This window comes from Protomyctophum parallelum (genome assembly GCF_964188405.1).
Source record: "Protomyctophum parallelum genome assembly, chromosome: 18".
NCBI lineage: Eukaryota > Metazoa > Chordata > Actinopteri > Myctophiformes > Myctophidae > Protomyctophum > Protomyctophum parallelum.
In genome coordinates, this window is record NC_139716.1 from 31,267,245 (window position 1) to 31,339,333 (window position 72,089).

General features: G+C 43.2%; 4 protein-coding genes across 6 annotated transcripts in view; 2 read left to right on the forward strand and 2 right to left on the reverse strand.

Annotated features, from left to right (window-relative positions):
- Nucleotides 1–620: 620 nt before the first annotated feature.
- Nucleotides 621–45,076, reverse strand: LOC310875402 (GRB10-interacting GYF protein 1-like). 3 transcript variants are annotated; one of them, XM_083788619.1, is made up of 26 exons: nucleotides 44,842–45,076; nucleotides 39,522–40,155; nucleotides 39,174–39,237; nucleotides 32,203–32,332; nucleotides 27,991–28,086; nucleotides 27,071–27,188; nucleotides 26,417–26,525; nucleotides 24,938–25,045; nucleotides 23,736–24,031; nucleotides 21,741–21,973; nucleotides 20,812–20,929; nucleotides 18,409–18,639; nucleotides 17,155–17,318; nucleotides 16,071–16,239; nucleotides 14,593–14,810; nucleotides 13,263–13,366; nucleotides 12,060–12,160; nucleotides 11,796–11,869; nucleotides 10,928–11,065; nucleotides 9,564–9,770; nucleotides 8,468–8,688; nucleotides 7,212–7,369; nucleotides 5,452–5,615; nucleotides 4,627–4,671; nucleotides 4,083–4,227; nucleotides 621–768 (listed from the first exon to the last, which is right to left on the reverse strand). In XM_083788619.1, the coding sequence occupies exons 3-26, from the start codon at nucleotides 39,206–39,208 to the stop codon at nucleotides 701–703; spliced, it is 3,450 nt and encodes a 1,149-aa protein (XP_083644745.1). In that variant the 5' UTR covers nucleotides 39,209–39,237; nucleotides 39,522–40,155; nucleotides 44,842–45,076; the 3' UTR covers nucleotides 621–700. The 3 variants fall into 3 exon arrangements, with proteins under 3 accessions (XP_083644745.1, XP_083644744.1, XP_083644746.1); XM_083788618.1 differs by having other exon boundaries at nucleotides 20,812–20,932; XM_083788620.1 differs by lacking the exon at nucleotides 24,938–25,045 and having other exon boundaries at nucleotides 20,812–20,932.
- Nucleotides 45,077–46,907: 1,831 nt separating this feature from the next.
- On the forward strand, nucleotides 46,908–49,759 carry pop7 (POP7 homolog, ribonuclease P/MRP subunit). The gene is made up of 2 exons (XM_083788424.1): nucleotides 46,908–46,978; nucleotides 48,236–49,759. Exon 2 carries the CDS (start codon nucleotides 48,250–48,252, stop codon nucleotides 48,700–48,702), a length of 453 nt encoding a protein of 150 aa, XP_083644550.1. The 5' UTR covers nucleotides 46,908–46,978; nucleotides 48,236–48,249; the 3' UTR covers nucleotides 48,703–49,759.
- A 617-nt stretch (nucleotides 49,760–50,376) lies between these two features.
- epoa (erythropoietin a) lies at nucleotides 50,377–58,459 on the reverse strand. The gene is made up of 5 exons (XM_083788563.1): nucleotides 58,240–58,459; nucleotides 53,769–53,887; nucleotides 53,315–53,401; nucleotides 52,778–52,945; nucleotides 50,377–51,839 (listed from the first exon to the last, which is right to left on the reverse strand). Exons 1-5 carry the CDS (start codon nucleotides 58,262–58,264, stop codon nucleotides 51,687–51,689), a joined length of 552 nt encoding a protein of 183 aa, XP_083644689.1. The 5' UTR covers nucleotides 58,265–58,459; the 3' UTR covers nucleotides 50,377–51,686.
- A 12,677-nt stretch (nucleotides 58,460–71,136) lies between these two features.
- Nucleotides 71,137–72,089, forward strand: part of ufsp1 (UFM1-specific peptidase 1) — a 1,772-nt gene continuing 819 nt past the window's right edge. The window contains exon 1 of the mRNA XM_083788354.1: nucleotides 71,137–72,089. This exon is cut by the window's right edge and continues 819 nt beyond it. Within this exon, the coding sequence (XP_083644480.1) occupies nucleotides 71,237–72,001 (765 nt within the window). The 5' untranslated portion in view covers nucleotides 71,137–71,236 and the 3' untranslated portion in view covers nucleotides 72,002–72,089.

The window sequence follows — 72,089 nt, forward strand, 5'->3', positions numbered from 1 at the left end:
CCATTTTTCAATAGCTTTACTTTTTATATAAATGTAAAAAAAAATGCTTAAACAAGAGAGAAATATCAACAGTGTTTGTCTTTCAAGAGAGGATTTGCTTTCTGATAAGGTTTCTACTTAAAAAAAAAAAAAAAAAAAAAAAGGTCCCCCTGACTTTGAAAACCTACAGGCTTCCCCCCCCCCACCAAGGTTGCATCACCGCCCCGCTTCCAGTTCGGATTTCCCACCCACCAACATAGAGCATTGTGTGTATCTAATACACACACACCCCCTATGTCCACTGATTCTCAACAAAAGAAATACAAAACAAAACAAAAAAAATACCCTATTCAAATCCCATCTTAATAAAGTGCATTAGTTCAGTATAAGGTGCTTAATCTTTTTGAGTGCCAGAGGAAACCCATCTTCCTTTAAACCTCACCCACCCTCTCCCCCGCTCAAGTGATCAATTGGTGCAGCAGGGAGCCCTTTTTTCTGTTCTGGAGGGAGACGAAAGAATGGGAGGCACAGAGATTCAACGTCCTCACCACCCCGCCACCTCCCTCGCCCTCTTCTCCCTGTCCCCACACAGGCCCGCCCCAACCCCACCCCGCCCCCACCCCCTTGCCCGCTTCCCCCAGCAGTGCACATTCGTTATCATGTTTGTCTGATTAAAAGACAAGAAGGCCTCAGGTAGCTATTGCTGCTGCGCTGCGTCACATCAGTAATCCTCCACCATCTCCATCTCATTCAGGCTCAGACAATCGCCTGTGTTATGGAATGAGTACCCTGCAGGGAGAGAGAGGGAGGGAGGACAAGGGAGGAGAAAGACGGAAGACAAAGAGGGAGGGAGAGGAGACGGCACAAAGTGAGTGGGGAGGAGTAGTGAGTGGCCGTCACAGGCAGAGAGAAGACAGACTATGCACCCACTGCACACAAGTGGAAACTGAGCTACATTTCCTAAGCATCTGTCCACTGTACCAAGACATCAAGAGACACTTAGGCCCTCATTTATCAACCGTGCATACGCCAAAATATGGGCGCACGCCGAAATTACCGACATTTTCGGCATTTAACATTTCCGGCAAAGCTTGAAATTGAACTTGAGTAGGACAAATAGTCACGTCTACTCTGCAGCTGGCGTACGCAGTTTTTCTGTCTTACACAAGCGGAGCAGCCTTGTCTGAACTGCTGAGAGGCTGTCACAGGCATCTAAACATATATGTATTCACTCCTAAAATGTTTATATAAAATGTATGTATAATGTATATGGGCTACATGTAAAAAATAAATAAATAAAAATGTTAAGGAATACATGTGTATGATGTGTCATATGAAATTAGTAGGAGATAAAATCGCGCAATTAAAAACAATGTTGCAAGAGATGCTTAAGCCATTTAGACAGTGTTTTGCATGAGCGCATACATGCGAGGATTTGGGCTGTCTGTGCTGAAATATTTCCATGACGGGACGTTGGAGAGTGCTGCAGCTCAGCTGCGGAGAGTCCCAACGTGGTATAGCCTACTGTTACAGTAGGCTATACCACGTTGGGACTCTCCGCAGATTAGTAGATTAGGCTACAGTAGTACTGTAGCCTAATCTACAGCAGGCCGATGTCTTTCTTACGGTATGTGCAATATAATAAACCCGACGCGTCGCTCAATGCCAAATGTACCGTGCCAGGCTCCCAGCGCAAGTGGGAACTGCATCGGAGATATAGGTATATTACCCAGCCAGGCAACCACCAGCCACATGAGGCTATATACGGTTTTTGCTGCACATTCATATAATGACAGTTGACAGCCCGGCCGGCGGCCACTGTAGTGACTATACGACTGTGAGGCAATCTAAATAGACTGTTGAACGTCGGAACGTGCATGGTCAGTTGGTCACGGACGGACCACTGTGATAGAGAGAGACAGACAGACAGACTGGACAGGAGGAGCACCTGCAAAACAGCAGCGTGTGTGTGCCTATTATTTGTTATTTAATTATGGTTCACAGGTTCAGGTTTTCGTTCACTAATATATCTTGTTGTATATTAAATTAAAAATACTTTAATAATTTAATATACAACTAACAACACACAGTGAAAAATTGCGATATGTGTGCGGGGGTGAGGCGGGCAGCAAGAGAAACGAAGCGAGAGGAGAAACAGACAGCTTTATTTAATGTGTCATGTAGGTGCGTGCGTGCGTGGACATGACAGCAAGGCAAGCGAGGTGAGAGGGAACAGACAGGGTAGGCCTACAACTTTATTTAATTCATGCAGGTGTTCGTTGTTTATTTATTTAACAACACACCAGTTAGTTGGGCTTGCAAGTTGCGTGTGCGTGCAGCGTGTGTGCGTCTGTCTGTGTGTGTGTGTGTGTGTGTGTGTGTGTGTGTGTGTGAGAGAGGGGGGTGAGGCGGGCAGAAAGGCACGGTAACCATGGTTTCCAGATCGTATAGCAGTGGTTCAGGTCGCAAAAACGAGGGCGAGGCTTGATTTATTAGGGCGTGCCAGATCAAATTCAGCCGTGACATTTATTAACGTGAGAACAAAATTAAGGAAGGATCAGCTGTTTGCGATCACTTTATAAATGCCGTGGCGACGTGGGTGTACTACGAAACCTGCACTCGAATCTGTGGCAGATTTTACACCCGATTGATAAATGAGGGCCATACTTCCCACAGAGATTTATAAAACATGACTAATGACAAAAAAACTCCCATACCTGCTGGGCGAAATGCGCGAACACAGCAGCAAGATTTGTGAGCTGCTGTGATAGGAGGATATCAAATCACCTCAAAGACTACTAATCATTGTGTGAATCCCTGCACTATCTGCAAAGAGTGACCTCAGTACATATAGTACTTACTACTTGATTTATTGGATATTTTCTTGGATATAAACCGTGTCACGTGACATGTGCGTCGGATGCCTGTGATCATCGTTTATGGGAAGCATTAGACAGTAGAGAGAATGGCAGTGTTATGTGCATCAATTGACGCTAATTTCCATCCAAGTTATCTGTCCGTCCGTCTGTGTCCGTCACGCTCACAACTAGCCGGCTCTGGTGTGTGCGTGTGTGTGTGTGCTTGCATGTAGCTTTACGTCAAGTCACGTCAAGTTGCCGCGGTTTACAATACGTCGCAAAAAGTATTGATGTGGAAACTGTTTATACAGTATATAACTATGGTGGAAACAGATATACGTTGCATCTCTGCGCTTATGTGTGATATGTCCAGTTAAAGCCCCATTCTGTCGCCGTATAGTACCGCTACATTGGGCTAGAACACGGGTATAGTGCGAGCCAGGTTGACTGTACTGTACCATGACTAAAATGAACAGGGAGATGACAGCAGAACAACACCGGCAGGCACAGAGAAGAGAAAGGGGCCATCTTGTGGCAATAGACTGTAATAGCAGTCTGATTACAAAATGTTTAATACTCATTTCGACCAATAACGCGACCACATGGCCACGTTAATATAATTGCTTGGCACTATAGCGCCAGTCAGTCTGACCAGAAGCAGGTATAAAACACATCCCTACTTGCCAAAAGAAATCACGCTCTTGTGAAGTGAGAGCGCCTGGTAAGGTTTGTTTAAAGTGCTCTAAACAAACATTAAAATGTCCATAGACTTGGTTGGTGATGCAATTTCCGAAAGCCAGACGTTGGAGGGGCTATTGGCCCTCCAAAACATCTGTGGCGTCATGAACCTGTGATGGTGTGGAGGGGTAACCTGACGCTGCCAGATCCAAGAAGCTTGCTACACAAATTTGTTTCACAGCTTATTGGGATCTGGGATCGCGGAAGCTAATTCGATGACGGGGCTGTTCCTTTTTTTCAAGATACTTGGTAGATGATTGGATGGGACCGTCTGTCTATCACCGTGTGGGCGTGCAAACACAACCAATCATATTGACGTGTCTATATAGCTTCACGTCCGGTTTCGCATATATCCCGCCCTTAGCTCACGCTGATTGGTCCGGTACGGAACAGATTTTTGTCAGCTCAACTGCCTGAGAGATCCCAGATGAGTGCTGTGTTGGGGAACATGGTTACCCAATACCGCCCTCATCTGGCAGCGTCAGGTTAGTGGAGGGGGCCTCCTACCTAAGATGCTGGGGTCAGAGTGCAGCATCATGGGCTGTTTCTTCTTCAGCTTTCCTCCCTGGTTATCATAGAGACCAGCCTTGCCCATCTGTGCGGCCTGGAACATGGACTGCAGGGTGTTTGGGTTCATGCCCCGCATAGAGTCCTGGAGAACACGGACAGGAGACAAGGGGGGGGTGGAAAGGGTAATAGTAAAAACTATAGGAAGCACTATTTCATACAAAATATCTCAAAATTGTACATTTTATCAGGACAATTGAATTCCCCTGCGACCCATAAAATGTCTTCTAAAATAGAAGTGTAATTTGGTCCCGGGACCCGTTACACTGAAAACCAAGCAACATTTAGTGGGTACCCTCCCTTCAACAATGCAATATCTAGTGGGTACCCTCCACTCAACAATGCGATATCTAGTGGGTACCCTCCACTCAACAATGCAATATCTAGTGGTTACCCTCCATTCAACTCACTGTCCACAGTGTCCAGTGAGTATTCTAAATGCCTCAGTGTCAAGTTACACAGTAGACGGAAGTTGAGGATTTACCTGCAGTGGGAAGTTCATGTTTAGTCCAGCCACTTCCTTTGATAGCTGAATTCACAAGAAACAATGAAGAAATTAATGACTGCATTGGACACAACGCCATTTCAGAGGATGTTGTCACACACACACACACACACACACACACGCACGCTGCTGTTGACTTGATTGACCACAGTTTATCGGCTTTAAACCGTTAGCCATTTCAGTTGTTGTAGTCACTAACAATATTTGCGAAAAGTTAACATTATGTTGATTATCGTTGCTGTCGGGCAGAAAGAAACGTCAATGAATGTGAAAGTAGTGTAAAGTAGCAAAAATAGTCGATATACCAGCTCACAACGGGCCACGATGTGAGGTTATAAATCTGCTATACTAGCCATTTGTGAAGCATTTTAAGTGAAGCAACTTAAAAATGGTCCGGGGTGCTTACATACGTTCCCAAACGTGTTTGAAAGTGAAATCTCTCTTTAAAGTGGCCAAGTGGATTTGTGGGTTTTATGAATATTTAACCAATAAAATAGTAACACCATCTTGTGACTAAATGTCCACATCAGGAGCCAGTTGCACCACCTGCCACCAAGTTCAAACGTAGCCTGGTTATAGCTGAAATGGCTTTTTCAAGTCAAGACTTATGCATTACTAAAAGGCCATTTAAGATAAACTAGGCTAAGGTTGAACGTAGTGTGAGGTGGTGCAACTGGCCGTACAAGGTTTCCACCCGGCAGAGACGATATATGCAACGTTATCCCGATCTGATTAGTGAAACATAATCCTAAGCATATGACTCGATGTAAGGTTTTCCGTCATGCGTGTGGCCTGAGCCCCAACCTGCTGCTGCTGTCTCTGTTGGTTGGCTTTCTGTTTGGCACGTCGCTCCAGGAACTGTTTGGCGAACTCTTTGGCTTCCACTGTGTCCCCTAGGTAGGACCGGATGAAGTCCAGCACTGCATAGGGAGACTCCACCTCCTTCAGGTACGCCACGATAGTGGCAACTTCATAAAACAAAGCAAAGAATGACACGAGTATCATTAACTGGTCAGGTGACACAAGCACCGTCTGTTTCTACGTTTCTCTGTCACAACATCCCGGTCGTTGTTTTCGTTCGTTTCCTGACGTTCTTGTGTTGGTTCATTCACTGTGTTTTGTTATGGCTTTCCTGTAGCTAAAGTTAGCTCATAACATTAGCCGTTGTCACTCTCTTGGCGCTGCAGCGTTGCAGAGTGTTTCAGGGCTTAGGTGAGGCAGCGGGCCAAGCATGACTAGAAGCACTAGTGGTTCAGAGTCAGACTCCCGTTGGCTTAGGAGGCGTTTCAGAGTATGGGGTCGGGACTCCCATTGGCTTAGGAGGCGTTTCAGAGTATGGGGGTCAGACTCCCATTGGCTTAGGAAGCGTTTCAGAGTACGGGGGTCAGATTCCCATTGGCTTAGGAGGCATTTCAGAGTATGGGGGTCAGACTCCCGTTGGCTTAGGAGGCGTTTCAGAGTATGGGGGTCAGACTCCCATTGGCTTAGGAGGCGTTTCAGAGTATGGGGGTCAGACTCCCGTTGGCTTAGGAGGCGTTTCAGAGTATGGGGGTCAGATTCCCGTTGGCTTAGGCGGCGTTTCAGAGTATGGGGTCGGGACTCCCATTGGCTTAGGGGCAGCCAATCATGACTAGGTCGCTAATAAAAACGGGCCTGTATGTCAGGTTTCACCTGACAAAAAGGTACAAGGAGAGTAAAGACAAGAGTCATGCCAGGAAAACACACAGAGAGGGGAAAGGATTTACACCTCTGTTTTTTTCAGAATAAAAGTGCCAACAGATAAAGGGAGATTTGTCCATTACGACATCACCAGCATAAGTCTGATCTCTCTTTAGAAGCGTAAAAACAAGTGCCCAGCAGATGAGGCAGATTTTACTCTGAAAAACCCTTTACAGAGCCGAAGAAGAAAGAAAAAGACAGATTGTTGCCCGCTGGCGTCATGCACCAATAATAGCATGTCATGCACCAATAATATCAGTTCACAATACGTCACACTGCAATGCATTGCGAGCATACCAAAAATAATAGTTGTGAGCTCACCAAAATAGCATCATAAATTCACAGCACGTCGGCAGTGCAAGCTTGTAGATTGGCTATTTTCGGTGTGCAACATTGGTGCTCACACATATCTATACAGTGTATATATATATTTATATATATATCTCAGTCATTAAGGGATTGATTTACTTCATTGCCCATGGTATTGCACACCTACAATATCAGATAAGCGTGTGGCATCATTGTGTGGCATCATTCAACACACACGGCTACGTTTTAACAGGGGCTTTAACCCATTTAGGCCTGAAAAATGTCTTCTAAATCCTGACAGTTTTCTGAAATACCTATGTTTCTAGGCCTATATCACTCAATATTTCATGTCAAGGACCCCAAAAATGATTTGTAATTGGCCTCCGACCCCCATCTGAAAATATGTTGTTCCAGGGACCTCACCAGAAGCAAAGATTTGAGTTTAAAACGTTTTAACCAAATTTGAAGCACAAAAAAATAGCAGACCTACAAGCTCGTAGCGCGCCACTCGGTGGGTTAAATAAGATCTGTCCTACCGTCCAGAGAGGAAGAGGAGTTGTTGGCGGAGGTGTTGAGGGCGTGCAGCATCTGTTCACACCAGGTGGTGAAGCCGTCCTGAGGCTTCATGCCCTGTAGCAGCTTCAACAGCTTCTCCTCCTCCTCCGTGCGCTTACGACGCATCATGTACTGTTCGCTGGAGACACACACATACAGTTACGTTAGTTGTGCACTTTCAGAGTTTGGGTTTTACTTTGCGTCACTCCAGACAATTGCGTTGACCTTAGGGAGGGATCGACTGATCGCTGAAGACACACCAGACCTGATTCATGAGATTGTATTGTCTCGAGATTAATTATATTTAAAGCCAGGAATTTCTACAGGCAACAGTTTAACTGTGCCAGGCAAAAACTACAAAAGAAACTACAAATCGCGGATCCTATGACGCGGCATCTTGACCCGGAAGCATTCGCCACATCCTGTCCGTCGCTTAGTCCAGCCCTACGTTAGCATGAAACACGCCAATATGCTAACCGGAGCAACGCGCAAGGTTTTTATTGACATCCTACTTTATCTCATATCACCTCATCTGAGCTTCAATTCCGAGATAAACTCTGCTAAAGATCGCGGCCATTATGGGACTCTATGGAGAGCAGATTTTCAACTTTTCTTTCCCTGGGCGTTCCAAGATGGATGCCGGTTTTGAGTCGTCCAAGAGGCGTACAGTACAGTATCACTCTTAACCGGCTAAACCCGTGAATGACATTAAAGTGAGGGGTTTTCTTAACCGTTTTTAGACGTGTATGGCTCGAAATGAGTTAATGTTGGCTGTGTTGGTGTGTGATATGTTTTCACCATATAAAACACAAGAGTGGGACCCATCTTCTGCCCACATTCTAACTATTTCTGTGAACTGCGAGTTCATTCCGATTCCATCTGCCCCTTGTATAGAACTTGGCTCCCCGAATTCCACAAATTAAATATATTATGGAATAAAAAGAAATCACACCCGTGTGAACCAAGTGGTGCAACTCCCCTCTCCCCCCCCCCCCCCCCTCTCTCTCTCTCTCTCTCTCATTAGCAGGCAACAGTCTGTCAGCACTGTCTCTCTCTCTCTCTCTCTGTTTCTGCATGGCACAACAGCGCCCCTACTGGTACTCATACATAGGTGAACACATGGGTGTACACGGACATTGCTGGTTGTAGGAGTGGTTGCACCACTCAAAAAAACAAGTTGTTAATCTAATATTTAGACACCAAAAAAGGCATCAAAGTTCACAACGAACACAGTTACCTGAGAGAGGGGCTGCTGCGGCTGTTCTTCATGCCCATGTTGTTGTTGCTGTTGCCGCGCATGGTGACCTGGTTCTTGACCGCCTCGTCCCACATGCCCATGCCCCCGGACGAGCCCCCGCTGCCGGCCTTACCCTCCAGGCCGCCGGGCCCTCCCCACATGCCCACGCCGTCCGCCCACTGGCTGCCCATGGAGGAACCCCCCATCGACATGCCGGCGTGCTGCAGAGAGAGAGAGAGAGAACAGAGACATCGGGACAGTGAGGTTATTGTCACAAACAGCATAGCCGTTTTTATTTCCAGGGAGGGAAAAAAAGTCTGGGTCCGAGTCCACTTCAATTTGGCATAGAGTAGGGCAAACGTCGATCACTCTCTGCTGATTTCTGATCGTCTGCACCTTTGTTAAATTGACGCACACACACACACCCGTACACACACAAAACACACTCCTCTCTCTCTCTCTCTGTCGCTCTAATTAATTAGTCTCATGTCCAGCAGCTGCGCACAGTTTCTGAGCTGCCTATGCCATAGAAAGCATAGGTGAGTTCCAGGCTACAAACAGCAGGACAGGAACACGAACACATGACATGTTTCTGTGTGATATTGACTTGTTATATTGTAATTAAAGAACAATGTTGAATATGACCCTATAATATCTCCAATGCCTTCTATATTTTTGTCCTATTCATGAATGGAAAATAATAATTACCGCATAATCGGCCAAATGGCGCAGATTAAGCAGGGGATTTTTGTGGGGGTTTTTTTTTCAAAAAGGCTGTATAAATCGTGCAAACTTTCGGCATATTTAGCAACTTTTCCGCATATTTCACAACTTCCTGCCATTTCAATGCATAAAATCAACATAAAGAGGTAGACAAAACAGGAAAGGGCGCACACCGGTGTTGGTGAGGTGCTGGCCTAAAAATTTGTGCTGGTAAAAATTAGAAAAAGGCTGCACACTTGTAGCCACGATGCTGTATATTTATTGTTATCCAACGTTTCAACCTTTTTTCTAATTTTTACTTAAAATCAACATAAAACCTTGCATATTTTAATTTGCAATTTCCGGAGAGTCTAAATCACTATAGTTTACTCACGCGCTCTCTCTGCTGCTGTGCCCTCTGCTGCTGCTTCAGGAGCCTCTCGGCCTCCTGCATCTCCAGCAGGGCCAGAGCCGGGGGCTTTCCTGACTTGGGGATGCCGGAGGAAGGAGACCCGCTCCAGCCTGAGCCACTGGCCCCGGGCCCCTGCTGCTGGGGGGCCTGCTGCAGCAACTTCATGATCAAATCCTGCTGCTGGCGACACTGAAAAAGACAGGATCACATGACTTCATTAGGAAGAACCAAAATATAAGCCCTTTTCTTGGTTCAGATTTCTTAATCCGTTGTTTTCTTTTCTTCTGGTTAATTTATTTTTTCCCCCCTTTTTTATTGGGTATGATTTGCATATAGAGCATCAGAGTCCAACTCTCCACGTCTGAATTGACGCTTTCTACCCGGGTCACGTCTTTCCTCACATTCTGAATTTCCATACTGGTTTAATATCACATCAATTATGCGGCAAGAAAACGTGAAGCCAAACAAAAATAAGTTTTACACTTATGTACCTGTACACAAGATGTAACAATAAAGTACAACGTTGAACCTTGAATGTTACCAGTGTCGAATTAGTAAATTTTCTGCCAAAAACTCATCCAAAATGAGTGACTGACTATCGTGAAGCGACATGAACGATACAAAGCCACTTCCCTGACATATTGTATATTTTTGGACCACAATTCTGATATGAGACGAATCAGACGATTCTATGATAACCCAATGAATGTTATAATATTCTCCATCGAGAAATTACTTCCGTGACCCAGAGGATAAACGAGTGACGTCAGGACTACACTAACCACAAAGTTGCCAGTTTGAACCCGGGCTTCCCCAGAGTTAGTGTCGAAGTGTCCTTGAGCAAGACACTGCACCCCTGATTGCTCCTGATGTGCTGGTTGGTGCCTTGCATGGTTTCCGCCGCCATCGGTGTATGAATGTGTGCGTGAAGTGAATGGGTGAATGCAATGCATTCTCTATGTAAAGCGCCTTGGATAAAGGCACTATATAAATGCACCATTTACTTATGTATTTGGTGACATTTAATTATGAGCATCTGCAAGATTAGTTTCATTTGATTCATAACTAAACTGTAAATAACGCTTTAACAAACCCTATGTGGTTCATCAATTCATTGATCGATGAAACGCATTAGCATTATGTTATGCTTTAGCTATTGAAAAATAGCAGATCTACAAGCTCCTAGCGCGCCACCGAGTGGCGCGCTAGGAGCTTGTAGGTCTGCTATTTTTTTAAAATCAAAGAACCACTGACATAGTCAGGATGTAGAAGACATTTTTAGAATCTGATCTCAGGTCAGAATGGGTTAACCCTCTTAACCACCGTAACCATTGTCCTCCCCTCACCTGCTTGCGTCTGAACAGCTCCTCCTCCTCCCTTCTCTTCTGCTCCTCCTGCTGCCTTCTCTTCTCCTCCCGTCGCTTGCGCTGCTCCTCTTCCTCACGCTTCGCCCTGAGTTCGGCGTCTCGTCTGTCTTGCTGGAGCTGGAAGAGGTTCAGGGGCTTATTAGTGTCAAGCGGTGTCGATTTCGTCGACCAAAAAAAACGATGAAGAATCACATGCTTGTGGATCGGCTATTTTCAGCATGATGCCAGTAGAGCGTAGCAGTCCCGCCCCCTACCAGGGCCCAGGAAATGATTCTCCGTTCATTTTCCTTCAAAGCGTATTTATTTAAAGACCTTTTAAGCCCCGTACAAAGCCAGCTCTTGTCGTGACAAATCATGGCGACAAACGCAATTTTTCGGGCTGAACAAATAATTAGAAAGAAGAAGAAAACGGCAGGTTACGACACTTTTCTTGTTGTTTTTCTTCTTTGTAATTATTTGTTTGGTCCAAAATATTGTGTGTGTTGTCATGATTTGTCACGACAAGAGTTGGCTTTGTACGGCGCTTATAAGGTCTTTAAATAAATAAGTTTTGAAATGTCTATGGGAAAAATGCATTGGGAACTATTTCCTGGGCCTGGCGTCGTCATGAAAGGGGGCGGGACTGCGACGCTCTATAGAGACGAAAATCAGCCGTCACGACGCTGTCGAGGCGTGCCAAACTACATTGTCCACTAAATGATGATTTTGGTGACTGAAATCTCTTTATGTATAAATGACATCTGAAGATCTGAAGATGTACAAATCTGTAGCAGGAACGCATTTTATTCTAAATGTTCTAAACGCTTGATTTAGCATTCGGCCTCCCAGGGGGGGCGACTGAGCTCACCTTTTGAAGCTGTTCGAGAGTTGGACCCTGAGTAGAAGAATTCATTGTTAAGTCCCAAAGATTGGCTTCACCGCCTGCAGCAGAAAAGAAAAGGGTGGGGTTGATTTAAATCTGTCAGGGACGACAGTGTGTGTCTTTCAAAGTGAATGTTTTTAACTCTAAATGTGTCTAAATGGGTTAAAAATGGCAAAAGAACTAAAAAGAAAAAAAGGCAGTAATAAAATCACCACCCTATGTGTGTAGTTGTTGCAGCTACTGCTGTACCTGACGGCTGTGAAGCTGAGGTATGCATGTCCCACATGGACCCTGTATCTGGCACTGACATCGACCTGTTCATCGAAGGTATCATACCCTGCTCACTGCACCTGGAACGCACACATCACAACCAAATGACATTATAGAAAAACACTTCCAATATCAAGACACAACAAGATCAAAACTATACATGTGCACTATATACAATACTGTACAAGAACCTATTAGACAGCTGTTCAAAAAAGTACCTGTACGTACACTATACAATACTATTATATAAGTATCAGATAATCAGCTGCTAAGTCATTAACTAGCCTGGAACTCACCTATGCTTTTTATGGCATAGGGAGCTCCTGGCCTGCCAGGAGAAACTATGTGCAGCTGCGCGACATGAGACTAATTACTTAGAGCGACAGAGAGAGAGGAGTGTGTGTGTGTACATGTGTGCGTGTGTGTCAATTTAACAAAGGTGCAGACGATCAGAAATCAGCAGAGAGCGAGCAATGTTTGCGCTACTCTACGAATTGAAGTGGACTTTTCTTTTCTCCCTGGAAATAAAAACGTCTGGGTTTCCGAGGCTAGTCATTAACTAGCTAGCATGCAAAATGTCCTTAAAGGCGTAGTGAAATGAAAAATACGTTTTTCACACTTTTAGGCCATATCCGTGGTCATCATATGGGCATACCTAACAATGGATGCCCCAAAAAATGGGCAAATTCTCATTTCTGTGTATTTTTATATCAAAAGTCCATAAAAATCGCATTTTTATTACTTCCTGAAAACTGAAACGTACTGCGTGATGACGTGTCGAGGCCCACATCGTTAAAAGCCAATAGAAATGAAGCTCACCCGTTTAATTCCCCATAATGTGCGCAACTGCGCATCCGTCCAGCACAGCTGCTACTGATTACAGAACTCTTCTGTATTTATTCCCACTACACTACGCCTTTAAGCTTTTTGTCAATTGAATTTGCTAGTGGTGTCAATAGTTTACAGGATGTTGATATGTCCCCTTGCGAGAATCATCCATATAATGAAGAAGACACACACATGCGAACACACACACACACACACACACACACACACACACACACACACACACACACACACACACACACACACACACACACACACACACACACACACACACACACACACACACACACACACACACACACACACACACACACACACACACACACACACACACACCTGTTAATGAGCTGGAATAGCTGCTGCTGTTGGAGCTGCTGATAGATGGTGGCGGCTGCCAGCTCCTGTTGCTTCTTGAGGCGATCCTGCTGGTCCAGATTGCCCTGCAGTGAGGAGGACAAACACAGTTCAATACACACACACACACACACACACACACACACACACACACACACACACACACATATATACAGGACGTCATTATGTTTAAACAGCAACATGACAGAGCAGAGTTCTTAACAAATTAATGCTTTGGCTTTACTGGTACTCAAGACCAAGTCTCTGTGTCCACATTTGCACTGGTGCAGTTTTGGCCCTCAAAAAGAATATCCCTGTTCAATAACTGCCCATGTCAAATATTGTTCTCCCCCGAAAGCATCCCTAAAAGACATTTACAGTACCATTATATTTGCTTCATCTTTAGTATTGCAGTATGTATGAATATATATAGGCTGTATCCAACAGAATAGCCGCAATTTGCAACACTAGATTTAAAAAAGAAAATACCTTCCAGTGACAGCCCATTGATCCAAATTGCATTTGCTTGTACTTAACAACGTTAAACTCACCAACATTGCAGCTGTAAGCCAAGCTTGAATTATCCTCTTTCTGTCTACAAAGCTTTACCGTAGACATGTTATGAGCTACTTTCTGTCCAAAATATTCAGAGCATATTCAGAGCGGCCAAGTTTTCCACCGGCCAGAAAAGGTCTTTGGGTGTTTTACCTGTGCAGGAAAAACATTTCTACGGAGGATTTTTATGAAACAAAAGCTTTGCAGTTTGAAAGAGGATAATTCAAGCTTGGCCTACAGCTGCAATGTCGGTGAGTTTAACGTTGTTTAATACAAGCAGATTGCAAATGCAATTTGGATCAATGGGAGGGTATTGCAACTCTGTATCAACAGAGAACATCAGAACATGAACACCAAACACAAAAACATTTAAACAAATGGTGCCCATGTCAACTGTTCCAGTTACCGTCCGGATACATGTTGGACCTTTAACCCATTTTGGACTGAGGTCGATGAGGTCGATAAAAAAAAAAAAAGGCTTCTAAATCCTACATTTTTCACCCCATCTCTCTCCCGTTTCCTGTCAGCCTACGGTCTGTCCCTTCAAAAACCAATAAAAGGCGTAAGCCGCAAAACAATATCTAAAAAAAAAAAAAAAAAGAGTTCGCTCTGAAGAATATATTCAATGATTTGCGCCACATTTTAATGGGTTTTTCAAAAATAGCAGAACTACAAGCTCGTAGTGCGCATTTGAGGCTATGAGGCATTTAAATAACCCCCCCCCCCCCCCCACATGTAGTCTTGAGCTCTGACTCACAGTCCCAGTGGAGCCGCGGGCGGAGGGCGGCGGGCACGGTGGCTGCCTCACCAGCAGCGGCGGCGGAGAGGGGCCCGGGGCGAAGGGCACGCGGCCCCACATCTTGATGACGTCGCCCAGGGGCTGGAAGCCCTCGTCGCAGCCCCGCTTCACCAGCAGGGTCATGGTGAAGTAGCCCGCCTGGAACCACTCGCACATCTCCACCGTGGTGAACGGGCCTGGAGGAGGGGCAACGGAGAAGGAAGAAAAGAGACTTTTAGTAGCCTGGCTGGAACTCTCCTATGCTTTTTATGGCATAGGCAGCTCCGAGAAACTATGCGCAGCTGCTCGACATGAGACTAATTACTTAGAGTGACAGAGAGAGAGAGGAGTGTGTGTGTGTGTACATGTATGGGTGCAGCGTGTGTGTCAATTTAACAAAGGTGCAGACGATCAGAAATCAGCAGAGAGTGAGCAATGTTTGCGCTACTCTATGCCGAATTGAAGTGGACTCAGACCACTTTCCTCCCTGGAAATAAAAACGTCTGGGTTTCCGAGGCTACCCTTTTAGTGTTCTCCATTTCGGGTTATGTCACGATAGGCAAACGTTCCGCGAAAGTCTTAGCTTGGCGGTAGAAATGTCAGCATGGAATAAAGCAAAAAGATTAATCTCATGACTGAACCACTTTGTCCCAAACAAAAAATAAATCACACCCGCGTGAACTGAGTAGTGCAATCCACCCTCCCCCCCCCCCCCCCCCCCCCCGCACACACCTTACCTCTCTCTCTCTCTCTCTCTCATTAGCAGGCAACAGAGCATGCACTATCCCTCTCTGTTTCTGGCGCCCCCTACTGGTACTAATAAGTCATATACTCGTGCTCATTTATGTCACATACATGACACATACACACGGACATTGCTGGTTGTAGGAGTGGTTGCACCACTCAAAAATCACAGCCGTGTGAATTGAGGGGCGCTCTTATCATCGTGCATCATCATGTCGATTTGCTCAGACACATATGACGTAAATTCTCCATTCATTGTCAATGGGAATTTAACAAGAATACCGATTTGCTCGTCTACATATGACGTAAATTCAACATTCATTGTCAATGGCATTTAATATTTGTGTTAGGACAAAAATCGACACTATAGCCGAATATGAGGGGATAGCGCCCCTCAAATAATGAACACAATAGCCTGTGTAAAATGACGATGTTTAGGTAGCCTAGTATCATATGTTGCTGCACACAGCCGAGCAGTCGAAGAAATCACAGATTGAGGCTTTAAGACTTTTGCTTTTATGAAACATTTCGAGACCGTTCATGTTCCATGGAAGATGCTTCAATCTCAACGTGTATTCTATTGCTGCTATAGTTTGACCACTTCAAATACTTCTATGGAATCCAAATGACTGAAATCAATCGTGACGGCTGAGAACTTTAATCCGTGTGTAGATCAGGGTTCAAAACCCCAGGTTGTGTGTGTGTGTGTGTACCCTGGATCTCCGCCTGGGGGTCCTTGTAGAACCACTTCATGGCGGCCTCGTGCGACAGGGGCAGTGCGGCGGCTGTGTTCCTGCTCTCCTGCTGGTGCTGGAGGGCCTGCGTGAAGCACTCCTCCTCCAGAGAGGTGTCCTGCAGCGACGCCACCATCTTCTCTGCCTCCTGCAGCGTGGCGCACACAGGGGGACAATGTCCTCAGTTTAACACTTCAGAGAGACGCACGCACACAATTATTTACACTCTGCCTCCTGCATGGCACACAGGGGGACAATGTCCTCAGTTTAACACTTCAGAGAGACGCACGCACACAATTATTTACACTCTGCCTCCTGCATGGCACACAGGGGGACAATGTCCTCAGTTTAACGCTTCACAGAGACGCACGCACACAATTATTTACACTCTAGCTTCCTGCATGGCACACAGGGGGACAATGTCTTCAGTTTAAAGTAGAATTCCATGCTAGAAGGCTTTTTTACCTTTCTTTGTAGTCGTTACGTCCTCACCAAAGAGGTCCAGGTGTTTTTTGTGCAAAAACTCCTTATTGGCTATTTCCCCTACCATAAGCCCTCAATGAATTGCATTGAATTGAATGGGGCTATGGGGTGTTGTGCTAATTCGCTTATTTCCAACGAAATAATTAGTAAAGTGTGCCACTTGGGATATTATTTACATTATGAAGAGAGGATATACAAAACAAAATTATAATTTTGAGCGATGGAAATAAGCAAATTAGCACAACACCCCATATCCCCATTCAATTCAATGCAATTCATTTAGGGCTTATAGGGGAAATAGCCAATAAGCTTTTGCACAAAATAACACCTGGACCTCTTTGGTGGGGACGTAACAACTACAAAGAAAGGTAAGAAAGCCTTTTAGTATGGAATTCTCCTTTAACACAACTATTTACGAAGCAAGGGAGCCAAATACTGCCAGAGACTATACTTTCAACTCATAGCGAGAGTATGGAGTAATAAAGAACAAATACTGCCAGAGACTATACTTTCAACTCATAGCGAGAGTATGGAGTAATAAAGAATAAGGTCCTTTAGAATAATTCTCCCCCTACTGTACCTGCTGGAGGTGCTTCATGCCCTCGTCATCCTCGGTGTCTCCTCCGGATGGAGGGAGGAGCGGAGCAGCAGAGGAAGGAGGAGGCAACAGCAGGCCGGAGGAGGAGGTGGTGCTGTGGTTGTTGGGGCTCGACCGGGCCTTGGAGCTGCCCACTGGAAACACATCTGACACAAACAGAAACCAGTGGTTCTCAAACCTTTATCATATCAAGGACCCCTTAATTAATGTGTATTTGGCCGCGGATCCCCCATCTGAAAGGATTTTGTGCCAAGGACCCCATAAAAGATTTAAAATATTCTAACATTCTCAAAGAATGTCTTTCTTTTTTTTAAATAGCTGATGTGTCTGATGATGATGATGCCCTGGGGGTCCCTAGACCCCACTTTGAGAACCCCTGCTTCAGACCACATACCACCATAACTCCATGTACATGAAAGTGTACAAATGCTCCATTTGTTTAGCCGAGCTCACAGAAGAGGGAACATAGGGATGCACTGATGAATCAGTATCTCACGATATTTCGACATCCGCAAATTAAAAAAAAGCTATTAACCGATGGCAGTAGCCGATCTTTATCTGTTGTTGATAAGCATAACATTTTGTGTTGGCTATGTTGGTGTGTAGGTTATCTGCAGCCTACCAAGCTGTAGAATCTGAACATTTATTTATTGTATTGAAGGATATTTGTTTCCCTGGCACGAAATGGGGGAATCAGTATGGGCTAAATTGTTATTTTAACCCATTCTGGGAGGGAACCCCTTTTGGTGTTTTAACTAAGCATTATGGGCCCAGGCCGTAGCGTAACGGTCTGGGCACCGGACTGGTAATCCAGTCGCAGTGTGCCGCGGGTTCGACTCCCGGACCCGACACGGCCTTTACTGCATGTCATCCCCCCATCTCTCTCCCGTTTCCTGTCAGCCTACTGTCTGTCCCTTCAAAAATCAATAAAAGGCGTAAGCCGCAAAAAAATATCTTATAAAAAAAAAAAAAAAAACTAAGCATTATGTTATACTTTAGCTATTGAAAAATAGCAGATCTACAAGCTCATAGCGCGCCACTCGGTGGCGCACTATGAGCTTGTAGGTCTGCTATTCTTTTTAAATCGTGAAAATGCGGCACAAATCTTTGAATTTTATATATTCTTTCAGAATACTTTTTAAACATTTCGACGTCAGGCCTGAATGGGTTAAACATCGTGATCGGACAAGAACTTCCCTAACAAATCAGTGAATGAGAAACGGTGCATGATGTTACCTTCACTTGGCATGTGGCTGTTGGCCTTGGCAGGGTGGCTGTTGGTCATCTGGGGCTTGTCCGTCGCCATGCCAACGGCGCTGGGCTGCGCCTCCTTGGCCATGGGAGGAGCAGAGAGGGCGGGAGGAGAGGAGGCGCAGAAGGAGGAGGAGGAGAAGGAGGAGGAGGAGGGAGGAGATGCTGACTTCGCCTCGCCGTCACCCATGGCACCCGAGACAGCTTCTTTACTCTCTGAAAAACATGGTGAAACATAGTGGAGAGCATAATGAACCACCGTTTCCCCAAACACAGGGATTAAAGCAAAAACAAACAAAAAAATCCCAAGACGAAAAATTATTTTCCAGACCCAATATCTGATGCGTGAAACGTTGTGAGAGGGGAAAGCCCCAACACAGGATTTGTCGGATTTTTTGAAGCATTTTTCCAACGTCGGATTTTCCATATATTAATGACACTGATAACGACGTGCATAGCACGGAATGTTTTTTTTTTGGGGGAGGGGGGGGGGTGATGTTGGTAAAATCGTGTTTCCCTTAAGTTCTAACCACCATTTTGCACACACGATCGGTCATTGATTTGAGTGCATACTCGCTTGTCGTCGATACACCCGGTAGCGCTGTAGTGTGTTGCAGAGCACCCGACGTCGGAGCCTGTCCCGCCCCCTTTCATGACGTCGCCAGGCCCAGGAAATCCCAATGCATTTTTCCCCCATAGACATTTCAAAACGTATTTATTTAAAGACCTTTTAAGCGAAGCCAACTCTTGTCGTGACAAATCATGACAACAATATTTTGGACCAAACAAATAATTACAAAGAAGAAAAAAAAAAAAAATGTTTTTTCCTACTTTCCAATTCTTTGTTTGGCCCGAAAAATCGTGTTTGTTGTCATGATTTGTCACGACAAGAGTTGGCTTTGCCCGCGGCGTAAACGTCTTTAAATGAATACTTTCTGAAAAGTCTATGAGGAAAATGAATGGGGATTTCTTTTCCGGGTCTCTCGAGGGGACGGGGACTGCCACGCTCTATAGAGCGATTATCATGGAGGCATAAAAGAAGGCTCAAGGCCTTCTTTTGACAGCACAGTCAAGAAAAGATTGGCATTGGCACGCCTGTATGGGTAACTTTTTTGAGCTGATCACATCAGGAAAACTCATGCGGTTTTATTTTCGTCTTTTAAGATAGATTTATGAAAAGGAACATCTTGCGAGGTTTCTTTGTAAACAAGTCGCCACGCTGTTTGAGAGGCATCCAGCTGAAGTGTCAGACGAGCAGACACAGACACTTCATCTAAACTGTCTTCTAAAGTGTCTCCCTCAAACACATCCATTATGTATGTTTTTAGTGGCAAGCGGACGAGATCAAATGTGTTTGTTTACATCCCCGTAGTGGCTCGACGGCATTCCAATAATACGCTTCAGGAGTGGATGTACAGATTTGGACCAATCAGATCGTTTTTTACTCAACGCGAACAGAAGTGATTCGGTCGGCGTAGGCATACCTACCGGATCTTCCTTCTACACAAATTAGTCAAAACTAGACAAAGTTGACATTTTTTATAAAAAAATAAAACCGTATGAGTTTTCCTGATGTGATAAACTGTCAGAATCAGTGTGTTTGTTTATGTGCTAAAAGAGTGACTTTGAGAGCCGTTTCCCCGTTACAATGGAAGTCAATGAGAGCCTATTTTATTTCATAATTTACTATTAAACTGCACAACGGAGCGAAATAATTAATAGAACGGACTAGTTTGATCAAAACAAGGTAAGAAAACAACCCAAACCTCCAGAAAAGTGGTCTTACCCTTTAAGTAATGCAGAAGTGTAACAATAATTCAACTCTCGAGTGTAAAATGGGACCGTGACATCCATTCTATAGCAGTCATTTGTTGTTAGTAGCATCAGGCATTCACAACTAACTGCTATCTTTGTCAACCAAAACTGTGAGCTTTTGCTGTGCCCACTTCAAAGAGCTACTGATCTTACACCTGTAACACATTACAATAACGAGCCGTTATCGATCGCTCAGACTAGCTGAGCTATCGAAACAAGCTCAGCTCGGCAGGCACTAGGCAGGCTGACCAGTGACCGAGGACTGTGTGAGTGTGAATGAGAGAGAGAGAGAGAGAGAGAGAGAGAGAGAGAGAGAGAGAGAGCAGATGAGAGAGGCAGGGCTAGTGGCCTGTGGAAAACTGACAGACTGCAACGTGGATACGTCTCTCAACCGCTCTCTCAAACTTCACCATGCGTTTGTAGTGTCAGGTGTGGAATTACAAACAACAAATCAGTTTTAGGATACGTGATCGTGGAAAAACGATCAGGAAACATGCACGAATTAAGTTAATTAACCCAATCTCAGTCACAAACAACCCGATAGAGGTGGAGCGACCATGTCTCTTTTCTCACCTGTGTCTTTGTCTCCTCCGCCGTTGTAGCTTTGCTCCGCGTCAGCGTAGCTCTCCTCGTCCTCCTCCTCGATCCCCTGGAAGTCCAGCTCCTCCTCCAGGATCATATCCTGGCCACCCTTCTGGACGGGAACACAAGAAGTCGATTAAAAAAAAAGGCTTCTAAATCCTAAAATGTTTCTGAAAAACCCATGTTTCTATGTCAGTGGTGCTCAACCTTTTTCATGTCAAGGACCCCCAGAATTATCTGTATTTGGCCGCAGACCCCTAACTGAAAATATGTAGTTCCAGGGACCCCCCAGAAGCCAATATTATAGTTAAAATCACACCCGTGTGAACTGAGTGGTGCAACTCCCCCAACTAAGAGTGAGACGTCATCGAAAAACTCCCTCCGCAGTCTAACCGACGAAAACAAAAATCTTAAAACATTAATAACTCGCAATCTAAATCATCCCGTCTAATTATGAAAAAAAGATCCTGTGTTAGACGGCGCTCCGTGGTCCAGTCGCTATAGTCGCGATATATTTATTCTTACCGATCGACTCTAGAGTGGTGTGGCTATTGTTAGCTGCTGCACACACACATTCACAAGCAGATCTACAAGCTCATAGGGCGCCACCGAGTGGCGCGCTACGAGCTTGTAGGTCTGCTATTTTTGAAAAATCAAAGAACCACTGACATTTTTAGAATCTGATCTCAGGTCAGAATGGGTTAATCAGACCAGTGTGTGTCCAGTGGAAACCTCGTATGAATCTGATCTCAGATCAGAATTGGTTAAATAACCCCGGGCAATTAAAGTGTTAATGGGTTAAAATCAACAAATGTCTCATAACCACAACACACATTTTTTCCCACAAATAAATTTGGTATAGGAGGAAGAAAAAGGAGGAAACCCAAGTATATATAGAGCTCCTGGGCCAACATGCTCACCGTGATGCACATGAAGGCTCCGGAGGAGTCGAAGGTGCCCATCTCGCCGTCGCCCTCGTCCGTGCACCACTCGGGCAGACCGTGGAGGTCGTCCTCCGGTCCTTCGCTCGCGGCGCGCCTGCGGCCGCTGCCACCGTGCCCGTCCGCGTCCCGGAAGTCAAAGTCAAACTTCCGGCGGCGGCTCTCCCCCGGAGCATTGTGGTCCCGCCAGCCAGCTGAGCGAGGACCACCGTCTGGGTGGGGGGGGGGGGGGGGGGAGAGACACGTGACAGATTAGTTAAGTTTACTAGCCCTTACCCGTTGTGAGATATTTGCCCGCCTTGTGGCCGCGGGGGGTACTGCGCCCTGGGTGCGTTTTCGCATTTTTTATTCACTAATAAATTCATTATTAATCATTAATGTGTCAAATCGAAAAAAGGGCTTTGTGAAGACCTCCATATTATTATGGTAAATTATGTGTGAAAAGTGGGAGTGATTTGGTGCAGGCAGTGTGGAGCTATGACAGTGTTTCTGACACACAGACAGACATTGATTGAATTATAGTATGATGATGATGATGATGAATCGATTCATTAAACTCTACACACATTTAAAAACAAGGTCTCGGGGTTTAAGGACATATCCATGTCTATTCAGATCTTTGATCAAAATATTGTACAACTTAGTCAAACTTCAATCAACTTAATTGAAACACAAACTATTGTTTTTTTCTTTTTTAACTCAATTTGGGGGCGGGAACACCTTTTGGTGTTATGCTATAGCTATTGAAAAATAGCAGATCTACAAGCTCATAGCGCGCCACCGAGTGGCGCGCTATGAGCTTGTAGGTCTGCTATTTTAGAAAAATCGAAGAACGACTGACATAGAAACATGGCTTTTTCAGAAAACGGTCAGGATTTAGAAGACAATTTTAGAATCTGATCTCAGGTAAAAATTGATTAAATAAGTTGCATTTGAATCACATTGAATGATAAGCAAAGCAGTGACTTGTGACTTGCTACATTTCCTAGACGTAACCATATAGCAGTAAGCTGGGCCATGCTAGGTTTTTATGGTGTTGGACATAAGCTCTGGACAATCTCGGATGGACATCTCGGATGGACGGTAGGACAGATGGAATGCATAAAATTATAATCCCCTTCCCCAGAGGATCAGTTGGGGGCAAAATCCTTGAAAAACACAAACAGTTGAATAGCTCTTGGGCTCGGGTACTTTGATGTGTACGCTGACGCAGAATCCCATAGTAAATGTCGTCGCCGGAAAATAAATTCACGGCAATTTTTTTTATTGTAGACTACCTTTTTTTTCACTGAATTATATAAAAAAACTACTAAAACTAAGTAAATATACTGACAATTTTGTCCACAAATAAAAAGACATTTATAGAATCTGAAATCATGGGTGTTATACTTTAGCTATTGAAAGATAGCAGATCTACAAGCTCATAGCGCGCCACCGAGTGGCGCGCTACGAGCTTGTAGGTCTGCTATTTTTTTTTATCGTGAAAATGTGACGCAAATCATACGTCTTTCTGAAAACCGTCATGATTTAGAAGACATTTATAGAATCTGGAATCAGGTCTAAATGGGTTAAAGGTATATTCAGTGATTTCACTCAAAAAACCTTAGGTTTCGTTTTTGGCTGTGGGACCCAGCCTTTCGTCCAATCAGGATAGAGAGTCAAAAACGAAACCTAAGGTTTTTTGACCCCCAGGGGTTAACTGGGGACAGGGAGGAACTCCTTATATGGCCAGCACACTCTATAGTAGGGAGGATTATCACAACAAAACAAAAAAATAAGTGATATTTGAATTAAGTGAAATCACTGAATATACCTTTAAGACAACAAAATATTCTAAGTTTTGCAGGTCTGAGAGGCTGAATCTACTCAAAACGGTGGTCCGTGGGCTCAAATGCCAAATAAATATAGGCCCGATGATAATATGCCGAGGGTTGAAAACCACTTGTCGTAGGTGACTCGTGTCAAAGCTCGTACCATCCCTGCGGATAACTCCGGCCAGTCTCCAGCTACTGCCCGGCTCACCACCACCAACAACACCACCGCCACCGCCACCGCCACCGCCACCGCCGCCGCCGCCGCCGTTGCCGCTGCCGCCGCCGCCGCCACCCTCCTCCTCCTCCTGCTCTTCCCGGAGGGTGCGCCAGTTGTCGCTGTCTGCGCGCGTGTACTCCTTCCTCCCGGGAACGGCGGGAACGGCAGGCGCCTCCTCAAAGGAGCCGGGACGCCCCGGGACCTCTCGGCGCAGCGGCTTCTCAAACCGACGCTCGCCCCTGGAGCAAAAATGGGAGAAAATAACTTTTTATGTGTTTTTCCACGACCTGACTTTTTGGTGCTTGTTGTTACACGTTTGTAAAATGGCAACGAATGCACCCATGGTGACAATTGTAATGTGAAAATCATCATGAATACCGTAATGCGTGCAAATCATTCGTAGTATATCTTTGCAGGGTAAGATTGAAGTAGTGCAGCTAAGTGTTGGTCTCTGTTATACTTGAGTACCGCAGAAATAGTGTATCTCAGACAAATTAATAGTGTAAAAAAGTTAATTCTACTTTTGATTTTTACGAGCACAGCTGGTGTCTTTTTTCACCTTTTGAGGTGTTCATCTGCAGACAGATTTTGTCACAGAGTCCCATATGAACTTCTTCTTGCAAGGGCAAGATGTAGTCTACGGTTGCTGGCTAGCTACTACACTACAACATGCTTACAATCCATGTTGGACATTTCTCATGAATTATTTTGAATTTATTTTCTCATTCCAAATAACAGCATAACATAATAATGGCAAGAGAAAACAAAAGTATATGGCATAAGGCATATACATGTGAAATAAGGCGATGCCATTTTCTGCAGAAAACACTCGTATATATACTCTTAGCAGAAAGCACTTTTATGGCAGCAATAGTATCTTCGTACAAAAGCAGCAGTAGTCAGTGTCACGCCATCTAACAAATGGGACTGGATCGGGAGGTTAGGTCCGCAAGTCGGCCATTGTGAAACAGCAGTAACAAGCAAAAATTTGTTTTGGAGGTTGATTTTCATTTTTTTGCCATATTAAACATGTTGAAGGTTTTCATTAAAAAACAGAAGGAGTCATCGAAAGCTTATGATTATATTGCCAAACAAGGCTTTGCTTTGTGTTGTGTTTCTGTGCAGTCTTTTGGGGTGGAGAGTACCTTAAACATGCGGGCCCAACATTTGCATGAAAGGTGTCGATTGGTTCAATGGCTGTATTGTCTCTGGTTTCACCCTCCTGTGCACCGCCCATCTTCACAAGCATGTGTCTGTGTTTACATGTCGGAGCAGCGGTATGGAGAATGCGTTACTGTCGCTCAACAAACGTTCAGCCACTAGGGAAAGTTGCTCTGCTCTGCTTCAGCAGATAAAGGATTATTCATTCATTCTTTTTCCTCTCCCGTGTGGAGAGCATTATGGTGACGCGAGGTTAGTGCTTGGTTCATAACGTTGTCGTCTGTATCGTCGTGTATCAACAGCTAAAAATCCTGAAGGGATTGAATAAGTAACGCCCATTAACGGGGCCTGAATGTGTGAAATCTTTTGGAAAATGTGGATGTGCTTTGAATGTTATGGTTTAACCCATTTTGGGGCGGGAACCCCTTTTGGTGTTTTAAAACATTATGTTATAATTTAGCTATTGAAAAATAGCAGATCTACAAGCTCAAAAATAGCTATTTTTTTAAATAGGATTTAGAAGATCTTTTTTTAAATCTCAGGCCTAAATGGGTTAACAAGATTCAAATGACCATATCTCAAATATTCTTCTGATTTCAATAAATTACACATCATAACATTCTGTGCTTTCATAATCTGTAAAAAAGCTGAAAATGACCACGGCTCCCTTGTGGCCCAAAGCATTGTATTGTATTCAGTCACAAATGTGCAAGATACCAGCAGAACAACAATTTCCTTGTATTTCTATACTATAGCAGTGGTAGTAACATCAACGGTATCAACTGTATATACTGTATGCTATGTATACATTGTGCAATGGTGGGTTAATTACACTATACAGGATTAAAGACCTAGTGAAATGAAAAGTATGTTTTTCACACTTTTAGACCATACAGTATATCCGTGGTCATCATATGGCCATACCAAACAATGGGTGCCAAAACAATAAGAAAATGTGTATTTTTATATCAGAAGTCCATTTAAAAATCTAATTTTAATTACTTCCTTTGAACGAAATCGTGATGCGCGATGACGTGTTGAGTCCAGCATGAATAAAAATGAAGATCGATTTCATTCACCCATCGTATTCCCATTGCTGCACGTCTGTCCAAACACAGCTGCTTTTGACTACAGAACTACTCCGTTTTGAATCTCATTCAAGATGACATCCAGACAGTGCATTACTCCTTTTAAACTTAATCAGCACACTAAAATATGTATCTGAAAACAGTATGGGTTTCAAATAAGCCTCACGCTTTTCTGCCCATCAACGTCACACATGTAGAGGATCTACGTCCCATACCCTGGAGGGATTCGACGTTCTGATTGGTTAAAAAAAAAAACACACACCGTTTCAGAGTGAAACAACAAAATTAAACTCCTGTACTTTTCATTTCACTACGTCTTTATCCATTTGACCAGCACCAGTACTAGCCTCCAACCAAAAGAGTTGGCTGACTCACCTATCATCCCAGCTCTGACTTCGGTGAATCTCTCGGACACTGCGCCCAAAGCCCACCTCTGCCTCTTCAATACTTCTTTGGTAGAATCCACCTTCTCCACGGCCTCGACCTTGGCACAAAAACAGACACACACACACACACACAGACACACACACACGGACACGGACACACTCCATCATTCTTCCAAAGCCATTTCCTCGGCTGTCCCAAAGCGGATGTCGGGTGTTTACCTTGGACATTTATATGCCAACGGCGTCGTGACTTGTGTGTGTGTGTACAAGGTGAACTCATGTGTGCGGCAATCGTACACAGGTGTGGACCGACAAAAGGACGACTATTTGGGCAGGCCAAGAGGAAGTGTGGTCAGTCAAGATGGCAGAAGACGACATGGAAATACACATTTACAAAGGGACGGCTTGAATAAACTGTGTTGTTTTCTTTGGACCGTGTCCATTGTAGCTTGAGCTCAAGGCTTTGTGCTGCGGTTTGACTGGTGTTAATGTGGGTTGTGGTTGTTAAGGGTTTATTGGGAGCACATAACCTATGCATAACGGAGCGCAATTAATATTATTATTTCTTTTGTATATCAAATTTACTTTGTATACTTATGGTCTAACATTTTAGTTGAAGCCTTGGCAGAGATATTGTTCTTACCTCGACCTCCTCGCGTGGCCCCTCGTCCTCGGACCACTCCAGCCGGGGCGGCCCCTCCCACTCCTTTTCCCATGAGCCTCAGCACTGCCACACTGTTCACAGACATGGAGAAGTTCCTCTGCACCCAGAGAGCAAGAGAGAGACGGGGCAAAAACACAGAATGGAAAGAGCAAAATGGAGGAATGTCAGGAATGTGAGCTCACTGTCACACACAGCAGCAGCAGAATAGATCGCTTTGAACAAGAGCATATGTGAGTGAAATGGGAAGAGATGGAATGTGTGAACTGCCGTTAGTGTGTTCACCGCGGAGAGAAGAGCCGTTAAGGCAGGGGGTGTCAAACCGGCGGCCCGCGTGCCATATATATAAAAGGCGGTCAATCCGGTCCGTTGGATGATTTTGTGAAAGAATGTGGGAAGAAAAAGCTTGAAAAGCGCCTGGACTACATTTGCACCGACCACTACTGACGATCGTAAAGACGACTTTAGAGCCGACTACCTAGTGACGACCTAGTCATGATTGGCTGCCCTCCTAGCAACCTAGTCATAAAAACCCACACTCTGAATGCCGCAACAGAGTGGCAACAGAAGCTAATATTATGAGCTAACTGGAGCTAGAGGCCAACCATAACAAAACACATTGAGTGATCCCACAAAAGAACGTCGGAAACTGACCAATATGGGCACTACAAAAAGAGCTTGTTGCACCTGGCAGTTATGACTGAGTCATTCTTGTTCCCCCCCCCCCCCCATCTCATTCTCTTTGATCTCCAGGGGTTATAATAAAACAAAATGTCAGAACTTAGGCAGGAAACCAGGTTCAAATGTGAGGTAGAAGAGGTAAGTTACATAGTGCAGCTTTAAGTGTGTGCACCAGAGTGAGAGAGAGAGAGAGAGAGAGAGAGAGAGAGAGAGAGTCTGACCTGCTCCTCCTCAGTGAGAGGCACCAGTGCCAGGGGCTGCATGGGCTCATCTTGCAGAATAGCAGCAAACTCCTTATCCTGCATGTCCTCTGGGACCTGAACACACCACCACAGCACATGTAAACAACAGTGGAACCTGGGGGAAATACAGTCGCTCACAGGTTCGCACACAATAACAAATCGGGAGAAATGTCCCAGCCCCTGCAAAAAACAACGGCATCCCTAGGCACACGCCCAAAGGGATGCTTCAGGTAACCCATCTGATTTCAGACAAGCCGTTATTTCTATTCAAAAACACTTCTATCGTCTAGAGGTGGAACTCAGAAAACGAGTAATGGGTTATGGGATTACTAACATTCCTAATATGTTTCCAATTAAATCTTCACCAAAATGTGAATGCTTGCCTTGGTTCCATATTCAAAAATTAAACATTATGATTTAAAATGTGTCCTTTTTCAGCACACGTCTCTGCCTAAATCATCCTGTCGTGATTTATTTCTCGATACTGACGGGACAATTTTACTTACAGATTAAGTAAGGGATACTTTTACCTTACTAAATCTGATGGATCGACCTAATAAAACCCCACCAAATAATCAACAGATTAAACAATACTTGTTGAAGACATATCTATGAAAAACAGTCTTTCTATAGTGGACAATATTATGAGATTGCAACGTGGTATTCATGCACTGCTATAATCACAAACACTCAGCGGTGATAAATAACCTAATGTGAACTATCCCTTTAAATCAGTGGTTTTCAACCAGTGGTCCTTGAGGGGGTTCCAGGTGGTCCCCAGCTAAATGGAGTTTGTCTTAAGAGCGTAAAATGAAACCAAATGGATCCATAAGGGTCCATTTGGTTTCATTTCACGCTCTCAAGAGTTAAATCATTGTTAAACATCTGCATCACTTAATTTACAAAAGGTCTACACAATTAGAGAACGGAATTGTGGACAAAATCCTATCCAACGTTGACAAAAATCTTTAGTTTTGGGTCATTAGGTCTAAATCTCATCAAATGGTGGTCCATGGCTGAAATGCTGAAAGAATTATGGACCTTGATATGAAAGGGGTTGGAAAACCACTGCTGTAAATCAAAGATTAGCAGAGAGACGTCTCCTTAGGGCTGGGCGATATGACAAAATCTCATATCACGATATAGAATTTATTTTATCACGATAACGATATACTCACGATATAGCATATTTTTTACGATACCTATTTTTTTATCTAAAAGAATTGATTTTTGTTCAGGTCGAGTACTTTACTGTACTGTACTGTACTGTACTGTACTGTACTGTACTGTACTGTACTGTACTGTACTGTACTGTACTGTACTGTACTGTACTGTACTGTACTGTACAAGCTCTCCTCCCTGGCCTCTGTCTGTGTTAGGCTGCACAACAGTGACACTTGGTGGTGACAATAGTTATGCTATTTCCGTGCTCGGATACAGGGACAGGGACACACATAGCTGTCTATAATGGTTGCACCACTCAAAAAACAATTAAATTCACATTATCCAGTCTACTTATATGAATATAATACTGATGCCCTTCCCATGCACAGACAGGCCCAAAGCAAGTACAAAAATATTACAAAATAAAATGTATATAATAATAATTAGAGGCTGAACTCAATTGTTCAGCCTCTGTAGACACTTCTACAACATTGCTTTTAATTGATCTTTTATTTTTTGTTATTCATGTCCTCACTGTATTGCATCACTGCTTGTTTTTTAATGTCGTTGCCTTGCTTTTCTTTTTTTCTCCATTGCTCTGTAAAGCACTTTGAGAGCTGCATTTCATGTCATGAAAGGTGCTATACAAATAAAGTTTTATTAGTATTATTAATAATTATTATTATTATGACAATTAAAAAGAAAAAATAAAGAAATAAGACGTTGCCATTCAGACACATAAGTACAGGCCTGTGTCTGCATTAAATTGGCTTAAGGAAAAAATAAATATCTCATGTCACAGTTTGTCACTACAGTTGTTTCAGTTCATTTAAGCTCTGTATAGGGAATCAACATGTTCTGTTGTAGTTATAGTTTAGTTTGTTAAAGACGTTGGGCAGCTTAACGATGTTTAATTGACTACAGGCGATAGAGTGAGAGAGAGTGAGAGAGAACGCGATCTTGTCGTCAACTCTCCATGCGTATATGGGAGTCTGGGACGAGTGGGGCTTTTTCTTTTCCTTTTTTTTTGATGATCACAACAAAGTCAGCGTCTTGTGTTGTTGTTGTTGTAAGCTGTTGCTGAATTAAGGACTTTTCAAATGGAATAATTTATTTGGAACAATAAAACAAGACAGACACGCAGCAGGACTGCACAGGTAAGAGGAACGTCTTCGTCTTGGAAGAAGTTTGCAGTGCACTCGACGACGGACAAGCTTATTGTTCAACTGTGTAAAACATGCGTGGCTCACGCAATTTATCAATTTGACCCAACATGAAACCTGCATTTATAACAGTGAATGACCGGTTACTTTAGGGCGCGTTCGGAAATAGCGCACTAGGCGCACTGTGCAATGCAAACTGATAGATTAGTTCGCTCCGGTGTGGTATTTCCGAACGTGCCCCTTACACCGCTCTGAATCTCGTCAGCCATCATCTCCCTTCATGTAATCAAAACCACTTCCATATCCATACAATGGAAGACGTTGCCCCTCTTTTAGGTGCAAGCACCACCTCGGCTTGTGTTGTGGTCGTGTTGGCCTTTGAGTATATAATAGAGAAGACATCCGAAAGGTGTTGGCTCACTGTTTTCAGTGCGCGCGGTGGGCTGCTGGGCATGCCGTATATAAGCGCTGTGACGTAAAATACTGCTGTAAAGCGAAACGGCGATATAAGCGATATAGCTTTTTTTTCGTGATAGACATTTTCTATCGAAAATACGATATATATCGTCATATCGCCCAGCCCTACGTCTCCTCCTTCTCCTCACATTGTCGTCTTTGATATAAAGTGCTAAAAATCTCCTCCTCACCTTGTTGTCTTTGATATAAAGTGCTAAACATCTCCTCCTCACCTTGTTGTCTTTGATATAAAGTGCTAAACATCTCCTCCTCACCTTGTTGTCTTTGATATAAAGTGCTAAACATCTCCTCCTCACCTTGTTGTCTTTGATATAAAGTGCTAAACATCTCCTCCTCACCTTGTTGTCTTTGATATAAAGTGCTAAACATCTCCTCCTCACCTTGTTGTCTTTGATATAAAGTGCTAAACATCTCCTCCTCACCTTGTTGTCTTTGATATAAAGTGCTAAACATCTCCTCCTCACCTTGTTGTCTTTGATATAAAGTGCTAAACATCTCCTCCTCACCTTGTTGTCTTTGATATAAAGTGCTAAACATCTCCTCCTCACCTTGTTGTCTTTGATATAAAGTGCTAAACATCTCCTCCTCACCTTGTTGTCTTTGATATAAAGTGCTAAACATCTCCTCCTCACCTTGTTGTCTTTGATATAAAGTGCTAAACATCTCCTCCTCACCTTGTTGTCTTTGATATAAAGTGCTAAACATCTCCTCCTCACCTTGTTGTCTTTGATATATAGTGCTAACATCTCCTCCTCACCTTGTTGTCTTTGATATAAAGTGCTAAACATCTCCTCCTCACCTTGTTGTCTTTGATATAAAGTGCTAAACATCTCCTCCTCACCTTGTTGTCTTTGATATAAAGTGCTAAACATCTCCTCCTCACCTTGTTGTCTTTGATATAAAGTGCTAAACATCTCCTCCTCACCTTGTTGTCTTTGATATAAAGTGCTAAACATCTCCTCCTCACCTTGTTGTCTTTGATATAAAGTGCTAAACATCTCCTCCTCACCTTGTTGTCTTTGATATAAAGTGCTAAACATCTCCTCCTCACCTTGTTGTCTTTGATATAAAGTGCTAAACATCTCCTCCTCACCTTGTTGTCTTTGATATAAAGTGCTAAACATCTCCTCCTCACCTTGTTGTCTTTGATATAAAGTGCTAAACATCTCCTCCTCACCTTGTTGTCTTTGATATAAAGTGCTAAACATCTCCTCCTCACCTTGTTGTCTTTGATATAAAGTGCTAAACATCTCCTCCTCACCTTGTTGTCTTTGATATAAAGTGCTAAACATCTCCTCCTCACCTTGTTGTCTTTGATATAAAGTGCTAAACATCTCCTCCTCACCTTGTTGTCTTTGATATAAAGTGCTAAACATCTCCTCCTCACCTTGTTGTCTTTGATATAAAGTGCTAACATCTCCTCTCGGCCGTAGCGATACTCGGCCAGCTTGTACTTTGGCATGGCGGGGGAAGGAGGGGGGGAAGTCACAGTCCCCCCACTGGACAGTGCACGGAGCCTGTGGAGACACCAAGGAAGTTGAACGTCAACCCATATTTCTTCAGTCAATATGGATACTATTCATCAAGGAGACAAAACATGCATCCTTCTTGAGTCGTTATATTACTAAATCGAATATAAGATCTTTTTTCTTCTTTGTATGGAGGGACAGACAGTAGGCTGACTGGGGAGAGAGATGGGGGGGGGGGGGGGGGGGAAGACATGCAGTAAAGGCCGTCGGGATCGGGAGTCGAACCCACGGCACACTGCCAGATTGGATTGCCAGCCAAGGTGCCTGGACCACTGAGCCATGTCCCCAAGGCCATAAGGTCCTTTTTTAATGTCATTGCTATAGTTTCTATTAAATGAAACAAATGTATTATAAATAAAAATGTGAGCCAGTGTTTTGCCATGTCAAACACCACACAAAAAGGACATGAACAAAGACGGCGGTGGGGCAACAATGTTTCACAAAGAGACACTATGCAGCAATCGCGAACATGTGTGCCCTTTTCAGTCCCTCGACTTGAGATAAAAATGTAATAGAGAATCTGTGATATGAATAGCTGGGGGGGGGGGGGGGGGGAGAATTCACCACCTGTGCACGGCGGGCTATTATTGTGTAAGGTAGATAGAATTAACCGCCTAGTAGGGGGTAAAGAAATGGCCCCCAAATCAGCACTTTAAAAAACCACGATGAATGTTCTGTAAGGAATCCTCCCACGCGGCAGGTTCCTCAGAAACCACTTGGCTAAACAGACAAACAGTTAGCTTTCCAATATCAAGATCTCATTTTTTAAGATGCCATTACTAGCAACCCAAGGTCTGTAGCCTAACAATGGCTCTATTCACATGCCTCTGCACAGTGTCACAATGAGTAATGGCACCACATCAAAACCATATGTAGCTCCGAGGGGGGCGGGGTGGGGGAGTTGTGAGGTAGAGGAGGTAATATTGAGACGGAGGGCAAGAATGCATCGGGAGGAAAAGGAGAGGGAGCTCAACAAGCCTGTGACTTGTAATAAATTCAGTCACGATGTGTTCGATACGAGAAGAGCCAGGGCTCTCAAGCTAAATATCATACTTTTAGACTAGAGCATTTGTGATCGAGCATTTACTTCTTCTTGTGGTTATTAAAGTGAACATAAAAACACACATTTGGCTCTTCCAAATTGACACGTGCCAGAATAATAACTTTGTTATAGTGCATGCACGATTCTTTGCTCAAATGTGAATCTCGATTTTCCCTCCACGAGAATTGAGATCCCCGATTCACTTTGTTACCAGTTGTCTGGTACCACACATCCATGACGAAAAAATGAGGAAACAAGTCCACCAGGGCTAAGAGGGAGAGTGGCTGCAGAATGCAGATGTGTATAAGGGAAGAATATTTTTGCATGGCTGAGCTGGCACTGCACCAAGAATGCATACAGCAGTCACAGGCCATTAGAGCCGGAGAGCCTGCAAACCAGACTACGCCTCCCATTAAGCTCTACACAAACACTCACTGATGATGATGGGGGCCATGAAAGGAGCGTCCACGTCGCGGCCCTGGGAGTATTGACGAGATCGACGAGATACTGCTAATCCTTTCACCACAAGCTACGGTTACAAGCCACAACAGCCACAAGTTACGGTAATAGGCCGAAAAGCGGCAAGTTACAAAGCTACAGAACACCAAGAGAAAACATCGTGCCTGGAGATAGACACAAAGATCGACGTCGAAAACGAGGGACCTCCTCAAGACCGGCCTTGACAGTCATATCTGTGACTGTGCAGGCCTCTATGACAACTACGTCAGCATGTTTGAAGCGGATCCCTTCTCAGATGAAACAACTGCCCAAGGCGAGAAGGTGATGGAAAGCATTGCGCAAGAGCGAAGCAAGACCTGGAACGCTCTTATTGAGTCCACAGACATGTCAAAAAACAGCAAGAAAGCGTGGACACTTATTAACAAGCTGAAAGTCACTGCCAACCAAGTTGCCAACCAATTAGTAGAAAATGGAAAGAGTAGAAGGAGAGGGGAAAAGACCAAGCTGAACCACAAGAACTACACAGAGGACCCTGCTTTTACAAGACAGCTTACCATGGAAGAACTGGAAGGGGGAATCTCTATCCTCAAACCAGGAAAGGCAATTGGACTGGATAACATGGCAACATTATAGAACAAGCACTTTGGTCTCAAGACAAAGATGTGGCTTCTACAGTTCTACAATAAGTGCTTAACAACACACAAGCTCAGCTAACATCTGGAAGAAAGCCCACATTATAGCACTGCTGAAACAGGGGAAAGATCCATCCGCTCCCAAGAACTTCAGACCAATCTCACTTTTGAGTCACACCTACAAGCTCTGTGAACATCTATCTGATCCTCAACAGAATTGGCTCCTTTGTTGACAAACCCATCATCCCTGAACAAGCAGGTTTCCGCCCTGGCAAGTCGACAACTAGCCTCAAACTTACCCAGTACATCGAAGACGGTTATGAGGAAGGGATAGTAGTCCAAGATCCTGGAGACCACAAGAGACATCTGATTGAAAGCATGCTTGAAAACAGGCACTTTTTTGTTGAACTAGGAGGAAAGTAAAGAAGCCGGTGGCCTTTCTCAGGGAAGTGTGCTTGCACCACTTTTTTTTAACATCTACAAACCAACGACCAACCAAAAAGTGCAGACACTCGGCGCTTCATCTATGCGGACGATCTCGGCATAGGTGCACAAGCCACTGACTTCAAAGTTGCGGAAGACAGACTCCCCAATGCTCTGGCAGAGCCAATACCCTACTATGAAGAGAACCACCTACGTACAAACCCATCTAAGACTCAGGTGTGTGCCTTCCACCTGCGAAACCCCCCTTGAACACTAAGCACACAGTCTACCTAGGGGTAACCCTGGATAGATGTCTCTTTCAAGAACAACACAGAGAAGTGTAAAGTGAGTGCGAGGAACCACATAATCTGCAAGCTCACTGGCACAACCTGGGGTGCTAACCCACAGACTCTTAAGTCAACCGCACTAGCTCTCTGCTACTCAGCTGCTGAGTATGCCTGCCCAGGGTGGGAGCGATCAGCCCATGCCAAGAAGGTGGACCCCGCCCTTAATGCTAGCTGCCGCCTTATCACTGGCTGTCTGAAACCTACACCCACAGACCGTTTGTAGGGTTAGTACATCCTGGTTTGTACATTCTGGCAGGCATAGCCCCACCAGAGATACAGCGGAATGCAGCAAGCCGAAAAGAGCGGCAATAACAGCCCATCGACGAAAGACACCCTCTCTTCGGCCATGTGCCAGCCAAAAGACACCCTCTCTTCGGCCATGTGTCAGCCAAAAGACACCCTCTCTTCGGCCATGTGCCAGCCAAAAGACAACCTCTCTTCGGCCATGTGCCAGCCAAAAGCCGCCTTAAGTCAAGTAAAGGTTTCCGGGATAGCGTCCCGCCGCACGGAACACTGAGTAGTGAGAGAGTCACTCAGTGGGAAGAAAGAACTGGCAACCTCCCACCAGCTACGACGAACGATGGAGTTAAAGGCTAGCGAGGCACTACCCCATGAGCCACTCTTGCAAAATGGGGATATTCAAATGACGAGGACATTGTGTGTGTGACTGTGTCACTGAGACCGCAGACAATGCAGCACCTCCTCACCTTTTTTTTGTTATCAATATCATAAAAGAAGAGCAGTGACCACGTCAAGTTTGAGTGATTTGGGAATTTAGTTTCTGAAAGACATCGTGTATGTAGTTGGATTATAACCCAACTGAACATTATCTCCTAGATTGTGGTCCCCAAATCCAGCTGGGGTTGAGGTAAAGAAGCTTACATATTTGTGAATCCCATAACGATGGGAAAGCAGTGATGATTTCTGCCATAATTTGATTTCATTAAAGGCTATTGCATGATGTTTGCCATTTTTCCTGTTTTTCTTTTATCTAAGATCTGAGCCTAAGGAGTCTCTCATTACTTCTCTACCTGATGTGGTACTTAAAATAGAATACTGTAACAATATATTTTCCTACTGTAAGGTGCAAGCTTCAAGGCAAACAAATAGTATCAGGAGCGTGCACCTCCCATCACATTGACTAAATTGCATCACTCCAACAAATGTGCCCAATGTCAGCAATGTGAAATGTGAATGTGAATGCAATCTCAACAACCAGGAAAGTAGTCAAGAGAATGTGGAATTTCTTGATAAGCCATGTAATCCACACACATTAAAAGTTTCCGCCTCGCTAATGCCTTAGTTAATTGTTGTGATCAGTTTTTACAAACAGTAGGAGTGCTTTATAAACAAATATCCGGTAATGACGTTAATGTGAATTTCATCAATGTTGGTTGTATTATTCTCAAGCCAGGGTAAGTGATGGCATTAGTGTGACGCAACCTATTAAAAGTCTCACTCAGGCAGTGGCATAATGGCATATACACACACACCTCAAGTCATTATGGATCAGCCCCGCCTCTCACTCACATAGTTTGCATGTCTTGTCACGGTGTCAACTTCAAGATGACAAATTAACAACAGGAATGACAGCAAAGATACCAGCCCGGTAAAACTTCTTCCATGAAAATATTTAAGAAAACATAAGAGTAACTAAAAATAAATTGTACAGCCAACTACAGCTGCATGCTTCACACAATGAGACTGTAGGTGTCTTTTTTGCGATTCATTGTGCAGCACTAATCATCTCTTCAAGGTTGTGCCAATAATTAAACTATTTTCATGCTACAGAGCCCCTTTCCTACATACACAACGCTTAATGTCAGCTCACAAGGCGCATACTGACTGACTGGGTGTACGAACTATAATTTACCAACAATTATTTTCACACACACAAATTACATTTCAAGCCATGGAAAACAAAACAGGATATAATGTAATACCACAGGATCATTATCATTGCTACTTCATGGACACAACTTCAAAGGCGGCTCATCATGTACACCTTTAGAAGGCTTTGTACAAAGCTAACTGTAGTTACAAAATGTGTAATCTGTTGTTTGCAAGTTAACAGTGATTTTTTTCCCTTTGGAAATTGAATATGGTATTACAACATGAAAAATAAAAGCCTGCGTTCACATTCCAACCGACAACGTAAGTTGTCAGTGTCTCCACCAAGCACCTCTTTCTTTAGGTTACAATTTGAAAATCTCAAAGGATTTGGGAAACTAATAGCCAGAATTCCTATCTTTGCTGGTTAGCCTAGATGACAGAAAATGTTTCTTTCAAAATATCGTTGCTGTCGGACAGAAATCTCTTTATCTCCATATTCTAACTTTGTGATTTTTCGTAATTGAATGCCCTAAACTAGATCATACTACAGCGTCATAAAAGTATCAGATCTGCAAGGTTGAAACGCCGCGTGAACTGACACAGGGCCGATTCATACTCCTATTTTACCGCTGTTTCGGCGCTGTAGTGCCGAAATGATTTTGGCTCGTCAGAGATTTTCAGTAGCACCGAAGAGCCGACTTTAGGACGGTACCCGCCCCCCCGAACCTCAAATGACGTCAAATTGTAGGCTCTACAGCGCCGAACCGACTTTTATTCGGCTCTAAAATAGGAGTATGAATCGGCCTACAGTCTGCTACTTTCGCAATTTTTCCCCCTATTTGAATCAGGAAAGTTACAGTTTTGGATATAAGGTTTCCAACCGACAGAGACTATATACAAAATTACATTACATGATGATATAATACCATATGCCTATGGTGTTTAGTGGACACCTCTCTCCACCCTCCTCTATGACATACATGTAGAATGGTTATTTATTTGTTGGCCCCCACTGGTTTGGTTTCTCTAATCCAATGTTTGCTCTTGGTTTCCTTCACAAGATCGTAAATATGTGTAAACCAAGTTACGGTTCAGAAAAATGCCCATGAAGTATTTTAGGAAGACTTCTTTTGATGAAACAAAGGCTGAAATATTGCCTGTATTGATCTTTTTTTCTTTTCTGCATGGTATTGGTATCGGGTACCTGGCTCGATAAATGCTGACTTGCACTTTACTTTGACACATAATGGGCCTCATGCAGCAACATTATCTTAAATTTCCCTGTGTTTGTTTTTTGTTAAGAGAAAGAATGAGAGAAATCAACTCTGGATGCATCCAAATCTGCTATTAACCAGGTGAAATGATGGTTCTCACTTAATCATAAACTGGAGGGGCATGAATGTTTGTTTATTAGCATAGGTATAACAATGTTATGTACAGTATTGGTAGAAGCTACTTTGTCTTGTGTTAAAAGAGTGACTTTGAGCCTGTGTCTTTCAGCGGTCCAGGCACCTTGGCTGGTAATCCACTATATCCAGTCTGGCAGTGTGCCGCGGGTTCGATCCCGATGGCCTTTACTGCATGTCATCCCCCCATCTCTATCCCCATTTCCTGTCAGCCTACGGTCTGTCCCTCCATAAAAAATAAAATAAAGGCGAAAGCCACAACAAAAAACATTAAAAACAAAAAAAGAGTGACTTTGAGAGCTTTCTTTGTTTCAGTTCACTACTTTACTAGGTTGGAAGATATAGGTGTATGCAATTGTGGATTGAATAGAAAGTATTTCCAGATTTGGCATGATTGACATTCAGTGCAAAGGTTATTATAATGATTTGCAGAGATTTTGCATATTGACTTTGTAGTAAATTGAAGTTGTTATGAACACCAAATTATTTGGGGGCGCTAATAACTAAGGCACAAACAACATCGGCTCTGATGCCTGACAGAGGTTCGATTCCCGAGACCGGTGGATATTTGCTGCATGTCACTCCCTGACACTCTCTCCCCGTTTCCTGTCAATCTTTACTGTGGACTATAAGCAAAGGCAGAAAAGGCCCCCAAAACATATTTAAAATATATACATATATATTTACCATTCTGGGCCGAAGTTAAGAGTCTCAGCAGTCATATTCCTCACTTCCTCGAAGAACTGAGTATCTGAGGACAAAATGCAATGTTTGTGATTTTCTTTCCCATGGAAAAATAGTACATGTAGAGAACAGCAATTGAACGTGTTAATATCTCAAATGTATATAGCGCTTTAAGTACAACAAAGACAAGTACAGATTTAGATATACATGGTACCAGTAAACAGTCCTGCACCTGCCCTCCAGTAGATGTGCCAGTTCTATGTCTCTACCATTAAGCAGTTACATGTTATGGATAAGGTCAAACAGGTGTGCATCCGTCAGGAAGCACACACGCCTCTTTTGTTGTCTTACCCTGTCCAGATGATCGGAGCAGGCTGGACTGGACTGGACCAGGCTAGGGCTGGCTGGCTTTAGTTAGGCTTAGGTGACTAAAAGGCTGAGTGGTGCTTTAGCTGTGGTCACAGCGCTCCCCAAACACACAGACACAAAGAAAATAGCTGCCAGTTTCAGGTGCTTGAGGAATACCAGGTTATCAGGTCCTACTCGGTAAGGTAGGGGATTGAGGATTGTTCGTTTGGAGATTGGAAGCTCCTGCTACTCACAGCCAAAAAAGGGTTGTCAAAAATAAAACAAGCTAAAAAAACCTTGGAATTGAACGATGAAACGAAATAAAACTCTCGATAGTAGTAATATTGATTATTCTTTTTGACAACAGCAGTTAGATATATATATCTTATATATATATATATATATATATGTATCACATTGAAGTTAAAAATATGAACTGATTCATCCAAAAACGTTAACGCAGGAACAAAACAGCCAAACAGCAAAACAGGCTGCTGGAACAGCTGCCAAGAGCAGACGCGACTCTCACTCTTCCTCTCTCTTCTCCCTCCCTCTGTGCCTCGTTCCGGATGAAATGTGGATCGACGGAGACCCTTTAGGTAACTCCTTTATTCCCTGCCCTCCTCCTTTTGCACCACTGTGGAAAAAAAAAGAATAACAGACAAAGGTTTTAAAGATAAGAAGTGTATATTTAATAAAATAACTACCCAGTGAGACACACTTTCACTCACTGCTTGGCAGCCTGCCCATGTCTGCACAGCCAAGAAAGACAGTGTAATTCGATTTACTCTTGTTTTGGGTTGACATGCTACTTTCAAGGCCGCTTTCCTCTGCTATGGTACTTTGTTTTAGAATGTATTTGTTTCAGCAGATCAAGCTAATTGAAAAACACTTCTGTGTAATAAATATGCTCATGGGAGATTTCCCATCAATCCAGAAATCCAGGGGGTTGAAATTGTTACGAGCCATTCATTTCAAAGAAGAAAGCACCTGGAAATGTCATGGCAACTAAAGCAGCCAACTGAGTTATATGTTGGTGGTAAACCATTGTACGCACAATGCTAATTCATCTAGAAGTGAACAATGCACAACTTCAACAATAACTTCTTGCTTCTTGGCCAAACATATTCATATAATTTTTGTCCTGGACTTAAGAGATGGGCCCTAAAAAGGCTAAAAATGCTTCCATTGTTTATTGTTACACCAAGAACCTCTACAAGAGAAGCTAGATAAAGCCTAATTATTGTCTAATTATTACTAGATTATGAGCCGACTGTTTAACCCATTCTGACCTGAGATCAGATTCATACCAGGTTTCCACTGGACACACACTGGTCTGATTAACCCATTCTGACCTGAGATCAGATTCTAAAAATGTCAGTCGTTCTTCGATTGTTTTCAAAAATAGCAGACCTACAAGCTCGTATCGCGCCACTCGGTGGCGCGATATGAGCTTGTAGATCTGCTATTTTTCAATAGCTAAAGCATAACATGATGCCAACACCAAAATGGGTGCCCGGTCAGAATGGGTTAAGATCGTTTTGGCAGGATATGGACATACCTGAAAACTAAAAAATATATTTCATTTTATTTTATTGTCTCCACCAGGCCGAAGGCATGTGGGGAGAGTATGTTTTGCACTCCGTCCGTCCGTGTGTGTGTGTCCGTGTGTCCGTGCGTCCGTGTGTCCGTGAGCAGCTAATCTCGGCCACCGTTAACCCGGTCGATGCCAAATTTTGCACACACACTCCCTGGATGCCAACGATGAACCTCTGCCCCAAACTTTCCAGAACGGCCTGTTATAGCGCCACCAGGAGGCCGCTTTGTGCAAAACAAGTTTTTGCACAGTACACCTACAGATTTTGTCCAAACATCACACAAATTGGTACACAGTCTCTCTAGAGCCATTCAACGAAACCGGTCTTTCAGATTTCTCAGACTCCATCCTGATTGGTTAAGATTGGCTTCCAAAGTTCACAGGAGTGCTCAGTTTCAAACAAAATGCTGCAAATCATGAACACATCGCGTGATTTCCCTGAAATTGTGCACGCACATTCCCACTAGGCCGAGGACGAAATGCCACATGAACAATTTCAACTCAGCCTCAAGGTGGCGCTATAACTGGCCGAAAAGTGTTTTTACCTCTAAAGGTCATTACACACTGGCGAATTAGCGACGCGATATATTCGTGCGAATAATTCGCATTTAAAAACAACCAATTGAAGTCCATGCAAGCTTCCACATCAGTGGCGAATGTGCGAATGTGCGAAAATGCGACCGTTTTCGCTTTTATTTGTTCGCTCTGGTGTCGTATTTTGCAGAGATTCGCAGGCGAACTGCAACATGCAATATTTCGCATTTTCAGATCGCTTATTCGCATCGCGTCGCTAATTCGCCAGTGTGTAATGACCTTAACTGCACGGATCTGTGGATAACTTTGTATGCCAACTCCCTAGAGGCCAAGGAAAAACCTTTGCCTGGAATTTTTCACATCTGCTCTTTATAGCGCCACCAGGAGGCCGACATATGTAAAACACATTTTCTATTATTACTCCTTCAGATTTTATCCAAATTTCACGCAAATCGGTACACATGATCTCCATAGTCATGTGATCAAGGCAGGTTTGTTTGATTTCTCATATTCCATCCTGATTGGCCACGATTGGCTCCTACAGTTTTCAGGAGTAGCCCGCTTTGTACAAATCGCCACAACTCCTCAACACAGCGTCCGATTGCGATGAAACTGTGCACGCATATTCCCACTAGGCTGAGGAAGAAATCCTGGTGGAGACCTGTGCCCAGAAGGGCACTTTTTCTAGTTAACATGTCTTTTGACAAAAGGGGTACACTGCTTAAGGCAACCCCACCCCCAATACATATTAAACGTATGTGCACATACACTTATCACACTCAAACACACCCATAACAATGTAATTTCAGTTCAAATACACCTGTATAAACTAGGGGTGAAGCGGTTCAATTTAACGAAAAACTATATTACATGTTTGTAATAGGAGTTTAGTATCATGTAAATGTAGTTTCAGACTATGATGAATGCTTGTATTTGTACCAATGTCTGATGGTGTGCATGTCTGTAAGCATAATCAAAACAGTGTTTAAGCTATTCATAAATAATTATTTGTTGGCATACAGTGGCTGCTTTAACTTCTTTCTTTCATATTGTGACAACAGGGGCAAACATTTGTATGCCTGTTTGGGCTCACTTAACTTGTGATATGATACCATAATTCTTTTACCTTACATTTGAAATTAACCATACATTAAATAATCTTTGACAGATTAATCATTATGTAAATGAGTAGTTGCAAACCGAGTTTCTTATTTACTTAAAAAAGGCAAAAGCACAACTGTTGTTCGGCCTTGATGCAAATAGGGCACAATAGTCATCCATATCTTGCACAAACTTTGTAGGCCTGTAATTGTTGTTATTATGGTACCAAATCAGGATATCTAGATAGGCTACCAGTGAGGACATGAGGGCACAGATTCCCTGCAGCATAGTTAAATCAATAATAAACATCCATCCAGGTTATCGGGACATTTACAATTGTTTGCCAGTTAAAATGTTGGGTCCGGTACCTTGAAAACTATAAGCTACCGATGGGATAAATCAAATGTATTCTCGGAGACTGAGGCCGCCCGCAATGAATAGTAAAGCACAGGCTGTGGGGCCGTGAAGGAGGCTACAACTAGCGCTTCAACACAGGCTACAAGTTAGCCACCATGAACTGAACTGGCCACTGGCTGCACACTTATAGCCGCCAAGGGTCACAGCTGATGGCCGCAGGGAAGGCGGGCATGGAACGTGGACTTTTGCGGTCATAAATCGAACACAACAGCGGAGGATAGGGTCCACAGCGGATCATATTTCGGTTGCATAACATTAGCTAGTAGCTACCATGCATACGATGCACTGCGAGAAGAGAAGGCCTCGCTCGGTTCTATAGACGGTCTGTTATGGCGGAGGACTGGAGGGGGGCGGAGTGATGGGATGAAAACACCACGGATGGATAAGTGATGTCATAAACAACTCTATATAGTTTGAGCATTACCAATCCTATCCAAGATCAAACATTATCTTTACTTAGTTATGCATCTAATTATTTGCTTTAAACAAGGGCATTTAGATTAACCTTATTTTAATTCTCACGTAGGCCTACACAAGTCCAAAATTTCGAATCGTTTTATTCATTTTTAAATAGCAATACTTCACAACCATCTCGCAGTAATAATTAGCAATATGAAACTATTATCTATTCTACACTACATCATTGGAACTAAATATTTGGTGATCTGTCCCTCATGTTTTTAATTGCTCGTTTTTGTTAAGATTTAAATTTAATAATCTGTCATCATGTCTGACAGTTCTCTTAACAAATAATATTAATTGTATATAATAATAATAATAATAATGCCCCCAATGTGCAGCATGTGTGTGTCATTTGTGAAGGTTTTACTTACACTCAACACAGAGATACAGGTAAATAGATGTTTACAACTTTAGGAGAGAGAACCATGCCCAAAGCACCTTCAGGCACCCCAAGAAGGGCGCTGGGACTAGGGAGTAGCCTACTAGCCATGGTTCATGAGTCATGACTAGTAGTAACCATGGTTCATGGTTCATCATCATGACAGTCATGTTTCAGGGCTAAGGGATTACAAACCTACTACGTTGCCAACCGCCAATCATTTGTGTTCTGCTATTGTTTACATGTTTGTTATTATTGCTGCTATTGATTGATTGATGTGTTTGCAGTACATTTCAAGTACAACTCAAAACAACAACTGTTAACTGTGAGTGGACGACACCATAAAGCATTACATTACAACAATGTCTGACAAACTATAACAAAAATAAACGTATTCTCGTAATATGCTATCCAACTTTATTATTATTACTTATTCGTTAACACTTCGTTCACTCATTTGTCCTATTATTAAAACACAGTGAAGGAGCATCCTTACTACTACTGGGTGACGCTTAGTTGTGACGCCACTAAGGACACCTTGGGTATCTTTACCGTCTGGCCTGCTCTGCTCTACCTAATGTGCGGAGCGGACGGGACGTCCATAGCATAGCATGTGTAAACATAACAACACACGTCTTACGATAAAACAACAATGAAAAACACACGACTGCTCTTACAATTGTTCACACATTTGGCGGAAAAAAACACTTTGCACGCGTGCTGTGTGAGTGTGTGTGTGTCAGTGTGTGTATGCCCGCGACAAGTGACGCTGTTGTGGGCCGTGAGCGGCTAACTCTAGCCAGCTAGCTGCAAGAGAAGAGGAACCTTCTTACCTCTGTTGGTGGCTTTTATGATCCGTCCCGCACGGTGTGTTTACAGCCTCGTCTAGATCCTATGCATTGGTCTCGTGTAAACGTTCTCATTCGTCTAGAATCGTACTCCACACACACAAAGTCGTGCGTTTTTTTGTTTGTTATTTGTGTTTATTTATTTAATGTCCTCCCCTCTCTCGCTCTCTCTCCGCCTTCGTTCGGTCGCTGCTGCGTATATCAGTGTCTGGTCTGCCTCTGTGCTGTGCCGTGCTCTCTGCTGCTGCTCCCTCCCCTCCGCTTGTTGTTTGTGTTTCGGAAACATGGCCGTTCGTGTGCGCACCACGTGACTTCGCCGAGCAGATCTACAAGCCGCGGGCCCAAAATGCAATCCCATTGAAATTAGCTTGTAGATCTGTGTTGTCGTTTTGGGTAACCGACACCATCGTCGAGGTGTAAGTAAAGTTGTTTTGATAGCAGGCAGGCATCAGTTCAGTACTAGAGTGCATAAGTGCACGTCGCGATCGGACTCTGATTGCGAAACGGGAGTCAGATGATCGCTACAATCAAATACATATCCGGTCATATTTAGCCGCGGATGTCACAACACAAGTTTCTGTCTATATTATAATAGGCCTATATACATTTATAATTCCCCATGCATTCCATTGTCAGCATCGGTCACATATATTCCGGACCTCGTCACCTCGAACATCTTCCCCCAAACTTTGTTTTGTCTGTCTATGGTGGTGTCTGATATAAATTACAGGAATCGTCCTTGGAATCAAATTGGCTTCTTGGATTGGCAATTAATTACGTGGGTGACCGTTGCGCTACCAATTAGCAACATATATTAGCTCATTTCATTTGCAAAGGCATTGGACCAGATCTAATCATCTATTATGACTTTGTCATAGCCTAGACTGCCCTCCTCCAAGTAGTCCACTCAGATATGGGGCCTATATCTATTATAATTACACGATGGCAGTTCCACCAGTGAGGTATAGGCCTATCTGTAAAGCTACAGAGTTCCATGGAAGGGTTGAACAGATTGTCCTCCAATTAGACCGTGCACTTGATCTTGACTCAATGTTTGTAGGCTAGCTGTCAGCCCCCTTAAAATCTAATTTGAGTTCGAAATGAAGTAGCCAGCCTACTTGTAGAACTAGATAAGAAAAATTGAATGTTTATATCTACTGTATCTATTAAATCAAGTTCAATTTGTCTGTCTGTCTGTCTGTCTGTCTGTCTGTCTGTCTGTCTTTAATTAAATCACAGCATGACCTCAATCTGCATGACTCCAATGTGGATCTTGGAACTTAATTAATTTGGCTGACAGAAACAGCAAGTGAGAACCATTGGTCAGAATATTACATAATATAGCCTACAGTACAGTATAGTGAAAGTGATCCTACCTAGATAATCTCTGCTATGGCAAAAAAGTCGTTAAGAAGATAACACAACAGGCAGCTAGCAGTGCCATTAAAAAGAAAGAAGCAACACAATATGAAAAAAAAATGAAACAAACAAAATGTAAACATAGCAGATAAAAAACGACTACAAATTAAATTAAACATACACCGTCACGGCATTTATTTTTTGAGATTGCAGGGCGATGTGATGTGGGGATGTTTAAAAAGCAAAAACAAGGGAACTTCTCTGCTCAAATTTCAAAGGCAGATTTTATTTATTTTTTGTTTGCACTGTCAACATTTACTTTCCTCAAAGTCACCCTGGTGAGAGGAAAGAGGAAGAAAGTATTAAGCATCTTTTTTTGAAAAGTAAAGCAAAATGTGGTTAAAACAGTTCAGATTATCACAGCTACACCTCCGCGATAACATCACAAGGTGGCGCTGCAGTATCCAACATGTTCAAGCGTTTGCCTGAATACAATAGTTGTAGTGTAGTACGACCAGGTGTCGCTTGAGTAGCCAAGCGATACATTCTCGTGATGGAATAACGTTACGTTATTTATATTAAATAATATAAGAAACACATTTCTATGTGATTTTTATTCAATTGTTTTGGATATTTTTGGTTATATAGTGTTTCCGGGGCAAACCTTTTATTGCATCCGGTTCACAGAATCATTTCAATTTGTAGATGCCAGCGACTCAGCGAGTAATCCGAAAACGATCTTGATATTTACACACTGCTGAAGGTAAAGTGTTACTTTAAGAACCAATACTTTATAATAACAATATTTAGATGATTGCATCAGATCGTTTAAATAAAGGTACCACTGACTGATCAGTGACAGTACCGCTAACGAGTCACGACACTGTTTTCATTACAGTCCTGCACATCTCAACATCTGGAATATATTTTCAGCTGACAGACATTGTTTTGGATAGATCATACTAGCTCTGGTCCATACAACGGCAGCAAATGGCATTAGGGCTATGGATCAGAGCTAGATCATGTATAGCCCTAGAACGGCTCTTGTTGTTACATACAGTAAGTATGTACAGTACTATTTCACATACAGAGCCATAGAACATAGCCATAGATTTGTGGTAGACCGTTACCATGTGCGGCATGAATGTGATAAATGCTCCGTTTGTACTCACCCATTAAATTATTCCAAAGACGTGGAGTGAAAAATGGTCCTCTAGTTTTATATCCATGTGAAAGTTCTGGCACAAAACGCGTATTTAGTGAATTATCTCCACTTTTTCAAGAGATGCACACGGACGCCTTTCTCTCCGGCGAGGGGACGATTTGAGATACTTCCTGTTGTTTACCAAAGACGTCATCACAAATTGACCAAGGAAACACAAAAGTTTGGGTCACACAATTGGCAGGTGGTGTGATTAATTACCCAGCACCTATCGCAAAGCACCTGCCAATTGTGTGACCCAAACTTTTGTGTTTCCTTGGTCAATTTGTGATGACGTCTTTGGTAAACAACAGGAAGTATCTAAAATCGTCCCCTCGCCGGAGAGAAAGGCGTCCGTGTGCATCTCTTGAAAAAGTGGAGATAATTCACTAAATACGCGTTTTGTGCCAGAACTTTCACATGGATATAAAACTAGAGGACCATTTTTCACTCCACGTCTTTGGAATAATTTAATGGGTGAGTACAAACGGAGCATTTATCACATTCATGCCGCACATGGTAACGGTCTACCACAAATCTATGGCTATGTTCTATGGCTCTGTATGTGAAATACTGTACATACTGTATGTAACAACAAGAGCCGTTCTAGGGCTAGATCATGTAGTAGATATTTCCTGTTTTGCAGAACTGTATATTTGTACGTCTTTAAATGTTCTGATGAATTGAAAATGGTGGACCCTGTTGTAAACAAGTGTTAGTGCCTTGTCATGGTTCGTCCACAAGTTTTTGTATTAACGTGTGTGTGTGTGTGTGCGTGTGTGTGTGTGTGTGTGTTGTGTACCCATGCATGTGCCGCAGCTACACACGCAGACATGACGGAGCCACGCAGCCCAGCGAGCGCCTCTATGCCCCAGACAGCCGTGCTGCCGGCGGACAGCGGCTCCCCGGCCGTGGAGATGGACCCGGTGGAGTACACTCTCCGCAAGCGACTGCCTCGCAAGCTCCCCAAGCGGCGCAACGACGTCTACGTCAACATGAAGACGGACTTCCGCGCTCAGCTGGCCCGCTGCCAGAAGCTGCTGGAAGGCGGAGGCCACCGGGAGATCTGCGTCCACGGCCTGGGCTTGGCCATCAACAGGGCCATCAACATCGCCCTGCAGCTTCAGGCCAGCAGCCAGGGCGCGCTGCAGCTGGCCGCCAACACCTCCACGGTGGAGCTGGTCGACGACCTGGAGCCGGAGGACCCGGACGAGGCCGGCGGAGAGCCCATGACGCGCACACGCAACAACTCGGCCATTCACATCAAGGTCTTCTACCCTCAGTGATCAGCAGCGTTGGTCCGGACCGTCACACAGCATGTGTCTTTGTTTTTACACACCACCCATGGATTAAAGTTCTCAGTCAGCCGCCATTGCCGCCAAGACTGATTTCAGTAATTTGGATTACATAGATAGAAGCCCAGCCTTCTGCCTTCTGTGAAAGCATGCTGCTCACTGAAAATAGCCGATCTACAAGCTCACAAGTTACAACACGTGTTGTGAGCTTGTAGATTGGCTATTTTTGGTCAATAGAATACAAGTTTAGAATCATCTTGATGAATGGTCTCAGAAATGTCATGATTTCTTCACCTAGTCGGCACAAAACATTTACATGTTCACTGTCAGTCTTGAAATTGTATTTTGCTTTATTGCATGCACACCACCATGATGACTGCAGAAATGATCTTTCCTTTATATGAACAACTCAGCGTGGTCCAGAGATGACCAGTTATCTTTCTGCCTTTTTGATTTTGGCAGTGGCATGTCTGTGAGAACAGTGTTGGTATAGCTGCGTTTGTTATTTGTAATGGTTATTTATTTTACATTATTGTTGTGCCAATCAGACGTCCTATGATTAAATGTCCACTAGGGGTCAGTATATCACTGTGTACTTTGTCTAAGTGCTATCATTTCTCTTCTGCCTTTGTTTCATTCATGGACAAAACTCTAAGCTTAGTTTATATTATAACATTCTGAATTTGTGGGTATCAAGAACTGGATCTCATACTGTGTGTGTGTGTGTGTGTGTGTGTGAGAGAGAGAGATGTGCTGCAAAAATGTGTTTTATGTCTCTCCATCGCAAGATAGTTTTACATTAGTCCGATCCAGTGGGTTTTCGGCTTCCAATAACTAACATTAAATCAGGACATTGTGTATTTGTTCGTTTAACTGTATGTGATGTTTGTTTTTTTGCTTTGTATGCATGGACATATCCTGATGTTTCTTTGGAGATTTTGTTTAGTGTTTGTGCTGCCATGTGGGTGTATGGGGGGAAAAATATATGTGAATAATTACTTTGGAAATATGTTGTAAAGAAGAATCAATAAACATGTTAAATAAATCACACCCGTGTGAACTGAGTGGTGCAACTCAGTGCTGGGAACACGCTCAGGATGCTGGCCCGGTCCCGGTGAGCCGCCCCACGTCCGAAACGGTTGAGAAATGACAGTTACTGTGTGGGGGAATTAGCAGATGCCTCTCTCCTAGCACAACAGCGCCACTTTTGCCCATATTGGGACCCTAAACAGGGACATAAGGATGGACGGACATAGGGACATTGCTGTTCCTTGGAGTGGTTGCACCACTAAAAAACAAACATTGTAATCGGACACCACCAGTGTCGGAACTTCTCAGTGGAAGAGACCAGACCACCTCCAAAAGTTAACCACGAGCATCATGATACACCTTTAAGGCACATACAGTAGCTGCCAGCATGTTTTTAGCAGCTAAGGTCAGGGCTTGGGGTCATGTGTCTGAGGACACAGAAAAGGCCTCATCATGACGCCAACGTCTCTCAACACCAACCACCAGGAAAACAAGAAAGCCACAAGGAACAACAAACAGACATACTTCCTCTCATCTTGTTTTCATCCATCCTTTGTTTATCAAAGAATAATATTTTGTATTTAAATGCCAAATGGCACAGAGATTGGGGGGACAAAAACAGGAACGAAAACATGTACAAACATCTCCACTTCCACCACCAGATATAAAAAAAAGACAGGAAACAACAAATGCGGATGGTAACTAGTCTGAAAGTGATGAGCATCCATCCAGGCCAGCAAAAGCCCCAATACGTTGTTCGCATGACAGACTAATTGCTGTCTGATGACGAACGAGGGGAGAATGTGTGTGTGAGAGACTAGGATTCTTGATTTTTTTCTTTTTACAATTAAGGCCTTACAGGACGTTCATCACAAGCGCCAATCAATATCTTTTCCTGGCAGCCCCAAAACTGCGTAGAGGCTGTGGTTGAGTGATCAGTCATGTGGATAATCACCTTGAGCAGTTGTCACGTAAGACCCCCAGTGACCATATTCACATGGTGGGCATTTTTGCAATGTGAATGCGGTCGTATTTTACAAAATAATATGATTCTCTTGTATAGTATAAATTAGGCAGCTCAACCTCTTTCAGAGATTAATCTTATTCCATTGGAAACTAGAAGAATGCAGAGTGTAAAACTGGAACTGTACAAATTGGACATAAAGCTTTACAAAAACATTAGACAGTAGTGCACAACTGGATATGATGTGTAAAATACATTTACAATACATTTACAACAGTGTTAGACCAGAGCATGTCTCAGGCTAGGGGGACCCGACTAAGGCCCTAAAGAACCATGGCTATAAAATAAGTAGAAATATAAATCTGTATAAATAGAAACGACCAATAAAAAAAATACATTAGAACAGTTTTGTGAGGCACAGTTTGAAAATGTGAAATTTGTCAGATAAGGCCACTTTTTTACAGTTTTGGAAAGGCATGACGTTTAAAACTCCACAGTCCTCTTGGAGTCCCCTTTCCAGATGCCATCTATAATTTCTGGGTGGTCCTTTCTGTTGGGATTAACTATTCACTATTCAGCCTAGTGAAAAGGTTGCAAGTGTCACACTCACTGGAAACACCGTCTCTCTCACTCATACACATACACAAACACACCCACAAATCAGGCTCACTGACACACACAAAGTGCTGGAGAATGCCCATTGGGTAGCTATTGGACCAGTACATTCCATAGGCCTCATTTTGGGTCGATGTGTGCTTCACCGTCTATATTCCAAGGTGCTATTTTCTCTTATCCTTCCAAAGCCCAGGTGGGACTGTCCTTCTCTTCCAGCTCCAGCCTCTCCTATGAGGATAGCCTTCTGCCTCTTAGTGTACGTTTCCACACTGCTTTCACCAGCCAGAGGGCAGGGCCAAAAGTGTGAAATCCCTCCTCTGCCTTGGGAAACACAAATCAACATGGCCCAGAGCTAGGGGATAACCAATCAGCTTACGTCTTGCTGACAAGCTGGTGAGTCTGAGACAAGGCGGCGCACTTTGCCACGCAGGAAGTTGACATATACTTCAAGTACTTCTGATGCTGAGGACACCTGCCATGTGTCTTCTATCCCTGGTGCTCTGGTTGGTGGTGTATACTCCTTAAAGGGAATATAAAGGAGCATGTGAAATCTGGCACAGTATAGCTTACTGTATTGTACTACAGCTGATTTCGTTTTTCTATAAGCTTATCCATGCCATTATCTATGTCAGGGGTTCTCAACGTTTTTGGCTGGGGACCCCCAGAAATGCGTTGGCCATGTCTCACGGCCCGTGCCTAGCCCCAAATACAAATTGACCGCTACAATAACCTTTAAAGAAATACACCCCTTTCTCTTTTTCCTTTATATACAAAACTCTCTTTGCCAAGAATATCAGATCTACAACCTCACGTGTTGTAATGCAACACATTGTGAGCTTGCAGGTGTCATATACTGTATGCTGTATGTTATGTATTATTATACAGCATATGGCGTAGGTGTGTGACATCTATCTGCATTTCTGCATGAACACGCTTCCGAAGTTCTCCTAGATCTCTATATCTAGGAACTGTTCCCAGTTACAAATGGCGTAATGAATGTTTGCTGTAGTGACCCTTGAACCTACGTACAGTATGTGTGCATTTCACAAAGCTTTAGGGCTCCATTTTCGTCACCGCTAAACCCCTTATCCCTAACTTATCCCAACTTCTTTGCCTTTTTTTTTTTTGCAAAACATTTTTGAATAGTTAAAATGGCCAGTCTACAAGCCCACAGCGTGTCAATGTAGATTGGCTAGTTGAACTATTCAAAAATGTTTTTCAAATAGTAAAAAAAAAGGCAAAGAAGTTTAGGGATAAGGGGTTTAGCGGTGAGCCAACTTAAGCTCATCTAAGTGCATTCAAAGTATATCAAGATCCATTGTTTCCTTCAATTTGACTTGTGGATGCTCACTAAACATTTAAAATCTACCAGAATCCACAGTGACAAATAAAGAAGTACACAATGTTGGAGAAACATAGACATTATCACTTTTGGCTGAAATGGTTTGGATCTGGTACCTCTATGGGCAGGATGTTGAGGCTGCGGAGCCAATTTGTGATGCTGTTCACATTTGTGATGCTAGTGTCTATTTGACTGCGCAGTGCTGTGCTTGTAACCGAGCGCTGTAGAGGGTTGAGAGCCTGCTGCAGCATCCATAGACCAGACTGCACCTCCTGGACTTGAGCCTGGTCAGGAAAAAACACACAGGGCAACAAATTAAGTGAGGGGATGTGATAAGCGAATGGAACGTCCTTCCAAGTTATTAATGGATGTTGTCTGTCCAATGTCCTGAAATCATTAGAATAACTGAAAATGTCAAAGGTATATCAGTGACATAGGTAAGGTTATACCCTTGACATGTGCAGGGTACAAGCTCAATTTAAATCTCCAGTTGTATGGTAGTTGATGCACTTGTTTTGACCTTTCTGATTTAAATATAGTAAGGGGGAAGATGCCAGTGTCTGTGTAATTAGTCTTCCATGACTGTCTTACTGTACCTATTAATTATACAGGCTCTTATTTAAATGTATAGATACATTTATACTTTCACTTACATTTTTCTCCTCCAAGACATCAATGCCAAAACTGGTATTTGGAACAGGGACAGACCCTGAAAGTCTACATTCTTCTCGACACGACCGCTGAGAGAAATAGAGATGTAGAATACAATTAGATAGTGGTTGCTTTTGTCCACAGTGCCTTACATTTTTAGCAGTGGGCAATAAGGCCTTTAATCTTAGCTATATGACCACAAGCAGTTGCCTCCTCCTGGCGAGCAGCAGTTCTCAAACCTTTTAAATTCCAGGACCCCTAGTTTTGTATGCGTGATTAGGCATGGATTTATATGGGTCCTTTCTGTTCCATTTGTACACTCTCAGACTTCCATTTGTACACTCGGTAAAGACTACCGGTAATTTGGTTATAACGATCAGCAATTGAACGTCTTCGAGGACCCACTTTGAGAAGCACTGCTTGGGTCTGTAACGTATGTATGGGTCTGGCTCTCACCATGTCTATTTCTCGTGCTTCCTTAATGAAGGAGGTCAGGACCTTCAGGTGGTTGCAGATGGGAGACGGTAGGCCTGGCCGGGTCCACTCCAACACCATCAACAGCAAGGTAAACAGTCCTGCAATTACATTATGTCACACGCAGTGAAAAACAAGTTGAGAAGTGAGTGCGCGAAACACCATGTATAACTGAAATGGATTTTCTTTTAGATAAATGATATTTCAGCTACAGAATGGGACTGTGAAGCCTGCTTTTGCCTTTGCCTTGGTTGCAAACCTTTAATACATATTGAAAGAATTGTGGATGCCACACAACACAACGTTTCTTGCCCCATTCATTAAACAAATAGAGACACCTTGGAGATACAAACCCTGCCTGTACCAACAGCCGTTGTCCTATACAGCTCTTGATATTGACCATAAAACCATTGAACTTTTCAACCAAAATGTGTGATCATCTACCAGGGGTTCCCAAACTGTGGTGCGTGCAGCCGTGCACCCCCTGTGGCGCGCGAGCGGCCTCTAGGGGGTGCGTGACATGAAAAGGCTAACGGTGGTGCTATGTTGCGTACAGAAATATGTTCAGGGGGTGCGTCAGCTAGGTTGGGAGGTAACAGGGTGTGCACAGTCCAAAACGTTTGGGGACCTAGGATCTATGACAGGAAATTAGGAGAGAGACATGGGGAGGAGTCGGGATCGGGAGACGAGAGAGTGCATTGCACAGTGCGCTATTTATGAACGCGCCCGACATAACATGCACTCTACATTTATCCATCGCTTTTTCTCAGTATTCCATTTGTGGGGCATATGCACTCAAACATGGGAGAGCACCACTAGTTTGACAAAAAAGGCCTCTGTGTACTGTGGACCTTGGGCTGCTAGATTAATTCCCGCTCTTGTTTTCTTGTCTTTTGCATTACTGTAAAAGGTGGGGGGGGGGACTGATATGTTGTGCAAGTAGAATATTTGGCCTACCGTAAATTTGAATGTCGTCATAAGGATGGGAATAATACACGTGATACACCACCAAGATACCCATGTACCGGTCTAAATACTTTCTTAATGTCAATGAAGTCCACTCCACACCCACACCACCAGAGGGAGTTCAACAAACCATGTGCAACGCAGATTCGGCACAAACAAGGGACTAAATTAATTTCGCTCCTGTGCCACAAAAATGTGGAACGCCCTACCAACTGTCATTAAGACATGTGAATCTCTTGGTCTTTTTCTTGTAGCATTTACTAACACAAACCAATGTTTCCTCCTGCAAGAACTATTATAGTCTCTTTTGGCAGACACAGCACATGAAAAGTGCTCGAAAAGCAGTTTCAGTTATGGGTAATTTGCTGAATGCACTCTTTCACTGCAGGCTGGATGCATGACACAGAAGGTTGATGGAAATCACAAATTACTTTCACAGACAAGTCAGATACAGGCCAGGTTAGATGTCCAGGCTCTCACTTTCACAGTGCAAAGTTAGAAAAACTGAAGCGAGATTGGATTTACTATAAAATTGTGTCCCTTTAGGCATGGTACATTTCCAATTCGTCCAATGCATTTACACATTTTCCTTGTTAGGAGAGGTGGATGTCTTTAATATGGCATCCAGGCCCCGGGAGCATTTAGGGGTTCAAGTGTCTTGCTCAGACAGGAACACCTCGACCCAGACTGGGCGAGATTGTGGGCTGAACCAGCGACCTCAGCGACCTCAGTCAGTTTCCCAGACTGCCAATCTACCCACTCAGCTATTGCCAACCAGTAATGAGTATACTGCATATTGTGGTGATGGGAAATATTTCAAAATGACCGACCACCCACATCATGTAGGAGATACTAAATAGCACATGCTGTAACTGTACACACATACTGTACACAGTAAAGTCTGTAGAGTTTAGAGACAATTTGTACACTCTCCGGTTTACATCAACAATCCAGATTTTGTTGTGTATGTAGGACAAGTCAGTTTGTTTGGCATCGTATATCCGTCTCATAACAGAGCTTCTACATAATTCCCTCTGTCCCGATACGACTGATATTTGTTTGTTATTTTGCAATGAAAGCATACATGGCCTCCTCCTGATTTCTTTCCAATACTGATTATCTACGCCAGGCCGGAATGCCTTGGCAGAAGATTATGTTTTCACCCCTGTCCGTGTGTGTACAGCCAATCTCGGACACCTGCACACAGATCAGTGTGTAAAAGTTTGCACACACACTCCCAGTAGGCCAAATCTCCTTGGAATAACCTCCAGCACAAATTAATCAAAATAAATGAGCCTCATGGTGGTGCTGTAAGTAAGAGACCGCTCCGCATTTTAGCCTATATAACACTTGAACTGTAGTTCCTACAATTCGTTTGATCATGACACAACTACGCATATCACACCTGATTAGATTTTCCGCAATTTTATATTTTCTTCAAGTTTTACTACTTCTCATGCATCTGGGACATACATACATACTGTAGTAGGTAACTACTAGGTATTATGAGACAGTAGACATACATTTCCAATGGGCTGCCAATCCTTATTGGTCCTCATTTGTATTGCTAATGATATTAGAAACCCTTCATCAACAATGTGATCTCAAGTAGGAGCACTTATAGTGGTCTTAATTTAACCTCAATCTAATTCCAGTTGTATATTGTGTTTCTGTGTGTGTGTGTGTGTGTGTGTGTGTGTGTGTGTGTGTGTGTGTGTGTGTGTGTGTGTGTGTGTGTGTGTGTGTGTGTGTGTGTGTGTGTGTGTGTACTGTTGTGAGTGCGCATGTGTACATGCGTGTGTGCGGGTGGTTAGTAGCTTCAATGGTTTCTATTCTGCAGACTCTGGTATTTGTATTTGTCTAAAAATGCTGATTGTTTAACAAGTGACTCAGCTTGAACATGACTGGATTTCACCTCCACCGAGGGCGGCCTACGATGAATGAATACTAACACGGTGACAGCACATGCTGTCCCCCCCAGCGGTTAATATTTGCAGTTGCAGGATTGTGGGCAAAGTTAAAGGTAATAGGCCGATTGCCAGCATCAGGTTGCCAACACTTTGTTGAAATTCTATTCTGGGAATGCCTAGTACGCAAAAACTGGCAAGCTTCACACTGCCACTGATGGATAACTCAGAAAGGTCAACCGGTGCTGCAAAGAGCATTTTCAAGAGCATTTTCAAACAATTCCTGGCAGCTGAACATCAAGATGACAAATCAGTCTCCCGACGACAAATGTGAAAGAAGACTCTGCTATCATGGATAGCAGAGTCCCCCCCCCCCCCCATGCTCCCTTTCGATGAATTGTGTACAAAAAGACCCGCCAATGGAAACAAGACATTCAAGGCTTTCTTGGATCAATCTTTTTCAGCAGACCATGTATATACCATGCAAACAGTATTTAATTAATCAATCCTCCATACAGAGATGGTTTGTTGATATCAGTGAGGAAGAACTTGACTGCACAGAGCCCTGCATTAAAGAGGTCAGACAATGCATGTTGGGAGATTAGATCTGGCTAGCACTTATTGGCACTCCAATCCAAAGGTGTTTGATAGGGTTTCACTTTTAGAGTTAAATCACACTACAGACCTTGCTCCATATGCTGAAATATAGGCTAATAATAATAATAATAATAATAGGGCAAATCACTAATGAAATACTGTACATAGGCTACATAAACAGGATGACCTGAATGACCAGAAATCAGATTACACGTGTGTGACATCATTTCCTGCTGACCCTGATTGAAGTACCCGCACATGTCCTTTTGCTCTCTCTGCTGTGTCACAACTAGTGGCATGGCATGTCATAATATGCTCCAGTTTTCTGGCTGCTCTGTCATGCCAGGAAAGAATGTGAGAGAAACAGCTATTGTTTCTGGTGTTAAGAGGCAGAGAAACCATCGTCTGCAAATATAGCTATTTAGAATATAGTTCAATTAGACTTGATGGTGACTTCACGAAGTTCACGTGCTGACTTCATGCCAAATGAACAGCACAACTATGCTGGCCTACAATGACTGGTCTATGCTCAGTGAAACCCCTTACCCCTACAGAATGTGACAGCTATAGCTCAGACGTTTAAAGTTTAAAGTTCCTCCCTGTCACACAATGCAATGTTTTTTAGCCACGATTATGCTCTATGCCTGAGGCGCAGCCGCCCAAGGGGCTAGAAAACTGTACAGAAAGTCAGAAACTTTCGCTTCAAAGTTCATTGATAAAGTAGGAACCCATTAATAAAGTTTACATAGAGCCTAAACAAGAACGCATGTAGGTCAAAGTTTTAGCTGAAAGGTTTATGCTTATAATTCTCCAGCGACAATTAAAATGACAATGAAACAATCTAAACGTACAAACGGATAAACTAAAAGTCAATTAATAACATTCTAATAACAGGCTAGACTAGTACTACACAGGCTACTTTTTACTTCTTCCTAAATTAACGGATGCAAACCAATTAGGCTACAATAAACGAAAACTCTTACCTCTTCTACCCGTTTTCTGCAACATTCGCAAAGATGTGCCACATCTTTTAAACACATCGTGAAAAATGATACAAGAAGTGCACAAACGTCACGGCGCAATCAAACGGCATCTGGCCAAATCCAACACACACCCAGAGCGTCATCCACCACGAACCGCAAGTGCAGATCCGCGAAAGCCACTGACTGTGAGAGAATAATGAGCAATCAGGCTTCAGGCATCAGCGAAGCGCGTCAGCTACTGTTTTACGTCCCCTGGCTGAGGTAATAAGCGATAACGCCGCAGCAGCACATGGCCGAGGGCGCGCCTTTACGCGAGAGAGGGGCGATATCCAAAGCCGCTTTTACGCACCGGCGCCAGGAGCGATACATAGAACACCATGCAACTCCCCTAGCTCGGTGTCTGTGACTCCTGCGCGTAAAGCATGTCTAACATTAGCCAAGTAGCCTACTGAACATAAACACAGGAAGGCATCGCAACAACTCACTGGATAACTCCATATCGGAATCCGCATAGTCCCCCTCTGGGTCCTCACCGTTTCTCCCATAGACCCATCTATTGGCCATTAATTGCAAACGAAGCTCTTTTTATGGATTTCTTATCCGGTAGTAGGTGTTTCTTCAATGTCGTTTGACTTTTTTCTTTCCATTAATCATGACTTTGAAAATCAGGTTGCATTGTCCATGTGATGATTATCTACTATACTTCCCCTGTTGTGGGAAAAAAAAGTTTTTCATTCATTGTTATCCCCAAATAATCATGTTTTCAAAACAATGGATAAAGTAAATACTGTCTCAAAACAGCCATGCAGTGACTTCCCAGCCACTGTGTTTTTTAATGGAGGCTCACCTGAACCCTTGGTCCCTTCCTCCTCTTTGGTAGATATGTTCAAAAATGATAGTGTAAATAATACGTAGGGTACTATAGAAATATGCCAACCAGAATGTAACAATCATATCAATTTCACGTCACGTGTACACACACAAATGTAGACACAGTCTACAGAAATGTCTGGAATCAATTTGATTATCCATATATAGCCTACCGGTATCCGTCTGTCCAACCATTTCACATATCATTAAGAAAAAAAGAAAAAAAAAAACATGTAGTCATTGTTAAATTAAAGCTATGACATGATTAGGCCTGCTGTAAAAATGTAACTTACATTCTCCAATCTCCATGCATGTATAGACCTATAGCATAGTCTGCAGGGATCCTATACTAACTATGTTAGTTCAGTTCATATATTTCATGTTTTAACCAGGACATAGTTGGCTTAGTGCCAAATGGACTAGTGGGCTATACAAATATTTATCTAAAAAAAAAGATGAAAGGAAGAAAAAAGAAAAAATGACACAGCTACTGTATACTCTATACATACCAACCAATCTCAAAACTTGTATAATAGGTCCAAGAAACTTACAGGACCAATTTTCAAGATATCATCGTACAATTGGTCCTCATAAATGCTCATTATGGTATCTGTGTGTCTACTTGATCTGTGTCTGCAAGAGGAGGGATGTGGACAACTCAGAAACCTGTCTACCAGTGACATCATCGATGGGTAATCGAAGCACATAGAAAGTGCTCTAGCATGCATGCTATAATAGAAGAAATTGTTCTTGCATGAATAAAACAATAAAATTGAAAATAAATGTTTGAAAAAATTATGTCACTGAAGTCTGAAGTGTCCAGTGTCCTCTGAGACACAGAGTGAGTACACAGAAATATCTTAGTGCTTAGGCCTATACTTTAAGCATACAAACAAATGTATAAGCATAAAACAAAGACAAAGACAATCCCATGCAATAAGTTGAAAGCAGATTTTAAATAAATATCACTGATGTACAGAAGAAAACGGGGGTGGCATTGTGCCGTGTTGTGAGCTTGTAGATCCACTATTCTTGCCATTTTGAAAATAGCAGATCTACAAGTTTGAAGTGGCATATAGTCGCTTCTTTTGTGCTTGGTTTCCTAGACCATGGGTTGCTTATTTATCTCATAAAATCTGGCAACACGGGGAAACCGTTCAAGTTCAGTTAGAGGTCTGGAGTTCATCTGCCATCGCTGCAGAGGCATTCTTAGAATAGTTTCCCCTCGATATGGCGTCCTTGTAATACAATGAAAGGCATGGCAAGAGGCTATAGGAGCTAGCTCTCACTCTCACATATCACAAAAAACGATGGTTCTACTTTGGGTTGGTTGAGGTGATGTGGAGTGTTTCTCATTTTGGGGTACTAGTACCATCGGGGTAATTTGGAGTACTCAGAGGTCATTTGGGGGTGCTCAGGGGTAATTTTGGGTACTCAAGGGCCTAAAATTTCAAATATTTTCCTTGTCTGATATTTCTGAACAATTCATCCCACATTCACAAAATCAGGTACATTTTGGAACTAATATACATATTAGCCAGTAAAGGCCAGCATGACCTGGCCTTAGTGAGTTTTGAATAAAGTCCAACAACAACAAAAATCACATCCGTGTTAAGTGAGGGGCGCTAATATATTAAAGTCTAACTCATGTTGATTAGGTGATGTAATGGTGATGTAAAACAAACGGTGCCAACACATACATTAAATGCCATTAACAATAAAGAGACAATCTGACATAATGAGTTACAAAATGACGTAAGTTTTCCCTTCATTGTCAATGGCGTTTATTAAACAAACATTGAACTAAAGACAAACCTGATTGATTAAACCTGTATATCTCAAAAATAGCATTATTTGACAAAGGTGCTATATACTGTAGCACCATAAAAGGTACAATGTATGTGCAAACAAATCTCTTTTATAGCTTAGCACACTTTTTGTAGTGTAGTGCACAATATTATACCCCCCCCCCCCAAACCCCCGGCTCATTGTGGCAATTTATCCATCACACTTAATTCTAATCCTATTATGAGATGATCAAACGATAATAGAAATGATCAGCAATGATCCATTGCAATAGATTAGCTTCTAAAGTAACATCTATTTTCCCTACTTAAAATATATTTTAATGTTTACTTTTTTCTTTTTTGTAAATGAAAAGAGATATTATCTCGTGACCCATAAAAATAGGTCCACGACCCAAACATGGCTTCGGACCCACTGTTTGAGAAACTGTGTTAAAGGATGTCAAATCACTTAGACCTTTTATGGTCCATGTCCTCACTTTGCCCTTTGGGACCAGAGTAAAGGAACTACGCTGAACCTTCCTGGAAGTCCCTACTGTGTTGTGAGAGGGGGGGGGGGGGGGGGGGGGGTGGTCTTTCAGAGATACGCAGAGGTCTTACGCCAGACAGGAAATTATGGTATATTTGGATTATCAGGTGTCAGCTCGGTATGCCGAGTGACACGTATTGACTCGCTAAAATAAATAGAAATGCTAAAAATAGCATCTCTATAGAATTGTTTCAACACAATGGGTTCACGTGCTTACTGTATTTACAATGTATGGTGAGTACAGGGAGTACTGCACAGTGCACATTCATTCCAACACACAACTGTGAGTTCACAGCTTCAAACTTGGCACATGATTCACAGAGGACTCGGGGAGAGCGATGCCCGGCGTAAATTTGATCAGATTGGCAGTTGTCCAGAACCGCCGACACAATCGGCCATATATGGGCATATATGTATTCCGGTATGCCATATATTATGGGCATATACTGATGACATCACAGGTCTCCATATATGGGCATAAAAGGGAAACAGACAGACACAGACAGGTACTGTACAGAAGCTGCTCTGGCAATGACAAACAGGGGTCCATAGACTTGGCTGCCACATGACGAGGTGGCAGGCTTGTTTCTTGTAAGAAACAAAATTAGTTACAAGATGTATTTATATCGGCCACATGATTTCTTCATGTTTCTTCAATATTGGGCTCTTCGTCATTTATTGCCCTAAACAAACATTAAAGATGGAGTGCAGTTGTGTCTATGAGGTGATGGTACTTCATTAGACACCCTGGAGTAGTTTTTATGTGCAATGGTGTATTAACTTTGTATCTAGGGTTTCTTCCTGGAGGCTGAACCCTTGACAGTCAAACGGGCCAATGAAATAAACAGTAATATAGTGACATCACATTATCAGCCCTCCCCTAACCCCTCCCCCTTTATCATAGAACTACAGCTGTGGTTCTTCAGTTCAGGTGGATCACCACCCATCACCACCCACCAGGCATACTTAACCCTTGGCCTACAATTCACGGAAAAAACGGAATTAATCGAAAAATCTAAACCTCCCGTTAACGGAAAAAACGGAATGACAATCAATATCAGTTATCGCGGGGTCAAAAGAGCAAAAATTAATATTTTTTCGCTAATATCACTAATGTTGGATGTAATTTACCAAAAAACTGCCGAAATCCGCGTGATCGTGCGCTATCGTGCACGCGCGCCGTCTCTATGTGCGTCGCTGTAAAAAATGTGATATTTTGCGATCTTTTGGGGTTGATTTGAGGTTAATTTGACTTAGTTATGAAAAATATAGCATTAGCTTAGCAATCCGGACCAGCCAAGCTATTGACTAGGGTCAAAATACTACAGGATGTTGTTGATCGTTGAACCGGAAGTGACTTAGGAAGATCCGTCTATTTTAGCCAAAATCAGCATAATGGTGCTTTCCCGCCATCTGGTGGCGAATCGAGAGAATACATTTGCAATGAATGAAAAAATAAAACATCTCTTCAATCCACCAGATCTTTCTTGTATGTTAAAACGATGAATTAAAAATATGCCAATTTGTTACCCAAACAAAAAAATTGGGACTGGTAGTCCAAGGGTTAATGAACTGGTGGGCGTGCCCACATAAAAACATTTTAAGAAATACTGTACACTTTTTTGAAAAAAGTATACCTCCTTATATAACAATAAGACCTGATTATCATGTTTTAGGGTGTAAAAAAATCACAGCACTCCATCTTTAACGTCCATAGATTTGTCCGGCAATCGATTTATGTCATAAGTGCTCTAAACAAACATAAAAAATCCCAGACTTGTGCTGCCATATGACGTAAAAGCCATGTATTGAAGGGGCTAGCGCCCCTCAAAAATGTGTATACAAAAGTGGAGTGAAGCGAACTATGACTAGGAGAAGCGAATTAAGGCGAGGGTAACCTAACTTAACTCACTGAAACTATTTCTATGTCACTCTCAGTAACTAAGGGTTAAACAATTGACATTGCATATGTATCAATTAGAGATGTCCCCCGATACTGTATCGGTATCGGAAAAGTATCGGATCGGCCCTTATTTGGTCATATCGGTATCGGGGAATATGCCAGTCTAACCACCGATCTGACACATGGCAGGTAAATAAAATGTTGGGGAAAGTGGAGTTTGCTTTGGAGTTGCCCAAACTGCAAGTGCACATTTGAGTGAGGAGTCTGCTATAAACTCAACACGAGATATTTAGCTAGATAGCAATAAACACTATTCCCGGTTGCGACTTCAAAATAAGATATTTTTTCTTTTTGTATTATTATAAATATTATTCTCTGGTATCGGTATTCGGTATCGGTAACGGCTAACACAGAAATTGGGATCGGGATTGGATCGGAAACGAAATCGGGACCTCCCTATAGTATCAATTATATGTACAGTATCAATGTTCAGTGCAGGGGTGGATGTCCCCTTGAAAAAAACCTTGTTCAACACTGCACTGGCTGTACAGAGCCACTGCACCACTGTGCTGTTTGTTCACAGCCGCCGGGCTGTTTGCTTATGTCTGAGCCAATATGAGACCAAGTACGTGCAGCGAGCCATGCATCGTGGCCAGAGCAGGGGCTTGGAGTGGGTGGCGGGTCATTGTGGGGGGCAGGGGTGTCTCGTCACTCTGACTCCTCGGCTGGACCGAGAGGCTGGCGTTGAATTCAGGATAACTAAAAAGGGGGGGAGGGAAGATACAAAGACAGGGATGAACCCAAGGACTCCCCCCCCCCCCCCCCCCCCACACACACACAAACACACACACACACACACACACACACAACTATGATACTAAACAAAGACAGGCAGGAGTCGAGGGTTGCAAACAGACAGGAGAGGGAGAGTTCCCGTGACGTCATAGTAAACAGAGCGTTTACTGAGGTGCAGCCAGCCAGGTCTGCTCCTCTGGCGCGACACGAGACAGGAAGCTGACATAAAAGAATAGGGGGACCGGCGGTGTGGGACACAGGAGCCAGGGGCCGTAGCCGGCTGCAGAGGATCGGAAATCATTGTTTCAGAACACACAGGCGTCTGAAGAGGAGAGGATAATCGTTAGAGTTGGCGGGGGTTCGCCGTCGTGTTGTTGAACAGCTGGCAAATGGTCAGAGCTATCCCCGTCTGTGACGTCCCCTCTGTAACTACAGGACTTGGTCACGTATGATCACAATTTAGGAATTTGGCAGACGCTCTTAGTCCAGAGCGATTTACAGTAAGCAAGAACAAAAACATGGAAATACATCAAATACATCAAAATAGTCATCATGAATCATACGAAAGCTAAGAACCTAACAGTGGAATATCTATATAATGAAACTATAATGTATACACAATAGAGTGATAATTATGTCTACATAAAATCTATTCGATCTAAGAACCCCTTTTGGTGTTATAACCTTTCTGGACGGGAACCGCTTTTGGGGTTCTGTACAGTATGTACAGTATTCAAAAATTTAAAATATTTGATCCTGGTATATAAATATTTGAAGTTTTTCAGAAAACTTAGGTCAGGTTTTCAAGGCATTTTTAGAATCGGCCTCAGTCCAAAATGCGTTAAGTTTAGCATTTGCATACGCCTGTAATGTCGCTGAGGCTAGGGCAAGTGCTAAGGCAAGTGCTACGGCCGGGCTAAGATGGTGGGTTTTCAGAAGATTGGGAGTGAGTCTGCAGGTCTAATTGCAATGGGAAGTGCATTCCATAATGTTGGAGCATGTGAGAAGTTTGGCTGGTTGAATTGAATATCAAGCGAGCTGCAGCATTTTGGTTAAGATCCGGCTGAAGGGCAGACTGGAAAATTCAGAATACAGTCAGATAGGAACAAAGATGTCGATAGAAATGTATAATATAATAACAATTTAATAATCAAACATTAATATAAATATATGTATGTATTACCACTACATTACAAATATATTATGCATATTCTCCAATAACCAGTTAAATTCAGTGCAGGCTGGAAAAAATATATAAATAGTTTCAAGCTATTGATGATACCAGACCAGGACTGCCTTTACATTTTTGATGGAGGCAGGAAACATTCTCTCCCACCTGAGCAAGTTTCAATCCCCATGTATGTGGTAGGCCTATTTCCCCTGTTGCCAAGCGGCCTTGAGCAGTATTTACTGTCCGTTTGCCCTGGCCTCACCTCTATCTACTGTAGCTTACCCCTCACACCTCTGGCTCTCTTCTGGATGGCCTGTCTGCTATTTCCAGGCTCGGCTGTCTTGGCTGTATGCCCGAAACGTCTCTACACTGCAAACCTTCGTATCCAGCTCTACCTCTGCCCTAGATTTAATGCATTACCGTACATTGTCGGGCAGAAGCCTTGTCCCTCCATATTTCATCTTTTTTACGTGCATTAATGCCCAATTGTATTATATGTCAAGTAGCGGAAAAAGCTGATCTACAAGCTCACAACGCATTATAGAGATAATATCGGTCTCGAGATATTATCGGCCGATATAGGAAAATAACGGTATTGGGGTTTTTTTGTTCAATTGCTGTAGGTCAGCATTATGTCGATATCGGTTGATATCGGAATCGGAAATTAAGAGTTGAACAATATTGGGCTAATCGGATATCGGCAAGAAAAGCCAATATCGGACATCTCTACAGAGGACCATATGTACACTCCCCACTGAGTGAACCTGCATATTCCTCACCCAGTGGTTCTCAACCTCTGGGTCGGGACCCCCAGGGGGGTCCCCACATGATATTGGGGGGGGGTCCCCAGGTGACAGTGAAGTGACAATTTAAGGACTGTTAGACCACCAACATACTATACTATGAAACTGGTCAAACATTGGCCAAATTGTCAAATAATATAAGAAAGAGGCAAACATTTTGAAAATCTACAAGAAGATCTATCAGCTCACAACGCCTCACAATGCGAGGCGTTGTGAGCTGGTAGATATGCTATTTTTACAATATTTATCTGTAGAACTGAGTCAAACAAAATGTATTGCCTCAACTCCTACAGTTCCAAATGCTTATTCATTATTATTTCAACTGCCTTGCTGCACTGTTCTGGGAGACATACGGTACTCAATGTCTGCACGGCATATACTGTAAGTATCTGGCACTAATTAAACAGAACAAGTTACTTGTCAGTGTAAATGTTCTGGTTGTAATAGAAGCTCCTCTAGCCGTAGTGACCCCTCCAGCGGCTGCCCCGGTCTCACCCTGTGGTAATGTGATGTTAATTGAGTCCACAGTGTAGCGAGAGGTCGACAGAGATGGCGAGACTCGTGCTCCAGAGGTCTGATAAGGCCTGTCAGCGAGCACAGACATCCTGACCTGCTACTTGACAGGCTGAACACCGTGTTCTGTGTCCTCCTGTGTAGCTAGCAACCACTTACAGTACGGGCGCATATCTTTGGGCTGACGTACTAAACAGTACGACATGCAATATAGTCCGACACCCTACCCTACCCCAAACCCTAACCTAACCCTAACCGCACGCGGAAGCCACGGGTGAGTCTTAACCGGAAGCGTATGCGTCTTAACCGGCAACGCATGTCCGAGCAACAGGTGAGTCTTAACCAGCCACGTATGTTGGACTATTGATACAGTATGTCGGCCCTTACAGTACAACCTTTTGCACTCCCATGCCCATTGCCCACACCACCAATATCACACCCTGGTATTCCTCCACTGATTGTTGTTTGATATACTAATGATACTATGCTTCTCCAGTTTAGCAGCTACTACTAATAACGTCAAATAGCCGCTCTAATGTCATAGTTTTTCAAGTGCAGGATTGCCTTTCTGCTATATAATATGGGACACCTGCTTAATGAGTACATGGTGTGAGTGTGACCCCTAAATACTGTGCCTTGGGAGCTAAAAGTCCTCCGGGGAACCTGAATGAACTCAACAACTCAACACTATCAATTTTGAGATAGTGTGTGCAAGACAAGTGGTCATACAGTATGTCCTGGAGGTGGAGAGAAATACCAAGAGGTCACCAACATCTGAAGGGTGAATTATCCAGTGATCATAACAGAACAAAACAAATTCTATAGCAATCCAGATTTGTTTTCGAAATTGAATTATTTGGGACCAGATGGTTTTTGATCTAGCACCTCCTCCAGGAGGACTTTAGAACAAAACTCTTTCAGCTAGAGACTGAAAGAGTAATCTAGTGTCTTCCCGTGACACTCAATACATGAATCACTTGGACTGATCAGCACCAAAAATCATGTGCACAATGTCAGTTGGCCACAGAATTACTTCCACAATTATTATTACTTGCGCAAGCAGAGCGCGCAAGTACTGTAATCGGCTGCGTATGGTGGCGTCACTTGGGCAATCAGGGACCAAGTATGTATGTCGGTGTTGTCCTCCAGCCAAAAATTGGTATAAGGTCAATAAGGGGTATGTATCGGGTGGGTATGTGTGTATGTCGGTGTACTCCACCGGGCAATGTACAGGCCATAGGTGGCCTACTTGTGTGCAATGCGCAAGTTGGCAGCTCGACAGAGTGCATTTCTAGTCATTATTGTTTTTATTTTATTTCACATATGATTTATACTTTTTGAAATATTTAACTTTAATTATTATAATTAAAGTCAAAGGGGCTTAGATCAGGCTGAAACCTGGCCTAAATTCGGTGTCATATACCATAAATATGTGACCTAGTGACCTCACAGGCTGGCGCTGGTCACATCCGAGATCCACAATGGAACCACACAAGCCTCATGTGGATTCACATGATTATTACTTGCGCAAGCAGAGCGTGCAAGTAATGTTATCAGTCAGGTGCTACGATGCGTATGTCCCTTAGCAGCATATGATATGACGTCGCTGGCACGAAGCAGACCGTGCAGGTATGTCTTCCGTCATGCTACGAAGCGTGTGTCCCATGACGTGATGAAGATATGTACCAAGTTTAGGTACAGTTGATTTCTCCTGCCGCTAGTGCAACCCAGCCTAAAATCAATGGCTTTCTGAGGATTTTGAATCTGTGGGATAGCATGCCGTTGGATACAGTAAAACTATTCATCCAGATCATGTCAGGCAATATAACAATATGCACACAGGGTTTGCTGCAACAGTATGTGGAAAGTAGCGACCTTTTTTTTTTTTTCCTTTTATGAGATTCATGAAATCGGAACACTTGCACCACTGACCCTGAGTTGCCCATATGAACTGTCCCGTTTCCTGTGATGGGAAAAGACGATAGGGACTTAAAGTATAATTATAAGAGCTGTATAGTTCCACCAAACATGCTTAGGCCCATGTTTATTTTAACATGCTTGTTTTCCTTTTGTTTCACAATGGTATACAATTCTCCCTGGGATATTTTAGGTCTCATTGCAAGTTGCAGGGCTCTTTGGGGGGAAGTTAGCCTACTCATGTGTATTGACTGGACATGGTCATTTTCACAGCTATTGAATAAGGCCTGTCAAAAGAGAAAATGCCATGCTAGTTATGACACAATGAAAGCATGCAGCTGCTCTAATTGCCATGCATACGTTAGAACAGTTCAAGTAAGATTTGGAATGAGTTAAAACGTCAAAACGTTTTTTTGTGAATTTGTTGTACAGCAATTTGTGACTTTGTCAAGAAAAGTGCTATATAAATAAAGTTATTATTATTATTATTATTATTATTAATAATAATAATAAAACGTGTAAAGAATGCATATAATGCACAAATTGAGTTTAGCATGGTTGATATGAATGCTAATCAATACAATTGGTACCTACCCACCAGCATACACTTATTTCTGCTATACCAGGAGTTAACAAACCTTTCCATGCCAAGGATAGCCATAACATAAAAAACAGACAATTATGGCATGCCCAAAATATGGATGCCAACAATCTTATGAATGTTATTAGATCTTGTTTGATTTGTTTTGTTGTCGTTTGTCCTTTCCAATTGCCTCCAAGTTAAATTTGCAAAAAATAAAACAAAACTGAAATAGTTTAAAAGGTTAATTTCAACCCATCAATGCATTTTTCCAGATCGTCAGAACTACAGATATCTGTAGGATACCGGGAGTCCGGGACTACCTTTAAAATGTGTACAGTACATGTAATGATGTATAATATATGATGTACCTTCGCTACAAAATACTGTATGCATTGTCAGTGGTGTGCGGATGACTGACTAAAATCTAATTTATATTTTCGCAACTCTGCAAAATGACACTTTAAATGACATTGTTAAAGTGATCTGGTGGGTTTTGTCCCCCAATGGCCCTGTGCTAGCATGGTGTTGGGTGAATGCGTACTCCGTACTGTATCTATAGGACAGCACAATTGAGGAACAAATGATTAGCTGTTTCACACTTTTAGAGTTAAATGAATGCTCAGGGGTAGGTTTGTAATATATTGTAGTTTTGACATCATACCTTAGTTTTAGCTCTGGTCCATAGCCCTAATGCTAATGCTGCCCTTTATGCAGGGCAGAATTAGCATTAGAGCTATATGGACCAGTCCAGAGCTACCCATTACTTTAAGAAATACACCTCCCAATGCCACTCTTAACATCAATGCCAATCTCATGTGAGTGCACACCATCAATTGGCACAATAAGTCTCAACATCACGTCCTGTGTTTTTATGATTCTGAAAAAACTAATAATAAACCAAGTACCCCTACTGTAGTAGAGTAAGTAGACAATGAACACCAACACCATCAGTCACATACAAATAAACATTCAGAGTTAGTGATGTAAGTAATCTTACACAAGCACTCACCTTATAGTGAGGTGCTGTTACCTGCTTTGTAGACTCCTTGACTGAAGAATCTGCCTGGAAACTGATGTATGAACTATTATCCTGTTCCCCGGGGGAGGTTCTCAGATGACTTTGGCACACTGCACCGCAAGACACCTGTCACAGAGAAGAGAAGCAAGACACATGGATGTCCCAGGAGGAAACTGCATGACATGGTTGTTGTTTCATTGTCATTCTAGTTCAGTGGTTCTAAAGCGTGTAACTCACAGTCAAAGTGAAACAAATTGTTCCATGTTTAGGCTATGCGGGTAATTTAAGTTAAAATGTTTGAGAACAACTGTTCTAGTTTAAGTAAATTGGATATTCTTCTAAACTTGATGCAAACATCCTTGTAAGCAGCATGGCTAGAGCTCAGCTACATCAGATTCAGTGTACTCTTACTTGAACTGAAGTTTGAGAACCAGAACCAGCTGTTCTACTTTAACTCACCATGCCGCACCACCACTGCAGTATGTATTAAATTTGCGATTAAATTCGATGTGGAAAATGCCATTACATTAGCGTTTATTAATTAGTTTGGCACTCTAATGCTAATGAGCCTAGTTGGTCAGACTTGAGTCAAGTGTGACAACCCCACAGTGACAGTACTGGCCTACAGAAATATTGACTCCCCCTTCTGGTCAACAAAGGAACTACGTGGGAAAGATGACCAGGCAACAGTAGGCTGCGGCCTGCGGTTGTCTATAAACGAGTGCGTGGCGTGCGTCAGTGCGTGCGTGTGCTAGCGCCAAATATCATAATCGTAATCACAGGCCAGTGGCCACTTACGTCACAGGCTGGCTGTTTTCTCTTTTTTTTAATAATAATTAAACACACTGACTGTTCCCAACTTCCCACCCAGGCGTGTCGTTTGTTACTCAAGTTGTGCAACGCTACAGGAGGCGGAACTAAAGCCCGCGAAGGGCAAGAGTGTCTGGGACTTCAATCTGAGTTGCACCAAACAAACCACTGTTATGTTATGTTATGCAAGAAGGTAGAGTAGAACATTGTTCTCGTTGATATTATTTCGATGAACGTTCTCCTCGGACTTATAATATACCAAATATAAATAATTACCTTAATGGATAAAAACGTCACCGAAAAAGTAATAGCAGGAGTCGCCGAAGATCAGATTGACGGGGGAGAGAAGAATGCAGTAAAAGAGACCAGCAGCTGGAGTGACACTTTATTGAAGAGCGCCCACTGTGGACTTCCTATCCCCGTTACAGACCCCCTGCGATGTTCCCTGATTAAAGGAGACTGCCTGTACTTCCATTATGGGTGTGATGGACAGGATGACAGAGGCTGGGGCTGTGGCTATCGTACCGTCCAGACAATGGCTTCATGGTTGAATCACAACTGGCCTCCTCCTCCCCCTGGGGGCCAGCGCAAGCCCCCTCCAAGTCTCCCTGAGATCCAGCAGGCCCTGGTGGCCATGGAGGACAAACCAGGCTCGTTTTCAGGCTCCAGGGAGTGGATCGGGACATTTGAAGCTGCCCTAGTCTTGGACTACTTCTACGACATTCCCTGTAAGGTGGCACACGTGAGGGGCGGGGGGGCAGAGCTGGAGCGCGTGGCAGTGGCAGAGTTGCACGTGCACTTCCAGAAGCACGGGTCTCCGGTCATGATGGGAGGGGACAGAGACAACTCGTCTAAGGGGATACTCGGGGTTTGCACGGGGGACGAAGGAAGCTATCTGCTTATCATGGACCCGCACTACTATGGCTGTCCTCTGGAGAGGGAAGAGTTGCAGACGCGGGGATGGGTGGCATGGAAAAGGGTGTCATCCCTGGACCAGTGTTCATTTTATAACCTGTGTCTGCCTCAGAGTGTCATACAGGCATAGCAAACTATAGGATAGGTATTAGGTTGTCCTCTGTGGTGTTTCTTTTGTTTGGTTAAATCACATTTGTGTAATTAGTTTATACATTATA

Coding starts and splice junctions, on each gene's coding strand:
- LOC310875402 (XM_083788618.1), bottom strand. CDS start 39,208: ATGACTGCTGAGACTCTTAACTTCGGCCCAGAATG. Junction 25,046..26,416: donor AGTCAGAGCTGGGATGATAG/GTGAGTCAGCCA, acceptor ATGTAAACACAG/ACACATGCTTGTGAAGATGG. Junction 16,240..17,154: donor GCATGAAGCACCTCCAGCAG/GTACAGTAGGGG, acceptor GCCACGCTGCAG/GAGGCAGAGAAGATGGTGGC.
- pop7 (XM_083788424.1), top strand. CDS start 48,250: ATGACGGAGCCACGCAGCCCAGCGAGCGCCTCTATGCCCCAGACAGCC.
- epoa (XM_083788563.1), bottom strand. CDS start 58,264: ATGTTGCAGAAAACGGGTAGAAGAG. Junction 53,888..58,239: donor GCAGAAAACGGGTAGAAGAG/GTAAGAGTTTTC, acceptor ATGTAATTGCAG/GACTGTTTACCTTGCTGTTG. Junction 51,840..52,777: donor TCAACATCCTGCCCATAGAG/GTACCAGATCCA, acceptor ATTCCCTTTAAG/GAGTATACACCACCAACCAG.